Raw genomic sequence first — 60,948 nt, forward strand, 5'->3', positions numbered from 1 at the left:
TGGTCTGGTACACACCTCTGAGACACTGTCATGGCTGCACCCATACTAAAAGGTTGAGAAAGGTACAGATACACTGGAAACCTGGAAGATTATCAATGTAAAGTGGCTTGAGAGGAGACTTGATTTTGGCTCCTCTTTGCTTTAAAAAGAAAAGGAGAGACTGGTATGTTTGGACAGGGGTAGGGATATTGAAAATATATATTATATTGAATATAGCCACTTTTGATTTGGTCGTTTTGCTATCTTTAATGTGAAACCGGATAATATCATCATCTAGAACTTGCAGATTGCTCGGCGAGTAAAGACGCTGACTACCACCCCTGGAGTCACGAGTTTGAATCCAGGGTGTGCTGAGTGACTCCAGCCAGGCTTCCTAAGCAACCAAATTGGCCCGGTTGCTAGGGAGGGTAGAGTCACATGGGGTAACCTCCTCGTAGTCACTATAATGTGGTGCTTGTTCTCGGTTGGGCGCGTGGTGAGTTGTGCTTGGATGCCGCAGATAATAGTATGAGCCTCCACATGTGTTACTTCTCCATGGTAATGCACTCAACAAACCATGTGATAAGATGCGTGGATTGACGGTCTCAGACACGGAGGCAACTGAGATTTGAGGCGAGTCCCTAAGCCACCACGAGGACATAGAGCACATTGGAAATTGAATATTCCAAATTGGGAAGAAAAGGGGAGAGAGAAAAAAAGAATTACTGGCAAATTCAGAACATCTGAGGAAAACGAAGAAAGCAGTGAGAAATGCAGTGTTCTGGGGAAGAAGACCCGAGCAGAAAGTGTTTAAGCATTAGCTAAGCAGATCGATAGTAAGAGGCTGTCTGATATCGAGGCTGATATTAATATTTTTTATTCCTTTGATAAGGAGATAGATCTGGGCACATGGCATTGCTGGCATGGGCATAGTAGTCATTTTAGAAGTGTGGGGGGCACAGCTGTAGGTGGCTCACACAGACTCAACACATATAGTGCACTTTTAATATATTACAGTATATATTAATATAAGTATGATATAAATATTATATTAATATATACCTATTATTCAATTACAATATTTGTAGTTTTTTTAAGATTAAAATATTGCAAAATAATTGCACATTTTCACAGAATTAGCTGCAAAAATAAAGGGTGTCTTGTTGAGCACTTGCTTCTGTTTCACACATGAAAATAAAAGACTGAGCACAAGCTGGTCCTGAATAAATTATTTAATCAATTATTTTGTGCATGTGCACAATTATATTTTTTACTCTGTGCTTGTGCATTGTGGAATTTAAATGTTTCCAATTGACTCGAGTGTTTTGACTACGTTCACCAAAATTCCTTCAGATACATTTAATGATTCAGTGACTATTTTCGGTGATGCCAGATGGTGACAAATTATTTTCTTGTGTGAAACGGGTTAGTCAATGAATCAACGATCAAAAGAACATTTTAATCCTTTAAAATGTGAGTCTACAGACCTACAAAGAGACTTTAGTAGAGGTTTTAAACATTATAAGAACAAAGCAAATCTAACGTTTCCCTACAGTTTGTGAGATGCTGTGCATGACTTTATTAAAAGACAACAAAAATAGTTTTATAATAATTATAATGAGTTTCAATGAAGTCCATACATTTTTATGTATAAAAAAGCATGTCTAAATATCTATTCACTTCAGTAAATTGCCGTCTAAGAACACAGCAGATCAATCTTTTTTCCTACAGTTTGTCGACTGCACACCAACATAGAGGTAAAAAAAACAGGAGCAGCTATTCAAAATAGCTTTACATATTTAACACATATCTAGTAATCTACTTAAATTGGTGAAAACAATCTATCAAACTATTACCTCATAAACATAATGTAAAAAGCATAACTTAATGTAGACTAATGCACTTATATAAACTCCACTTGCAATGTGTGCTTTAAAGAAGGATTGTCCTTTGTTTTTATTCTGCAGTGCATTTCACAATATACTGCCAATAAAGGACGATATGCCGATAAATATTTCTCATTTGTGTGTTCCTCGTCTCTAGATTATTAATTTAGATCAACATCAGTGCCGATGGATAAACATGGATAAATGTACATTGTTGAAAGCAACTTTGTACAAATGAACAAAGCCGTGTTGATTAGACTGTGTGACAGACGGCCTATTACGTAAGGGTTGTTTCAGCTCATGAAACTCATTTATGACTGGCTGGCTGGTTGCTCAATCAGTCCAAAGTAACAAATCGCAAATAATACTGTAAACAAATCAACCATTTGGACTTGGTATGGGTTTAGCTTGGAAAAGTGCGGGGGACAAAAATTACCTTGACCTTGTGCTACACGCTTGATTGCTGGCCATGATTCAGCTTGTAAATAAATGCCTGCCACAAAGATAGACTTTGATGGTTCCGGATTGGATGTGTTTCATTTGATTCAGTTATGTGATGAATTAAGATATTGTAATCAATGAAAAGTCAGGGAAGGACAGGTTTAAATTTCAATGGATTTGTCTGAAGGACCCCCAAGCTGTCTAGTAGGTTTGTAGTCAGGCCCAGATTAAGAATTCAGAGGCCCCTGGGCACAATGTCTTGTAGGGCCCCCCACCCCACCCACACAATCAAGCTTTTGAATTTTTGGATACTATTTGCTGGTAACACCTATAGCGAGCAACTAGCTGGCATATGCAAGCACATAGTGCCTCACCTTTACCAATCCAGTTATATGAATCAAATTCTTCCATAATTAACACACAAACACGTACACACACCCATTAATGTAGCTTTCCTGTCTGTCTCTCTCTTCCTCTCCTGTCTTCTACTCCTCGGCTCTACAGGGGCTGCCGCTCTTTGTCTCTCTCCCCCTCTCTTCTTCCTGTGATGAAAAGGATGCAAACAGTATAGGTCATCTTAACTCAACTTTTTTACTCTTCTTTATACTAAAAAAATTCTGCACTTATGTATTTAGCACTTTATTATTCATGGCCCCTAATGGCACTTTGTTTGATGATTGAATGATAGTGAAATGGTAGTAGACACATTACAAGATGTTGTAAGTATTATGGTATAATATTGTTTGCTTACAATACAAATTACAATTGCTGGTGTATGACCTGTCCAACTATTGACAAATGTACTACATGTAAGTCGCTTTGGATAAAAGCATCTGCCAAATGCCCTAAATGTAAATGGAAATCAAATGTAAAATAAAGCAGCTTGTTTTTTTTTTTTTTGATAATACTATATTTCATGTAAGTTGTTCTCTCTCTCTCACACACACACACACACACACACACACACACACACACACACACATGTTGTGTTTCCATGTTTTATGGGGACTTTCCATAGACATAATGGTTTTTATACTGTACAAACTTTATATTCTATCCCCTAAACCTAACCCTACCCCTAAACCTAACCCTCACAGAAAACTTTCTGCATTTTTACATTTTCAAAAAACATAATTTAGTATGATTTATAAGCTGTTTTCCTCATGGGGACCGACAAAATGTCCCCACAAGGTCAAAATGTTCGGGTTTTACTATCCTTATGGGGACATTTGGTCCATTTATTGACGTCTTTTCTGAGTCGATCTCATTTGAGTGTATTCGGCAATGCTTATAACGTGTAATTAAACACGTTGAGTTTATATTCTTTACATATTATTAGTACGATTTTACTGTCCGTTAATAACACTGTCCGTCTCTTTATGTTAAGGTTTGTATTCATTTCGATATGCCAGAGGGCAGAATAAGACAGGGAATTAAAGAATGCATTGTAGTTATGTTGACCTACTGTTTTCATAACACTGGATATTCTGCTAATTCATACTTTTCTAAAACGTTGCATAATGGCAATTAACTTATTTAGCAATTACACTAGTGCTAGTTTTGTTGCCAGTGTTGCTCAAATGCACGCGTACGTGTCACCACCAGCAGTAAGTACCTGCATGTGTTGGGAAAAGGGAGAAGAGCGAGTTCGGCAAAAGGCGGATTCGAACTCTGGCCGAACGCTTCAAAAGCCATCATGCACCTCACGCTTTACGCTACAATAGTTATTTTAGTGTCGAGCGTCTTTTGCTAAAAAGACAGGCACCGGGCCGCACGTATAGTGCAAATATACGCTCCGTTTTCGGAAATGAAATTTAAAAAAAATAAATAAATAATCTTCCCCTCGCTTGGGCCCCAAGTGCGCATGGGCCCCTGGGCCCGTGCCCATAATGCCCATTGGGTAATCTGGGCCTGTTTTTAGTGTATGATGAGTGACAGCATTAATGATTAAATCTACAGACAAAGGTGTTTGAGTGAATGCCTAACAGTACATCAGTTCAGAATAAGGAGGGACTGGGGTTGGCCTCCAGGGCCAGAGCTTGGAATTTCTGATAAAGAAAGCAAGAGTGTCAGAGATAAGATTTATGTTTGATGAATTGATTGTAAGCTGAAAGCCAAATAAAACGTTTTAGCATAGTTTCAGGGGAGTTCTCAGTAGCCGAGTTATGTCAAAATAGAAAAGTGCTTCTGATGATCATTCATCCCCCACAGGTGGCGGCTACTGTAATGGAGCAACTTGAATAGAGACTGATCAGGTACTGAGTGAAATATTTGTCTGGATTATTGGATTATTATCTTCAAGCTGTAGCGTAGAGACACTGATAGGAGAACAGAGACTTCTTGTGATCTTTATTTGTTTTCGAAGATGACTGTCAAACAGGATGAATAGAGCAGGTACGAGGACTGTCACACAAGTTGAAAATGTCCAAAAAAACTGCAATTTCAACATTTTGGAAATTATTGCAGAATTTCTTCGATAAGGCAGTGGGAAGTGAGATTGCTAATATAAGCGATCAAGTTTGACTTTATGAGCACGGGTTCAAGGATCAATTTGGGGGCATGTCAAAGTCTGACGATCGACGGATCTGCAAATGCCAAAGGAAAGATTTCAACAGCCGATCGCTCTCCAGTACGGGCATTGATTCCACTGGGCTACTCTAGCAGCGCATGTGGCAAGCTAAATCAACATAAGCACCTGCTAAGATTTTGGAGTGGAAGTTTGTAGACACTGGAGGTGGGTTCAGAGCAACAGCATGGGGAGGAGCTGGGAGGGGAACTGCTGAAGAAAGGGTGAAAAGAGGCAGGACTGGAGCTGTGGGCATAGGAAAAGAGAGAACAGTTTGCGAAGGCAGCCTCGCTATGATCCATTCCATAGATAGGGAGATAAAGTTGAAGGGGAGGAGCTGAGAGAGGGAGAAACAGAGAAAACAGGTGTTGCTGAAGGAGGGCAGCTTATGTAGTTGAACCATTATATGAATGGAAAGAGGATGAGAGAAAGATGTCTAGGAACTGAGAAAGAACCATTTAAATTAGTGACAGAGGCTTGGTGTCCAGAAAGGGAGACATGTAGATGTTTTCTCGAGACAGGGTGAGCTGAAGCAGCAGACATTTGAAATGAAGAAGGTGAGAGATTAGGGAGTAGCTGGGGGTGGGTCCGGGCATTTAGGAAGAGGTAGTGGAGGAAATGTACATCTGGGATGCTACAGGGGTTTGAGAAGTTGATTTAGCAGTATTGGAAGTCGTTGGAAAAGAAGATACCTCTCGTGAAGCTAATCTTTACTTGATCTGCCAGAGAACATGATACCTGAAGCTTAGAGGGCTTGACATAGACGACTGACTGTAGTTTTTGAAATATTGGGAATTGAGGGACTTGCTATGTGAGAAGAAGATGAGGATGAAGCCTGAGCATTCGGGGAAAGAGAGGCCATGGAAAGTTGAAGCATTCTTGTTCAGGAGAGGAGGAAGAGAGGAGCAACATTTAGGGGACTGATGAGAGGAATGCCGAGCCTGGTTACCTCTGTGCACTCAAGGGGAGACTCTGAAACTGGATAAGTGGAGGGTCCTGGTCTGAGCTTCGAAGGCAGCAGCAGAGTCTTGGGAGGACTAGGGAACTCGTCATCCAACTGTCACGAACCCCGCTCCTCTGCCCCATCCCCGCTTCGTCGCACACACACTCACTCCTTCAACCTCACTCCCTCGCTCCGCCCCCTCGAGCTTTTCACGCTCTTTTTGCTCGCTCGAGCCCTCACGCCCACTTTTGCTCCTACTCGCTCACATGCTCGTAGGTTATCTCCCTTCCTCGAGTTTCTCACGCACTTCCAATCCTCCTGCACATTAGTTTCACCTGCACTCGTCTCATCACCTGTTCATTGTTTACACCTGCACTCGTCATTATATATATCACCACCCTTTCGCTGCACGGGTGTTGGTTATTGTATTTAGTTTCCCGTGTCTTTGCCCCCCGCTAGTCTCGTCTAGTTTTGAACTCCTCTTGTCTTCCTCTTAGCTTGCCAGCTCCCCTTGTTCCCCTGTCTTTTGCTCCCACTAGTCTCGTCATTCTTATATCCTGTTTCCCCGGCTCTCGACCCTACGCTTACCTCGACCATTCTCCCTCTGGATTTTCCCCACTGTACCTTCGTCTGCTCTTTAAAAATAAAAGCAGTTTTGATTTACATTGTGACTGTCTCGTCTTGTGTGTGTGTGAGCGGGTTACACCAACAGTAAGAGTTCAGTCTAAGGAACATGTTTCTCAGCTTGGGTTGGGACCAAATCCCAGAAGGATTGTCACTACAGTGAGGTAAAAAGCGGCTTATATAATGATTAAAACATTTTGTCGATTGACAGCCCTAATTAAAACATAATATCAGCTTATCTGTGCTTTGTTGCTGTACAAAAAATTATTTAGTGCTTAATAAAAGCAGCACTTTGAGTAATTTTGAAACCTTACATACTTAAAAGCAAACAAAAGAAGAAAACATAAAAGGGACATTTTTTTTATTCTGCACAACCACTGTTGTTTTTATTGCAGAACATACATTGAGCCGACTCTCCAGAATGGATGTCCACAAAAAAGGTAACCGGTCAAATAGGCTACCAAGAGGGCTGATGGCATCTTGGAAGGAGCTAAAGACCTTTATGGAAACGGTTCCATTATCGGGCCATATGAGTGTGCTAATGCGTGCCAGGGCCAGTTGCATTCCCACTGTCAGCCAATGGCCTTTGGTCCAGCGATCACCCTTAGCCAAACAAGTCCAACTGGGGAGTAAGGTGCTGTCAATGTCAAAGGCGGAGTTTCGTCAGACTTGCCAAGTTGTGTATCCAGCACACAACGGTACAAGTTTGGGAGAAAAAAAAATTTGGTATAATACAAATCCATTAAAACACCCAATGGACAAAGAGATGCCCAAATACAGAACTTTCCATGGTTCGAGATCATGGACCATGTGCTGGGATATCATCCCGCTGATGGTGGAGAGACCACTCGAGGCACCATGGCAGTTACAGTCGGTGAGTTGTCAACACTAACTTATCTTTCTAGCTAGCTAATGTTTACAAATGATTTAAACTCAGTATTCTAGATAACTAGATAGCATGATACCTCAGCTTGAGCTTCCCTCTTGCTTGTGAATTGAGCAGGGTGTGTGACGTTGGCACCAGGGCTGCGTGTTAAGGGCAGGTTTTAGGGCAGTTTTGCTGGAGCTATTGGCCCGATGGTGGGAACGCAGATCCACTTTGGTCTTGAGGCTTGAGGTCTGAGTCTATTGGCCCTGGCTGGCCAGTTGATAGCCCTGGCCCGCACTGGCCTGATAGTAGAAAAGTGGCTATTATGTGCATGTTACACTATGAGCACTGTTGCTATTGGAAATGCATTTTTATGTATTTTAGGTGTTTTAATGTCAAATTTCCATTTTATGTAAATTTAATGAATTAAGTTTACTCATTCTAATTCTAACTCTAATCTCACAAGTGCTTCACAAATCTAATCTATAGGAGTGTCACAAGAAAAAGAAAATAAAACAACAATTTGAACATGCATCATCTTTTTCAAAAACACAATAAAATCACTTGAGAAAAAAACACTCTGGTGTGTCCAAATTTGGCATGGGTGTATACAAACAGACTCAAGGCTGTAATTCAAGCAAAAATGCTACTATTTAATATTATTTCAAGGAAGTATACTCATATTCAGTCAAGTTATTGTACTATTTCCAAAAATGTAGCTTTTGTTTTTAATAATTGTATTGGTCCTTGTAAATAAAACTGAACAAAGACTAATGTTATTTGTTGTCTTTGAGTTTGAATAATCTGAAATTGAACTCTACGATGTGAAATCCATGTAAGTGTTCATGTAGGGTGTCGTCTGTCCCCTTTTCTCTGCACGGCCTCATAAATCCTGCTTTGTATTAGGCCCCATGCTCACGGGTCAGCTGCCAGTGGAAATCTACCCACTCTTCTTGGCACACACTGGAACCCTTGAACAAAAGGGGAAAGTCACTCAAATGCAGCCTGGACTCTGAAACAAAGTCCCCACAGCACATTGACTAATACGTATGCCTTTACTGTTTATATTTTTAATTAGGGCTGTCGATTTAATTCGGTGCGATGATTTATTTTTAAAATAACGTGTTGTGATGATTCCTGAGAAATACAAGCTTGTAGTACCACCTGTTTACTCCAGAGGGCAGTAAGTGACACTTCAGCTGTATGGGCAATGCACAGTTTATACAGTGAACAAAACAACCCTTCAGCAGACACACAACACAAACATGCGTTACGTTCTTGCGTTCAAAACACTTGATGGAGCGCAAATTGAAACTAAGGGATCACAAATCACAAAAAATATTTGTATATGCGATAAAATACGATTAATCACGATTAATTAATCGGGATACAACGTAATTAATTTGATTAAAAATCGATTGATAGCCCTAATTTTGATATACATGAGCAATTCATGTATAATCAGTGAGTACTGCCCAGGGTCCAGTGTGACAGTTTTGAGCTACAATTTACATTTGTTGATCATATAATGTTGGGCACAACAGGGCTAAAGGCCCCCCATGTTAAATGGCACTTTTTTATTTACTTGGAGACAAAATATTGTTTGATTGATTCAATCAAAACTTTTTCAATAAATTCTGAAAAAAGTTATCGGTGTAAGAATGTGCTTATTAACTGATCCAATCACAACAGAGATTCTTTTGTTGATAAAATACTTGCGATGTCATAAAATGCCAAATGTGATTGAAATGAACAGGAAATGATTAACCTTTTTCTGAGGTGTTTATTTTATTTAAGCATTATCTTCATTTGTTTCCTAAAAAAGCCTTTTGCTTGCTCAAAGTTTACCAATTTTGCTCTGTAACTATTACCCCTATATGCCATATTTCATTATAGTCCATAGCATCAGTTAGAATAGGTTAAAAATGATAACCAAATAACCATATGCCATAATTTTCCAGAAAAAGTATTAGTCTTGCTTGTTCTGTATTTACCCGTTGCCCTAATATGGAGACACTTTACACGCATTAAATGTAGTCAAGCACACACATTTTTGCAAGTATGTCTGGCCAAAATGGCGCACATTCAGCTGTGATAATTGTCTTTTTCACCACATTATTCAGCTGTCAAAACATTCAGTGGCTCTAAATCTCATGGACTCAAAAAAATACTAGGGTGGCATGGTGAGCGGCACTTTGGAAAGTGGTCATATAATGGGTTTACCACTGCACAGCCAATCCGTGGCAGGTCTTTATTTTCTCGCCCTGGGGAATTCTCCACAGGTGACCAAAGGGGTGAAATTGTGGTCCTCTTTCTTGCCTCGTTCACCCACCTTCACACTGAAACAAACACACACACATTACTGCATTAATCACAAAGCCTGTTCTTGAGACTGTCCATTAGTTTTTCATGGTCCATTCTCATGGAAATAGAGCAATGTGTCTGGAGTTACCGCTCATTTGGCCAGTGTAACTCTGAGAAAGACAAAAGAATTTAACCAGGATACAATTGATGCTTGCATCTAAAAGTCTTTGGGGATTTGTTCAAGCCAAGTTTTAATTAACCACTAATTGACTTCAAATTGAAAGTACAGCTTGCACCACCATCCAAAAACAAATAGGGCACTGTCTTGCACTTGCTGATAGAAACTGACCTTGATTTAACAGGGATTAAAGATAGTCTTTACTGGGGTGGTTCAGGGCCGGTCAACCCATTAGATGACTGTGACGAGGAGGGGTGGCTGGGCCATGCCGTGACTATGCAGGTCTGGCCCCCAATCGGGCTAATCAGCCGAGGAGAGGGATAAGCGCAGCGGAATGCGGCAGTTCAACAGAACACAAATGCACACACTGCAGCTGCATGTGGCTCTCTCTCTGCTGAACTGCTGCACTTCGAGGGCACTGATCTACCAAACCAAATTTAGCATGTGTGCAATCTGTGTTGAACAAAATGCACCCTGTGCATTCCAATAACGTAAAGTGTTGTTGATGAATTGGTTTTTTATTAGATTGCAACGGCAAATAACTTAAATTTGTATTAGTTTTGTTAGTTGATGTTCCTGCGAGATAATATACACAGCCCTTGACGGTTTGCCAATATATGGTTTGCTTTCATGGTCACTTAAACTTTTTGAAATGGATGTGCATCCATGTTTAAGTGGTGTTTTGTGCTCAGAATAAATTATTCAGAATGTTTGTGAGTGGCATCATGTTCAGAGTTTGCGCTACAAAAAGTCTTTATTCGTCACTCTGGCCGTAAAACTTCTGTCATGATATATTTTTTAAGTTGTTGTTTTCATTTGATAAATACTAGGGCTATATGCAGGGGCATAGCATTCATAACAAAGGAATACACCTGCACATGACAGTGGAGAAATATTGTTTGACATAACCCCAGACATGTTGATTTAAGTTATTTTATGTACCCCACCAGAAATATTGAGTCTGATATGCCACTGGTGTTAATGCTGCTAAAAGATTTATACTCTGCAGGTGAAAAGGTTGTATGAATTACACCACTGTATAAATGCATCATATTAAAGGTGAACAAGAGTCACTGTTCACTCTTTGCGATTGCGGCCATCTATCTGCACCGATAGTGCAATTGCTAAGCTATCAGGGTCCACAGACACACAGTTAGTTCTTCTCATACACATAAGGACTTACTTCTCTCAGAGGAGACAGATCACATGAGCTCCATTGTCTATCTTCACTCCCCAGTGGCAAATTCTCAGGGCCAGCATGCCAAATAAATAAATATTTTTCATCCTTTCATTCTCAATCACTTTTTGCCTATGTATTTTTAATCGCTTTCAAGTCAAGTCAAGTCAAGTTTATTTGTATAGTGCCTTTCACAACACACATCGTTTCAAAGCAGCTTTACAGAAGATCAGCATTAACAGACGATAAAACTGTTATGTCTATAAAGTAGATGAATCATCATTGTGTAATTTAGATAAAATACGATTCTTAATCGTGTTTAAAAATAATTAAATGATAATTCTATTAATAACCCCAGTGAGCAAGCTGATGGCAACTGTGGCAAGGAACACAAAACTACATAAGATGTTGATTAATGGAGAAAAATAACCTTGGGAGAAACCAGACTCACTGTGGGGGCCAGTTCCCCTCTGACTAACATCATGAATGTAATGTAAATATTAATTATGTATAGGTAAAATCATGGTTTAAAATTATTAAACTAAGTAAAGGTTAAGGGTCAGTGTTTAAACACAGATTGTGTTTGAACTGTAAGATTAATGAACACAGGCTTTGAAGTCCATCTTGATTAATTGCAGAAGTTCACATAGATGCAATTGTCCTTGTTAATTGGCTGATGAAGGCTTTTGTTGGCAATAGTTAGTCTAAGCATTCCATTTCAACATTGTAGTCCATCAATAGACCGAGGTGATGCAGGTTGGAGTTGGCATCAGTTCATCCTCTGAAGTCCATCATAATAGACTGAAGTGATATATGGCTGGCACCGGCTACATTTAGTCATCATCATTCAGCAACATGTAGCAGTGGAGTCCAACATGAAGCAGGAATGGAGCTGGAACCATAAATTAGGCTGCTGGAGCATTCAGTGTCGGATCAGATTTTGAAAAGAAGTGCTGCGTTCCATTCAACTTGGAAAGTTGGATTCAACAACTTCCTACTAGGAAAAGTGCAATGGATGTCAGAATTACAAATTTAAATTCTGAACTCCGATTTCGACAAGATACAGGGGCATGATGTCACACAAACATGTTGTCACTAAGGGAGATATACAAATTAAGTTGGATTTATGGACAGGGGACAACATTTTCCAAATTGGGAGGGGGGACTAGACTGTACGGAGTGCTCGTATGTGCTCATTGCCAACCTGGATACAAAAAATTAATATTAGAATAAAGAATGGTATCTTACTCATAATAATTTTTGTTTTATTTATATATATATATATATATATATATATATATATATATATATATATATATATATATATATATATAAAAACTGTAATCCCTACTACCTGCCCTCATCCACACCCACTCCAGCACTGTCCACCGCCCACCCACCCAGGCTTGTGTTACTCAATGTTTAGGTCTGAAATGCAAGTCGCCTGACTTTTCTTGAAACAAAGTCTTTGATAATGTCCTTGAAGTCCAGTCTATGGACCAGTTTTATCTCAATGGAGAGGATGGCAAGGCCATTGAGCCTTTCCTGGCTCATCGTGGAGCGCATATAGTTTTTAATTAGTTTTATTTTGCTGAATGCACGCTCACCTCCAGCCACGGTAACCGGTAACGTGAGGAAGATGTTTAGGAGTATGCACAGGTCTCCAAAGATACTTTGGAGTTGCAACCTGTGTATTTCTCTGAGTAGTTCCAATGGGCTCAGATACTAAAAGTTGCGGTGTATATTTTTTTGATATAACGCCCTTGACTCTCCAGTGTATCTGTCAGATCCTTTGAGTATTTTCTTACCAATTTCTGACAAGATTAGTTGTTTTCTGACTCTGACCTGAACTTCCATAGGATGGAAAATTCATCGCAGATCTCTTTGGTAGTAGTGAATTGGGTGTTTTGCTCACAAATAATTCTGTCCATTCTGTCCACAACTCCACTTTCCTCATCCGTTTGGTTTTCTGATTCATCTAAAAATCTTTTTCTCTTTCTTGTTCGTACTTGGTCTAGATTGGGATCTACATTCAAACCTCTGGCTACAGCTGTGGCCTCTGACATAATATTGTCCTAGGAGTTGCACATAGCTTCCATTTCGTTCTGTAGCGCCTTGATGTTTGAAACTTCTGCTTCAATGGAAATAGCAGAGGACTGGAGGATGATTGATCGGTCCTCGATACACTGTAGCACTTTGACCCAGAATGTGAGAAGCAAAATGGCAGTGAATGACTAGAAATAAGTTTTCAATCCATTTGCCCTTGATCTGCACTTACTGGTCAGACTGCAGTTGGAGAGGAGACTGTCAAGGGCATAAAGCAAGCTGGGCAAATGTGCCGCAACCAGACGCACCACCTCTAGGCACGTGCTTCAGCACGTATCTGACAGAAGGTGTAAGGAGCACCCTATCTTCTGCTGTAGAGTGTTCCATCATTCAGGGCTTGCACTGAACAGTGTGTATACTGTGCACCACATATATTAATACATTTGTTCTGACTAACAGCGGAGAGATAATGAGCCTGCATTTTTTCCCCTCTTCTTGGTGCTTTCTCATTTTCTGAAGATGCTCATTTAATATGATATCATATTTACCCAGTAGCTCCAGTGTGCCAATGAAATTACCATTGTTTGGGTCACCCACTCTGTTCGAGTCACCTCTAAAAGCCATGTTTCTGCAGGCCAAATGAAGTGTTACATCCAGCAGTCTCTCTAATAACGCCCTGTTTTTCTCTATTTCTGAGTGCATCAGTTTATTCTGATGGCTGTCTATCCTGGATGCCTTTAAAATGGAATTCTGAATTTCATTTCCAGTAGTAATGCTGGTGTGCAAGGTCCCTCTCGTGCTGTGGAAATCGTCTGTACATTTTGCGCCACTTTATCTCTGACACTTTCATTCCTTCCTTAGAATTAAGACCGCTGCATGACTTGTTTTAAAGTTCGAAAGAAAAAATAATACATGGAATGCAAAACAGTGCCTTTGTTACTGTAGGCCACCCAGTCTCACTAATTGTTTTAACGCCCATTTGCAGATTTAGAGTGCAGCAGATAACTTGGAAATGCCTTACTGTCTATGTCTTTTACAACCATTATAACCTCAGCAAAGGGGACTCTCTTTCCCAAGCCTATACGGAGAACGATTTCCTCCCTGTCAGCATCCGTCATATTTTCTGGCCATAGTCCAGGGCCATCAGATGCTTATTTTCCTGTGCTGCCTCACCTTGCGCATCAACCTCCAACTTTGAATTTGAGTCTGCAGGAGGAACTTGGGAATTGGACCCAAAAATTACCACGTTATTACGGTTTCACGGTATTTAGGTGTATTGATAATATTAAAAGCAGTTCAATATTTGGTTATAAAATAGGATATTTCTGATAAACACACATATAAATATTTTGGATATGACCAATTCTTGAACTTTATTTTGGATTTCTTCAACTTTAATCCTTTAACTTTTGATCTTGAACATCAGGACACCCTCTTAATCCGACAAGGTAAAAAAGACAAAGAAACATGTACAGCAGTCAGATGATTATAACTAAAAAATATTTTGTTATTTTATTATTTATTCAATTGAATTGTAATCATTTGTAATGATTATTGCCAAGGTTAACACTTCAAATATGTATTTGTATGCATTTAGTAATTTGTTGCATTTGTGATTTAGTTCAATTCTACAATACCTACTGAAAATATATTATTCATGTGCTGTTTATTTATTGGCATTTTGTCCAATACTGACAATTTTAATATATTACGTTTATTTTTCTAGGTATTATAGACCTCCTTAATAGATTCATATGAAAAATTATGATTTTTGACATTTATTTTATGTCATGGTGAAAACAGTCATGGTGAAGTTAAAATTAGACTTGCTTGAGCAATTTTTTCATTTAGGAATCCTGGGCTCCTTGTGACGACACGTGTCAAACCACCAAAGCCACCAAAATGCTAAAATAATGCAGCAAAATCAGCTACGCAAAAAACACTCTCCTTGATCTAACACTTAAAATGTATTTTGTTGGTGTATTCAGGCTGATTCAGTGAATAATTCAATGTGTGTGTGTATGTTTCATATACCTGCATTAACAGGGGTAGAGATGAGACCTCAAGATGTTTGTGATTAACATGCTGTTGCAATTGCCCTCAATGACTTCCAACCTTTTGCTCTTAATCCCACAATTGCTAAATGTTTTGAGCATCTGTCTGCCCCCAACTATGGACCCACATAATTTTGCCTATCGCCACAACAGGTCAACAGAGGATGCCATCACTAAAGCTCTCCACTCTGCCCTGACCCACCTCAAAAATAGTAATTCCTTCATGAGTGTGCTATTAATTGATTTCAGCTCAGCCTTCAACACTCTCATCCCATCCAAGCGTATCTCCAAAATCACTCAACTTGGCATCTGTACATTAATCTGCAATTGGACTTGGGACTTCTATACTAACAATCCACAGTCTGTAAGGCTCCATAACTAAACCCCATCCAGCCTCACACTGAACACTGGCCTACCACAGGGCTGTGTGCTGAGCCCTCTCCTCTACTCCATCTTCACCTATGACTGCAAACCAGTATATGGTTCTAACTCCATAATAAAGTTTGCTGATGACACCATGGTGGTAGGCCTGATCAGTAGTGACTACGAGATGGCCTACAGGGAAGAGTTTCAGCATCTAGCAGAGTGGTGGGCAGACAACAACTTAACTCTCAGTGCTCTAAAGAAACTCATCAAGATATCAGTTTGATCTTTTGTTGTCAATCAAGAGCAGGAAAACAATGACCCAAAGCGACTAGTAATCAATTCTATTCAGTCAATTCCCACACTATATTACTTTTTCTTTTCTCCTCTTTTCCCCCCAATTTGGCATGCCCAATTCCTAATGCGCTCGTGGTGGCATTGTGACTTGCCTCAATGCGGGTGGCGGAGGATGAATCTCAGTTGCCTTCGCGTCTGAGACCATCAATCCGCGCATCTTATCATATGTCTTGTTGAGCATGTTTCCACGGAGACATAGCATGTGTGGAGGCTTCACGCTATTCTCCGCGGAATCCACGCACAACTCACAATGTGCCCCACCGAGAGCGAGAACCACATTATTGCGACCGTGAGGAGGTTACACCATGTAACCCTACCCTCCTTAGCAACCGGGCCAATCTGGTTCAGATTGTTCAGTTTAGGTGTAGGCTAAAAGTGTGGGCCCACTGGCCTTTATAAATAATGGCCTCCTAATACTCTCCATACATGAACTGGCTTTATCACTCAACTCTCATGGTATCATCCATATGGATGCTGCATACTGGTGGTGGTTGAGTAGAGTCCGCTGTTTCCTATGTAAAGCACTGTGAATGTAGTATCAGTAAAGTGCTATATAAATGTAAACTTTTAATAATTATTTATTTATTTATGCATTTTTTCACCCTAACCACAAACTGTTTCTTCTTCTTTCATCTGGAAAATGCCTACAGGAGTCTCAGCTGTTGAACCAGCAGACTCAAAATACAGCCTTTTCACTTCGGCTGTCACCCTGCTGAACGCAGAACTCAAGCGGGAACAATTTTACCCAGAGAGAGAGAGAGAGAGAGAGAGAGATGCACATTTACTGGTTTATGGCACTATATTTCATTGCTGTACTTCTGTTATACTTGACTCTTAAACATGTTATTTGCGCTGTAAATTTTGCACATTTCAACATGTATGACCATTCTATATATTCTGTATCTTAAAATACTGTACTGTAAAAAATGGTGCTGTAATCATTACCTGCCATTTGTACCTCATTCATTGTCAAGCACCTTCTGTGTATTTTGTTTATACTGTTAGTTGTTTCTGATGGTCTACCATTTGCATCTCTTAAAATTAGCATTTTATACAAATTGATATATATATATATATATATATATATATATATATATATATATATATATATATATATATATACACAGTACTGTTCAAGGGTTCTAGGCACTTGTGAAAAATTTTGCCTAGTGAGGATTTCTTCAAAAATAATGCCAGTAAATAATTTTTTTAAATAATTTTATACAATAATTATTATAAAATAATAATTTATAAATTAACATCATACAAAGACCATTAAACAAATAAAGCCAAATCAATATTTTGTGTGACCACTTTTGACTTCAAAACAGCACCAGTTCTCCTATGTACATCTGGACTCTTTGGTTGTTGGTAGATAGGATGTTCCAAGCTTCTTGTTTTGGCTGTCTCAGTTGCTTCTGTCTCTTCATGTAATCCCAGACTCGGTGTTCAGTGTGTGTTGCATGGCTCCCTGTTCTTTTATTCTATTCTATTTGCAAAAGGAATGTTTGGGAGTCTAAAATGTATATTTCATTTTGACTCATTAAAGATAAAGATATAAATAACCATTAAAGACAAATGTTTTTGTGAAATAGCTTATGTACCTAAGACTTTTGCACAGTACTGTGAGTGTGTATAGATATCTATATTGTCATAAAGTGACAACAGCAAAGTGAAGACTGGTAGAGAGCATGTAAAGAAAATATCCAAAGATTGATTTCTGAACACTTCCTAAGTTAAAACATTAGTATTGTGTTCTTTAAAAATGAATATGAACTTGATTTCTTTGCATTATTTGAGGTCTGAAAACCATGCATCTTTTTTCTTATTTTAACCAGTTGTCATTTTCTGCAAATAAATGCTCTAAATGATTATATTTTTATTTGTAATGTGGGAGAACTTTACTTTATAGAATAAAAACTATTTTTTTTTATTCAAACACATACCTATAAATAGTAAATCCAGTGAAACATATATTTTTGCAGTGGTCTCTTAATAATAATAATAATGTGTTAAATGTATATAGCGCCTTTCCAGAGCTCAAGGATGCTTCACAATAATGTAAGGTAACAAAAAAATCACATAGACAGTGATATGGGCAGTGGACAGTTGCCCATTCTGGAACAAAAACAAATGCAGTTGCATGTAGCAGATCAGATCGTGCAATCAATTAGACATATCAATCCAGTACAAAATAACACATAACATTGTACAGAAAGTGTAAGCAGTGGCCCAATCAAATTTTTTCTTTTCAATTCTTAATTTTTTCCAGAGCTGTATATGGCTCTCTGCCTGTACAAGGCAAAATGACAATGAAGATGAATGTAATCTAATGTAAAAAAAATAAATCAGGTCCATGAGCATAACATGGTGTATAGCGTCCCCTTGCGGTTCAGTTTAGCAAATGTTCAAATGTGTATGCTCCTCTGTATTAGTCTGATGAATTATTGATCCATTCAATCTTATAATTTTATAAAGGTCAGTTTGGTCGCTATGGCAACATCATCAATATTAATTTACACAGATTTATAAATCTGACAACCAGGTAAATCCTAACTAGCTTTATCTGGGGCTTCACCTTGGAAACTTACTCATGTCTGTTTAAAATTATTTGCTTTTACAAAAAAGTTATTGATTACTTACAAAGTGGTCATTACAAGGTTATTATGCTATAAATGTGGTTTATGAGGACATTTGTAGTGGCCCCATAATTTGCATATCTTTTCACAAACAGTGGCCTAGAGTATGCATGATATGTGTCTATTTTCCCAGAAGAAAAAGCCTGTAATTTGTATATCTGGGCTCGCATATATATATATATATATATATATATATATATATATATATATACATATATAGACAGTTAGATTCTTCTAAGCTGTTGTGTGTTTTTGAAATAAAGTAAGTTAGATGCATTGCTCTTTCTAATGTCATCAGTCACCCCCTCTGTTCTTCTGCATCTCTCTCTCTCTCTTGCTGTAAGACAGTATGAGGAGGTGTATGAGCACCACCTGTTGTTGGCCAGGTTCTTCATTGAGCCACAGGATGTCTTGTTGAAGCATCATTTCTTTCAGCTAGCCCTACATTCAGCTTGCAAATTCAGAATGAACTCTGGCAAAAGAGAGGCTGAGCCCAACTTACGCATGGACCAGGTTTATTTAGAGAAGGGTAACACAAATACACCTTTAATATCCTTTCACAAGTTTGTTTGCCCATATAATCTTTAAGCTATTAAGGTTAAACTTATTTGGCTTGCTGTCCGCAGTAATAGGGAACGATAGGTCGTTTTTGACATTTTTATTGAGGTTAGCAGAGGAGCGACGAACAGGACAAACAGAGCGGGCATGGGCACCACCACAGAAATTAGAAATGTGGAGGAAGCGGCACCATTGTCTGGAGTTGTTGAAGCTGTTAAATGTAAGAGTCTGATTGCGGTCGCTCCGGGAATAGGGGAGATTTGAGGTAGACTTAGGAGCTTGAGGTGTTGCTGAAAGGGTTGGTGGATCTGGGTTGATTTGGGGGCATAACTAAATTGTGTGAACTATGGACCTGCAGATGGTGCAAGAGAGGCTTCGACATCCTAAGAAAATTATATTGTATAGTTCTAGGTCGAATGCCCCCTAATATGGGCATTGATTGCAATGGGCGACGCGAGCGACACATTTTGCTGCAAAAAGCTTATGTTACGTGTAGAAGTGGCTGCCTCCAAAGGAGAGGCTGAGCTCTGATATAATGGAGAGATGATCACTTGTTTTTCCCACAAGACGCAAGGAGACACAGCATATTACTTCGGTAAATCTACCAAAAGCTATGCAGAATTCTGCGAGAGTGAGCACTCGTTTTGTAGAAGGGGTTGAGTTTTTTGGTTTATGGGGCCGCAGTCAAAGGAACAATGGGATTCATTAGTGGAGACTGTGAGCAGAGCAGGATGATCTACGTCAGCACCTGATAGGATTAGGAAGCAGAGGTGGGTTGAGACTGGAGGTGGTTCCATGGCGACTGCTTGGGAAGGAGCTGAAAGAGGAGCTGCAGAACTGAGTGTATGGGCTGGCAAGTGTGCTGGAGCTGTAGAGGGGAAAGTAGGGTAGAGAAAGAGATAGGGAGGATGAACAGGAGGGCTCCTTGCTGATGGGACTTCAGCGTGGCCAGTAAGGGTTGGTGCTGGAGGAAGTGGGATGTGGTATGAAATAGGTGCGGTGAGACCGTTTGTGGAGGCGTCCTCGAGCTAGGGATAGTACCGTAAACATCTGAAGTGGAGTGTAAAGGGGGTGACATAAGGTGGGTGGGTGGTGGTATACTTTAACTCATTAATTAAAGTAATCATGTCTGACTGTGAATACTACATTTCTACAATGGCATCTGAAACTAAAAAAATATTGATTTTAAATTATGCTGCATCCAAGCCACTAGGTGTCAGTGTAAGATGACTCAGAGACAAAAATTACCGAGAAATGAACATATCTGGGGCATGTTTCACCCTAAACTCTAAAGAAAGAAATAAGACAATACAATTTATTTTAAAAAAATATATTATTTGCAATACGAATTTACCTGACAATTAATCACACTTTCAAGTGTCATCAAAATAATTTTCATTATTGCAATGCATATACACTCAATGAGCACTTACTAGGAACACTGTACACCTACTTATTCATGCGATAATCTAATCAGCCAATAGTGTGGCAGCAGTTCAATACATAATACAGATACGGGTCAGGAGCTTCAGTTAATATTCACATCAACCATCAGAATAAGGAAAAATGTGGGTAACACTTTCTATGAAGTCATATTTATAATGCATTGTAAAGGCATCAGATTAGATTAGTAATATCTAATAATACACCTTAGAATATGTTATAACTTCTCATAAATAATTGTAACCACAATTATAATACCTTATAATACTTACCCATTCATAGTTAATGCATTATAACACAAGAAACATCACATTTTATCTGCAGATGTATATATATATATATATATATATATATATATATATATATATATATATATATATATATATATATATATATATATATTTAATAGGTATGCTTGAAGTGACAAAAGCAATGTCTTATAAACATCCATAAAATATTTTTAAGTGGTTATAAGACATTACAAGTCATGCTGGAAGCTACTGTATATACATTACACATCCACAAAATACAAAATAAAGCATATTCAATGTACACTTGTAAAGCTGTTAAAATATATCAGAAACTTTCTCTGTTGATCACACATGTAAACACACCCAAGAATAATTTTTTATTTTTTTTTAAATCTGATTCTATACTGGACTCAATTCAATAAAATGTAATGTTTGTGTATATTATTTGTAGACTTATTTTATACAAAAATGATATAAGTTTTATTTGTAATGTATTGTATGTTACAAGTTTATGTTATGGCTGTTTATAAGAAGATATTGCTTTTGTAACTTTACTTAAAGCAGACAGTGACCACTTATAAAGATCGAGTCATACAGCCTCATAAATATTGTGGCTCTCTGGCACTTTCAAAACATTGCTCTGTTTGTTTGAGCAAGTAAATGTATATGTATAGTGCAAAAACACATAACAATCATGCTTTTACAAAAAATGAAACTGTAATATCTATAAAGTCTTAGAGTAATCACTGCACCCTTAACAGCCTGACACAAAAACATTAGCTTAACCAATGGTGTGAGTTTGGGGCAAGACTATCTGTCCACAAAGGTGGGGGAGTAAGACCTAAAGTAGCTGAAAACAGTCATTTTTGCAATTCTGTTTTGTGATGCTAGTGGTGCAGAAATTACACACTTCAGGAGGACTGACAATTACAGATTGTGTGAATGTTTTGAGTGTGTGTGTGTGTGTGTGTGTGCGTGCGTGCGTGTGTTTTGCAGGTCAGCTTGAGCAAGCACACAAGCATTTTGAGGTGTTTTATCACATGACAATAGGCCGTCTATGGCAGGACTCCAGTGGCCACACGCATCACTCACGCTCATGTTAAGAGCTTTCAAGGGTATACACACTGCTGGCAGACAGACTGCTTCAGGACCAAGACTATACACAAGCTATTAAGATGTTCACCAAGGCCTATGAGAGGGCAAAAGAATGTACGTATGCCCACCCACACACACTGACTGCTACTGACAGCAATATACTGTAGTGACCAATGTCATTTATTTTCAATGAAAGTTGGTGATCTTAGGTGACGTGAGCAACTTTTCTGTAGTATGTCCAGCAATGCAACACATTTAATAAAGTTTAACTTTATGCAAATGAGCAGCAACACAATGCAGTGACAAGTCTTGTCAACAAAATCACTAATGAAAATGTTCACTGACGAAGGGTTTTTTGATTTTGTCAACAATGACAAAGACGAGATAAAAAGACGCATCATGACAATAATCAAACAGTTTTAACAGGATTTTCAAAAACATACTGTTGAGGAAAATATGATGAGAAAAAATATATGAACCATTTGTGATCACATTTTCAAACGCTATTGTCATTTTAGCAGCGTACCAATAATGTTGGGGCATCCAGCAGTTGGAATGCCCTCTATGACCAGCAATAAAGCCACTCTGTGACCTTCAGTTATAAAATTACTGTTCATGTGTACAAGGTATTACAAGTCCCTTCAGTCATGGTTTACTCACTCTTCTGTTTTGCTTCCTGTAATTGGTTGAATCTGTCCACCTGCCTTAAAGCTGGAGATCTAGGGCCAGAAGGAGAGATGGCTTGAAGATTGGGCCTGGTTTATCAGAGAATCAGAGACCAAATCACTGCTAAACAGGTCTGTTTTAAACACAAAATAGATTTTTACATACTACAATTACCTACTGTTAGTAGTTCGCACAGGGACGGTTTTTGTTGACTTGTGTGACAGTTTCCCAATGTGTATATGGAGATCTCCACAGCACTTGAATATACAAATAGCCTGAGGAGAGCTTATGAAGCCATTGCCAAATCCCTGCAAAGGTAAATGCACACGCATTAGAGGTCTGCTAACCATAGGGTTTCGGGCTGGGTTATGGTCAGTTTTTCCAAGTATAACTTTGGATTCAGGTTGGGTTCGGATTAGTAAATAATTCAAAAAGATGCACAAATAGATGAGATAGCGGCTGGTTACACCAAACGTGTTTTTGCGTGAGTGTGTGCTGTTTTTCATTGTTTTTCTATGTAAACACACTGGACAGAAAACCACAGATTGTCCTTCCCCCAGGAAATGTCAGTGCTTGATAAACAGCCAATATTTTTTTCCTTATGCTTTGGTGTGCTAAGGGGCTGCCTACGATGCTTCAACAAAATACAGAATAGTACAACAAATGTATTTGCATGTAGAAGAAATTAGAGAGTGAGTATAGAGAGTGAACAATTTCGGGTTGGGGATGTGCTCAGCCTTAAAATATGACTGGACCAGGTGTGCGTTTCCAAAAAGCATTGTTAGCCAACAATATTCGCAAGTTCAACCATTACCATCATAGTTCAACAATTTGGTGTTTCCTAAAACAACACCTCTCCATCTGTGGTTAGAAGTATAGTTTCTTCTTCTGCTGGACGTAATTTCACTCACTGATGCTTCTATATCATCATTCCATATATATCTTTCATTCTGTCAAAACTTTACCCATGTTTACATGCACTTAAGAAAACTGCTTTTTCTGGGGTTTCGCGGAAAGCAGCTTTCTGCAATTGAATGTAAACACTAATGCCTTAAACGGCGTAATTCAAGGCTGTTAAGAGAAAGCGCTTTAACACACAGTTTCTATCGGAGAACACGGCATGTGTCAAGGTTAAGCCATTAGTGGAGTGCTTATATGTTTTTGAAGAGTGCGCATGTGCATATGTGCTCATGTGCGTCGGGGAATCCCGAAGTCTGATGGAAAGGGAAACTATTGCAGCACAGTGTACAGTATCTGTCACATTTACTTGGTGCATGCAGCTTTCGTGTCCTCAGCAGCTTTCTGGGGGTACGTGTAAATGAGCTATAATAATTTGATATCCACAGATGTCATTACTCCACCCCTTCGTAATGTCATTAACGACAGCTCTATATTGTTGAACCAACGTAGTTTAAATGATGAATATGTGACAGGAAGTTACTATTGTATTGGAAACAGTCATTACTAGCAAGTTAATTTCTCCAACGTAATTTCTCGTACTATGGTGGTTAAGTAGTATGTTATGTTGTTGAATGGGAAATGTACCCTGGTTGGATAATGCGGTACCAACTGGGTTCAGGCTTTAATTTGAGGCCCACGCAGACCTCTAGATATTCCCACCACAAATACACGGTCAACTGCTACTCAGGGAATAAAACATGCATGCATTTGACTGTTGGTGGCGCTAAAGAGCTAGATTTTTTTTTACATTTATTTTATGAAAGATATGATATAGAAACCAGTTCATCGGTTTTCATCTGATTGGAATGCAACCAGTGAAAGAAGATTTCCTTGAGTCACATTTCAATAAGTAACAACTGAACATGGTCTACTTTATTTAAAATGTATATAACACATGAGAAAAAGGGCAGATTTTCACAAAACTTGTGCAAGGCTCTGTATACATACGTAAGGCATGAACTTTAGTAGGTATGCACAGTTTGATGCCATTTAGCCAAAAGGTGGCGCCATACAAGGGAGAAACAGAAAACACTTGTAAATATATTTGAATTGTATTAGCTTGTGAGCAATAAACATTAAAAGTCCAACAGTTATTGTTTTATTTTGATGCTTGGACCCCGATAATTCTGAAAATATATAATACATCTTTATATCTACTCATGTACTATGACTAACAGCAACCATCTGTTCCCTTATAAAAAGCTGCACTTAATGCTGTGCTTGATTCAGCTCTTTGGGAACGTCTTTAAGGAGTGACCAGCCATGAATATGTGTGCAACACGTCAATGAAATTGAATTGAATTTATAGCCTCTGTTGGTGACATCATCAGAATGCGCCAGTACCAGGGCTATAAATAGATGTGCCACAGGTGCATCGTCAGGTCTTTTGTCTTCAGACCACTCTGTGATATGTTGTGCTTCTCAAGCCTCTCAAACTCTTTATTTTCCTCTGATAGGAGTTAGATTTGTCAGGCAGTGTGCAGAAAACTTTTTCTTCTTTCTTCTGTTACTTAAGTGTTAAAGACAAAGAGAGAAAAGAGCAATAAACAAAGCAAACAGTGCGTGTTTCCCTGTTTACATCATATGGCTGAATCGGACACATACCAGTTTTGTTTTGTTTGTTTGGGGAAGAGCACGCTGCTCTTGCGTTGGAGCGAGACAGGCGTGAGCATTGTGAGCTTCTCACAGTGAAGATGCTGCATGCTCATCGCGCTTACTTCCAAGAGCCAGCCCCCACCATTTCATCTTGGGGCTCACGTATGGATCTGGCTGAGGAGCGAGAGATGGGTTCGTCCCTATCACTCGCTCTCTCTCCAGATCCAACCGCTCCCTCTCGTGATCTCGAAGTGCGCCTCGGCACCTCTTCAGTTCATGAGAGGGACAATGAAACTCTTGGGACCGCAGACTCTAAGTTGCCTACCTCTGAGCATTCCTCGAGTGATGAAAAAGTGGTTGAGGAATTGCTCGAGGTGGTTACTAGTGCGGTGGCCAGATTACAGTTAGACTGGCCACATGAAAAGAGACCCCCAAACTATCAAAATTAGTTACTAATAAACTAACAGATTGTGGCCTGGTGGCCGGGGAAAAGGAACTCAAAATCAGTCTCTCTCCTTATTTGATGAGCTCCATGACGAGTTGACTCGTCTTTGTGCCCTCGATGTCGACATATTCGAATTAAGCTGAGTTAAGAATTAATAAGGTCTTTTACAAAATCTAGTGAGCTGCTGTCTACTTCATAGACAGGCATCATAGGCACTCACCCAATGTCAAAGCTGTTCCAAAAGTCAGACAGTAACATTATGCTACCTTCTAAGGTACCTCGTTGTGGTCGGCAGCATCTATTTTAACCAATATTTGTGTGTGCTGTATATTTTATTCATTGTTAGCTTAGCAACATAATAACACCAAACTCCATTGGTATCCGTTGTGAGTCGAGTCTCCTGTGCCCTTCACTTCACTAGCTACATACTGTATGTAACGCAGTCCACATCCATCACTTATAAGGTTCCATTTAATTTAGGATGCTGTATTAGATGTAGGGAGTAGAGAGCTAGGAAGCTCACTGGATTTTTGAACCACGTTGTCATTTGTTTCTACTGTACATTATAGATGCACAAGATCTTTGTTCACATTCTGAGAGTTTGACTAGGCATCCAACAGTATCCCTCTAACAAGTGTGTGTTTATGTGTATAGAGGCAGTGTGATGAGACGTGTATATTTTGACTGTGCATATGAGGTTGCATGTAATCTGGCATTGGTGCACAGGCTACAGAAGGCTCAGGTGTGTATTGGCATTACTCAAGCACTCAGCATGCTGCAGGCATATCATAAACACATAGATAACATCCAGAGAATCATCAACTGGAAGGAAAAAAGAGAGGACACCTTCACTGAAACACCATGTACAGGAATTGGGTGGGCAAACTGAAGAATTCAGCTCATTCTCAATAGATTTTTGGTAACAAAAATAGTCAATAATAACAGTAACATTGATCATCCTTTTATTTTCACCTCCCTTGGTTCCGTATGTATTTTTCATATTAATGTTTTCCTTAGGGATTTTCAACAATTATTTAATAAAGAGTTCTAAGAAATGAAACATGGGGCACAATACTCTCTGATTGGTGGATCTGTCTTAAGGATTATGGGTAGTGTAGTTCTTTGAATCCGACTATTAAAAAAAAAAAAGATCTCCCCAATGCACTCTAAGTCCTCGCGTGATATAGTGACTCGCCTCAATCCGGGTGGCGGAGGACGAATCTCAGTTGCCTCCATGTCTGAGACATCAATCTGCGCATTTGATTACATGACTTGTTGAGCGCGTTACCGCGGAGAAGTAGTGCATGTGGAGGCTTCACTCTATTCGTGTGACTCCAGGGGTGGTAGTCAATACTCGCTGAGCTACCCAGGCCCCCCATTATTTTCTTTTTTTAATGAAGCTGAATCTTCATTAAAGGTTTAGTTCCCCCCTAAAATGTACTGTATATTGCAGCCTAGTTTCATAGAATGAAAGTTACTTCAACAAACATTTTGGAAAATTATTTTTACGTGCCACGCTCTGATTTGTTGCAGTTTCCTGGTGAAATGAACACTAGACGGGCTACAACAGCTGTCACATTTAATTTGCTTTTAAATCACTTTCACATAATTCACGAATACAACGTCTGATTATGAATTTTCATACACGTATTTTTCTGTTGTGATATCAAAACACTTGAACTTCTGGAAATAACTTCTGTGGTAGCTCAACTAAATGAGGCCAGCCAAAGATGCAAGCCGCCACGAAAGTGTCATAGAAGTGATGCGAAATTATGTGGCTGCTTTAACTACTTTTCATGTCACACTTGCTTTTACAGCACTATTGGTTAGGTTTAGGTTTAAGTTTTTGTTTAGGAAGGTATGTTTTACTCATTAAAACCTCCATCTAACATTCATCTTTAAAATCTCATCTGATTACGACACCATTTCATTCGCTTTTGGCCCTGTACTGGACATTTCACTGGGATATTGCAGCCAAACTTGTAATGAAGCACATAATTTAGTTTTACAAAAATGTTGCCACTGTCACATAATGTTCATGAGATCATGCTAGAATGTTCTGTCATCATTTACTGTTGGTCCAACCCAAACCAAGAGCAGCATCTGTTGACCTAAATAAATACCTTTCTTGGTGTAATCTAATATGATGATCACATTGCGAAAATATAGTATAACAACTGTATATTTTCAGGTAAAAAGACCCATTTATTGTTAAGAAAACAATTTGTAAGCCAAATTAATAACTGTCCTTTATATTATCATTGTACTAAAGCCTAAAGAAATCATTCAAATGTAATAATACACAATTTTGTACCCATTGCAGCCCGCTGGGGTCCCTGGACCTCCATTTGAAAACCCCTAACCTAATAAATTCAGGTTGATTCAGTTGATAAGTTCGGTTTTTGAATCAAATAAAAGCAGTTAATTTAAAAGTTTCCGCATGAAGCTCATTTCTAGGTTACCTGACAAAATATAATTTACAGTTTAGGGTGAAATGTAAACTTCCATGAATAAAGATTTAATATGTTCCGTTTGTTCATTTCGTCTCCAGCTGAAGATGCACAAGAAACCAGATGAACATTAAATACAAATACAAAATCGACAACAGAGTAGTTGTTAAATAAAGCAATTAGCAAGGGAAGCTTTTATGCAGTGGCAAGTGAACCTCTCAACCTTTCCCCATAACCCCCTGTAATCTACAACCCTAGGTGAAATGACCCAATCATGCTCTTGACAGGAGATTCGGCCATAATATCCTACAGCGTTTGTTGACTACATTAATAATTAATGAAACTGTGTAACCTTTGTTTTTGTTTGCCCTTAGATTCGAGTTTAAGTGCAGTTAACATGCGTTCTAATTCTACACTGTGTGGGAATTAGAACATGAACGTAAAAAGAGCATAAAGTGATATATTATAAATAAAAATAAAAATATATGTCTTCAGTATCATCACCGTTATTGTTTTGTACAGGTTAATGAAACGTATGAAATCACAACAAAACCCTCTCAGGAAGCCTAGTGAATATTGTTTGTTAAATCCAATTTATATAAAAAAAAAAATTACTCCCAGCACAAGTCCGCCCATCCCTCCCTCCCTCTCTGCCCCAACACGTCACCTCTCTCTCCTCCCTGCCCCAACATGTCACCTCTCTCCCTCCCTCCCTCCCTGCCCCAACACGTCCATTGTTGCCAACTTAGCGACTTTGTCGCTATTTTTAGCGACTTTTCAGACCCCTTTAGTGACATTTTTTCAAAAAAGCGACTAGCGACAAATCTAGCGACTTTTTGGACAAACCTTAGCAACTTTCCAAATTCCAAATATCGCCAGTACTGCAAGCGTGAGGTCTTACTTCCCGCTGCGTCTGCTCTGTTCAGTGAGCGGCTGAGAGGAGCAGCACATTCCGTTGACTGCACGCCAGCGGACATAGACATGAATGAGCTGCGCATGTGCACGCTGTGTTAGCAGGAACCAATCAGTGATCACATAGCAGCTGCCTTCTCCTTTGTTTTAATTCAAAACATTTAATGTGACCGTTTTTTCTTGGCATGCGCTTATATTCACTACTAATCAGAGTTTTAGTTCATTCCGGTTCGGTTTCTGAACTCTCCGACTTCAGATCGTATATTTACAGACTCTATACATTTTACTTATCCAAACACAACAATAAACCTTCTTCAAACTCATAAACATGTAACGTTAGCTAAGTTCCGTTCCGTTGTCTAACAGAAAATATGTAATTGAGAACCGTTTTACTGGACATTCGGCTATATACTTATATAAAAACAGTATGAGCACGGTTTAGGGGAGACAACCGTTATTATAAACTGAAGTAGGCTACAGTACCGACAAATTAGGCAGAATGCAAATACGACGCGATGACGTCATTAATATGCTAATGACGCATGACGTCATCTGGCGACATTTAGCTACTTTCCATTGAAAATAGTTGGCAACACTGAACACGTCACGAACAGAACCGAAGCGGCGAGCTGTTGACATGAACCTCTACGAATCTCTCCGACGCATAATGCCGTTTTATTTGGAAACAATGTGTGTGTGTCAAATGTTCGCACTCGCATTTCTCGTGTATGTTTTGTTAGTAGTTGTTAAATTAATTATAAAGAGACGGAGAGGGGTGCGAATACTGCAGCCGTTTCCAGGACCACCGGCACACTGGCTCTTTGGACATGTTAAAGAGGTACAATGATGAAACCATTTGTAGAACGTAGAGTCTGGGGCAAGTTGTCACTGGGGCTTTAGCTCCAGTCCACTGTTTTGTTTTTTTAAAAATGCATTAATTAATCGCCTGGTGTGGTTTGCCAAAGCTTGCAAAGTTTATGTCAATAAAATAAATTAAAGATTGTTTCGTTGAAGTAAATGGTGTAATTAAGTGAATGAATGAGCTACCACTTATTTTCATAGCATACCACAGTAAATAATAAAATAATAATAATCATAAAAAAATAATAACAATGAAGAGGGCCCATTCCTGTATTTTGCCTAGGACCCCAAATCACTAAATCCGCCCCCGAACTTGCCCTGGTTACCCCTACACCGTGACGTAGCCTTCAGTACAGGGAACTTACTTAATGCATTGTGCAAAATATTGATTGTTCACTGAACAGATTCCGTCTTTCTAAAAGAAGCTCAAACGCTTTTGAAAGTCTAAAGTTCGACCTCATGTCAAGCTGAATGTGCATTTAAATAATTGTGTGAAAATACCGCACAGAATGTTATGTACCCAGAGCCATATAGAGAGAGAGTTGCGACAACGGAAGTTCTAAATGCTTGATCTTCACGTGATTCACGTAGACTTCAGATAGTTCCAGGAAGTGCTTTGGCGGGCATTTCAAACTGTTAGAGTAGAGTGACAGAACTGCGATTTCTGGTAATTAGTAGTCAATAAATGCATTTATTTTATATATTTATGTAACACACTGACATATGTATGTAGCATGAGTATGTTGTTACAGCAATGTTGTTTTTTAAAGATCAAATCAGCTAATATTTGAGGATTAGTGTTCGCTTACCGTTATTTGCCTCAACTTATTTCAGGCTAGGGTTTCTGTTGCCTTTTTATGTTACCTCATGTTCATTGTTTTCACTATTCTCATGGTAACTAATCTCATATTTATGACTTTTCAGATAGTACAGAGACAGGCTGGTGACAGGTGATTTCTAGCTCGCACCGCACAATTGGTCAATGAACTATTAACTATTAGCAGCAGTTACGTAAATGTAAAATTTAGTGAAATGAAGCTTATTGTTTACAATTCTATATAGTAATATAATTATTTATGTATTATAAATATCATATATCTAATGTATAATTCTTACAATACTTATTCATATACACAATATATTCAGCTTTAAAACAACTTAAGCATACTCAGTATATAAACTGCCGTTCAAAAGTAATGAGGCTGAAAATTCAGCTTGGCATCACAGGAGTAAATTACATTTTAAAATACATTAAAATAGAAAACAGTTATTTTAAATTGTAATAATATATTACTGATATTACTTTTTATTTGTATTTTTATTCAAATAAATGCAATAACTATTTACAGCAATTCATGAATACATTTCTAATAAATTAAATAGCATGCCAAGCATTTTGTATGTGTCCTTTCTTTCATGTTGTCGTTACGTAGTCTTCACCATGGTTTGCTGTGCTGCATGGGGATGCTCCAATCAGCTCAGAGAAAGGTGTCTGAATGTATGGCTTCCCCACTGACATGGAGAGGAGAAAAAACGTTATATTGAACTAATATGCAACTTACCTGACCCTGCAAAACATATATGTTTAGACTCGGTTCTCTAATTCCAAAAACGATGGATGAAACTGAATCAAGAGAACAGATTTTACAATTAATAGGGTGTTCGTTACTAACTTTGCCTAATCTGTTAGTTATTCGATAACATCCCTTATCTCCTAATTTAATGAGTAATACTCAACTATAAGGTTTTAATTTACAAGTTATTTTTATTTAGATGTACTGATAATATACAGAATAAGATAATATTATTCTTTAAACGTCTCACCTTTTAAAAGTGCGTCGCAAACAGTTTGTTCTGCTTCATCTCTACGGCGCTGCATGTGTTTGCTGCTACTTCCTTGAACTATTGAGAGGCTCCACGAGCCGCCATTGCTGTAAAAAAAACGTTCCATTGGAGTCAATGGAGTTGTCGCAACTCTCTCTCTATATGGCTCTGAATGTACCTACATAGGAAGTCAAAGTGAGTCGGTTCGTTCGGATGGTTCATGTAAATGAACGGTGATAAATGATTCATTATTTGAATTAAATGTTGTAATGGAAAGTCCAAAACATTGCAGTTAATCGGTTTGTTCGGACAGTTGTAATGAATCAGTTCAAATAAACGATTCACCGATGATTCACTTCTGCCCATGCGTAGAAGTCACTACATCTTCTTTTCTGAAGCGAAATCATGTTCAATTTAGTATACTTTTTTGTGTGAATTTAGGTTAATTTAATGTTGCACCCATTTAATGTCACACGAAATGAGATCGTGTTTTTGTGCCAGATCATAAGTTGTGAAGAATTTATAGTTGGACTAATTAAATAATTAAATAATACAATTTAAATGTTATATAATTTATTGCAGTAATGTTGTCTTTAGGTCAGTACAGTCCAATTTAGTCAAATCACAAAATAAAATGTGGCCTGTCTTGATAAATTAGGCTATTTTATAGACCTAATATGCTAATAGTAAACATTGGTCAATTACACAAACATCATTTAATTATTATTTATTAATTTATAAAAATAAGGAAGTTAATGTCTGATCTCAGTAGGGACACCACCGCCACTGTTAGTGCTATAAAATGTATGAATGCATGTATCTCTTTAACCTCATGCCTGAGCTGTTGGCTATTCACGTCAACTATACAATTACATAATTATATTGTTAGACAATAAAACAGAACAGCTTTGCATTAGGCTCACATTCTTCAGCAAGGGATAATGCAACTGAAAGGATTCACGTGAAGTTAATTTACTGCAATTATTCATGTAGCCTTTTTCTTGAGATATGTTTTGTTGCCTATAACAGTTGCACATTTCATATTTATAGTTTCACCAGGATGGAACAGATATGGCAAAGATTGTCACATGGGGTGAGAAGTATCCCATTGCCTTTCCAATGTGGTTTGGCCCATCAGTCTGCTTTCTGAATATCCATCACCCATCTTATGTGAAGACCCTTCTGGCATCAACAGGTGCTGATCTGAATTGAATAACAAATGATTTATATTCTGTTTTTATCTCAAATCATAATGAACAAAAGAAACATTTCTAAAATGACTTTATTTTGTCTTATTGTATGGCAGAACCAAAAGATGACGTCTCATATACCTTTCTTGTCCCTTGGATAGGTAAGATCACAAAAATTAAAATAATGTTCTGGTATTGCATGGGATTTTCTTTTTTATCTGAACACAGTTTTAAAGTTGAAGTGTGTCATTTCTGTGGAACTTAAGTGTTACCAAACAAAAGTGCAAATTAAAGGTGCATTCAGTAATTTTTTCCTAATTAAAAAAGTTGAAATCCTACAGACATGAATTGTACATTTGCAATATATCATGAGCACTCACATTAAAATGAAGTCATATCAGTAACCTTATAAAAGCCATTTTATTCTACATGGAGAGGGTCCACACATGGGGGCCGCCATAGTAGAATCACATGACCAGCAGAACTCTACTCACTTAATCTCAGTAACTGTCCTGTTATTTGACACTTTCACTCATTGATTAAAGTAATCATGGCTGACTGTGAATACTACGTTTCTACAATGACGTCTGAAACTGAAAACTAGTGATTTTAAATGATGCTGCATCCAAACCACTAGGTGTCACTGTAAGTCCAAGATGACACAGAGACAAAAGTTACTGAGTGCACCTTAATGACTGGTTGCGACAGGTTTCCTGAATGCTCCCCCGCCATTGGGAGGATTGGTTGTCAATGTTGCTGTGTCGGGCTGATGGGAAGCTTAAACAAACACTTTAGTTAGGGCCACAGAGTTATACATTTCAGGGGAATTAAACAAACGGTCTATAGTATATTATATTATATTATAGTATTATAAATTTATAGTTGAGTCAGCTGGGATAAGAGAAATTTTTTAACAAAATTGCACACTTTACCTTTAAGGATGGTTGATTATTTTACCATTTGAATTGTTATAACTGCAGCTAACTGTTGTCTCCTCAGGGGAGGGCTTACTTGTGTCCGTTGGACAAAAATGGTTTCGTCATAGAAGACTCATCACTCCTGGTTTCCATTATGATGTTTTGAAGCCTTATGTGAAACTTATTGCTGATTCAACCAAAATTATGCTTGTAAGTACTAAACATTAGTCATTATTTACTACTGTCAAGTTATTCCAAACAAGCATATGAAGATAAATTAATGACATTAAAAACATTTTTTCAATGTAGCACAGCAGTAGAACATGCCCGTAAAGTAAAGATAGAACTCCTAATATTGTAACATGATTGCAGCGGCAAGACAGCTCTTACCTTTATTATATTTATTATTTGGGCTTGTTTAAGGTTGAGTCAATGTACAACTGCCAGATGGATGCTTTTGGACCGTCGTGGTTGCATTGCGACATACATAAACATACCGCTTTTAAGTTGCTGTGTCAAGTTAAATGAAGTTTGAAACTTAGAAAAACATGTCTTGAGATCTCTGCCTGCGGATTTGTGATCCGTCAAGCTGTGATTGTACACAAGAACAAGTTCTGATCTTGTCTTGTGTTTTCTGTTGTTGGTAAGTGAGGTTTGTTCTCTGTATGAGCTGCGCATTGCCTATTCAGCGAGTTTTGCTTACTGCCCCCTGGAGAAAACAGGTGGCACTTGGGAATTTCTCAGATAAAAGGAATGTTCCTTATTAAAGTCCGGGGACATGATTAATTGCATACATTTTTTTAATGCATTATTTTGTTGTATAATTAATTGCAATGAATTAATGCGTTAAATCGAAAGCCCTAAATAAAAAAAAAATTCTTAAGCTTGCAAATCTTTTTTATCATTACGTTTTCTTCATAATAAGCACCATAAAATTAGTCCATATATGTGTGTGCTATATTCATCTGAAATCAAACAATGGCCAAACACCATTGTTACAAAATCTACATTTATAAACATTTATAATTACATAAAACACTTATCTTTTAATAAATAAAAACCTTTTTTTGTCATTTATTTTTCTGTCTCTTTCAGGATAAGTGGGACGTTCATGCTAAATCAGAGGAGTCTTTTGAATTGTTTCATTATGCAAGTCTCATGACTCTGGACAGTATCATGAAATGTGCATTCAGCTACAACAGTAACTGCCAGACGGAGAGGTCAGTTAGTACTGTTTTACAACATTTATTTATTTATTTATTTATTTGACATCTTTCCATCCCATAATCTGTGGTTCCCACTGTCATGGAAAACCTGGAAAAAAAATTTAATTGCGATTTCCCTGAAAAGTAATTGAAATCTCTATAGTGATTTTTTTTTTGGAATAAAAATGTAAAACTCCTTATTCAATAATTACAAACAGTGGTGAAAGTCGTGGAAAATCCATGGAAATTCATTAGTTAAGAAGAGTGGGAACCCTGATATTCAAACTGATCTCATTGCAGTGGAAGCAACCCATACATTAAGGCAGTGTATGAGCTGTGTCAACTGGTGAACCTCAGGTTCCGCTTCTTTCCGTATCACAGCGAGACCATATTTCATCTCAGTCCACATGGATACAGATTCAGGAAGGCATCCAAAATAGCACACAGTCATACAGGTATCCACTGATACAGTAACTTTAACACAGTCATGCATTTCATGGGCAGGCCCACATGAAAATTAAATGAAATCTTTTTTCCTTTTATAATAATTATTTTTTAAATGAAAACATCAAATTGTACAAACAAGAGTGCATATAACAATATAAAGACTGTTAGCTCAATAGAAACAACACAGGGGTATACGTCCAATATTGTCTCATGACAACTCGTAATAATTTGTAAGAGATTACCAAATTGTAAGATATCTTACGACTTGGTTCATACGAAAAGTTAAACTTATATTTCCATATAGACCAACCAATCAATAAACAGTATTTCAAATACACCAAAATTTAGCTGGCATCCTAACCAGAAATGTGGTTACTAATTCCATATTTATATATGCAATAGAAATGGCTGATGTATGTCAATATCCTGTAATATGCTTTCCTCGTCTTCTTCCAAACACTGATGTTTATTCCTGTGATAAACAAAAGTTATTTTCCTATTAAATTAATGGTTAGTTTTAGGTTTGTGGTTAAAGTTAGGAAAAATCGTAATTACATTGTGAGCCAACTCTTGTGATTTCACCATCTCATACTATTACCGTAATTTCCGGACTATTGAGCGCACCTGAATATAAGCCGCAACCACTGATTTTTAAATAAAATTTTATTTTGAACATAAATAAGCCGCACCTGTCTATAAGCCGCAGGTGCCTACTGGTACATTGAAACAAATGAACTTTACTCAGGCTTTAACGAAACACGGCTTGTAACAAAAATAAATAGGCTTTAACGAAACACGGTGTGGCAGCAGGGGCGTAGTCAAGCGCCCGTCCGGGAGAGAAAAGCATAAAGGGCGCTTTCACCTGAGCTAAATTATGTCTAACACCGGTGTCTAATTTCAGTAAGCATGGGGAGAGCGGCATAAAAAGGCAGCAGCCACAGAGCTGAGAGAGTGACACACGTCAGTCTAGTGTTGGCGCATAGAAGAATTGAGAAACTTTATAAAATTGATTGTAAACATTGCTGTGGCCATTAAAAGCCTTACCTGGAACACCAAGTGCCCTGCTGAAAACTGTCACACTGGTGCCCGTGTGACAGTTTTCCCAAGAAGGACACGTGAAGCAGGGCACTTGAAATTAGACACCGGTGTTAGACATAATTTAGCGCAGGTGTAAGCGCCCTTACAGCTTTTCTCTCACGGACAGGCGCTTGACCACGCCCCCGCTGCCACACACGGCATGTAATAAAATATTTGCAGTAAATAGTAGCCTACCAAGAAAGTCATTGGTCACTATCTTCCTCCTCTTGTGCACATGAAACCACTGAAGTCATCTCCTTCGGTGTCAATCGTCTTCAACTTGAAAGCAGCATCATATTCGTTTCTCCATGTCTTTGCCATGGTGAGGTTGACAAAATTACTACCGTAATCAGAATGATGGGAAGTTTGAGCGCGCTCGATTTAATCTAAACAGTAAACAAAAAACGTTGTTTTGACCTTAACCCGTTCGGCAATTTCATTGGTCTAATGAAAGCTTCAAGCCGCCAAAAAACTGAGCACGTCACAGAATGTTTTTTTAAATTTTTTTCATAAAATTTGAAAGCGGGAAAAATCCATATATTAGCCGCGTCATTGTATAAGCCGCGAGGTTCAAAGCGTGGGAAAAAGTTGCGGCTTATAGTCCGGAAATTACGGTAATACGAATTGTCATGAGACCAGATCGTACACATCTAAAACAAAACTGAATATAATAATAAACAAAATAGTTACTCAAAATGTACATTTTGCATTCACATTGTCACTTTTTATATACACTGCCTGGCCAAAAAAAATAATAAGTCGCATACTTTAATATTTTGTTGGATCACATTTAGCTTTGATTACTCTGTGCATCTGTTGTGGCATTGTTTTGACTACCTTATGCAACGTCACAACGTTTATTTCTGTCCAGAGTTGCTTTAATTTTGGGCAGAGATGTTGTGTTGATGATGGGCCACCATTCCGCATAGAAACCACTCCGTAAAGTCTTCTCCAGCACATCCCAGATACTTTCAATGGGGTTAAAGTCAGGTGGCCAGTTCGTGTGTGAAAATGATTCCTCATGCTCCCTGAACCACTCTTTCACAAATTGAGCCCGATGAATCTTGTCATTGTTGTCTTGGAATATGCCTGCGGCGTCAGGGAATTAAAAATCTGATGGGATAACCTGGTCATTCAGTACATTCAAGTTGTCAGCTGACTTCATTTTATTGCCACATAACATTGCTGAGTCTAGACCTGACCAACTGAAGTAACCCCAGACTTGTACAGTGGGCACTATGCATGATGGGTGCATCAATTCATGTGCTTCTCTTCTTAACCTGATGTGCCCATCGCTTTGGAATTGGGTAAATCTGGACTACTCAGACCACATGACCATATTCCATTTCTCCAGTCTAATCTTTATGTTCCCTAGCAAAATGAAGTTGTTTTTCTGATTAGCCTCACTAATAAGTGGCTTTCTTGTGGTCACACAACTATTTAGTCCAAATCCTGTAAGTTCTCGTCGCATTGTGTGTGTGGAAATGATCTTACTTTCATTATTAAACATAGCCGTGAGTTCTACTGTAGCTTTTACGATATGACTTCACCAAGCGTTTTAGTGATCTCAGATCATGACCATTCATAATGTTTTTCCGACCACATTTCTTCCATGAAGCTGATGGTTCACCGCTATCCTTCAGGTGTTAATAATGTGTTGGACAGTTCTTACCCAATTCCAGTGATTTCAGCAATCCTAGTTGTTTTCTTTGCTTGATGCAGGCCAATAATTTGCCCCTTCTGAAACAAAGTAACATCTTTTCCATGACCACAGGATATGTCTTCCGACATGTTTAAGAAACAAGAAGCTACACACTGCATCAGTTTGGGTTGGAATAATTGTTGCCAGCTGAAATATGTTTATCACTGCAATAATGATCCAATTATCGGCTCTTAAATATCTGCTTATTTAAATCCAAACATATCTTTTTTTTTTTTGACCAGACAGTGTTTATTCCAGGTATGTTTTGACCTTAGATTTAAATGATTTAATAAAAGCTCTTTTTCTTTTGATATCATTTTGTGTATATAATATAAATCCAGTATAATAATTGAATCACATATAAACAATACATTTGCATTTTTCCCAATTGAAACATACTTATAAAACATCTATAGGCCCTTTCCCACTGGCAGTAATAAAGCCTGATTTAGGTACTTTTCCCTGAACTAGTAATTTTTGTTGCTTTTGCACCTAAGGAACTATATTTCCTCTGAGCCGTTTTTGGGGGATTTTTAGCTCCTACTCTGTAGAAGGTACTTTGGGGTGTATAGGGACTGTGGGAAATGCTGCAGACTGTGATTGATCAAAAATATATGGCGCACAATGCATTGAGAATCCACAGCCGCTGTCCTGAAAAAATATTCTAACTATCAGGATGAGCTACCAACGCTATAAACGCATAGTTGTAGGGTTTGGGCTTAGTATAGCCTCACACCATATCACATTACATGATAGTGATGCTGGATCCTGATAGATATTATCTATGTTTTCAGTTTATTCCTATATTAACTATAGTCTAGTTCTTTCAGCTCCATTTGGCACATTTTACTTTCATTCCAGTGATTTTCTCTCAAAAATGTACGCAAGTACTCAGTCTGGGCCTGCCACAAGTTACATTGTACCTGCTTTATCTCTTGGGTAAACCAGAATATGGGTCTGTAAAAAGAGAAACTATCCTGTCATTCCAATATCTTAATATGTTTTAGAGGAAGTTATCAGAAAGAGGAAGGAAGTCTTGAAGATTGAGAGAGAACAGAGCATCTTTAAAAAGAAACGATATTTGGACTTTTTGGATATTCTTCTGTCTGCCCGAGTATGACATTCCCATGCACTTACACATTTTCAAGTTTATGCTCAATGAAGAATAATTAAAATCCTGCATACAGTTGCTCTCTGGGTTTTTGGACTCTTAAACCTCACTTAAAGGGATAGTTCACCCAAAAATGAAAATTTTCTCATCATTTACTCATACTCATGCCATCCCATATGTGTCTTCTGCAAAACACAAACAAAGATTTTAAGAAGAATATTTCAGCTCTGAAGGTCCATACTCCAAAAAGCACAGACGAGAAAAGTGAGAAACACATCAATATTTAAGTTTTTTCACTATAATTGTTCACTTCTGGTCACTCTCCGATGCCTGATATGTTCACGCGAGAGGCTAAGGGAACTCCATTATGGACAGGCATCGGAGAGCGACCGGAAGTGAACAATTATAGTGAAAATGACTTAAAGCATTAGTTCACCCAAAAATGAAAATTCAATCATTGTTTACTCACCCCTGTGTGTTACAACCCTATATGATTTTCTTTCTTTTTCTTTAAACAAAGGGAGAAATTGTGAAATAATTTGTGCTCAGTGATGTCATACAATGGCAGTTTATGGTGACTTCCACTTCAAGCTTCAAAAGGACACAAAGGTACAATTCAAAAGTCTAATACATTTTTTCATGAGACTCATGATTGTTATGAATTCATAAGATAAGGTTTAGGGAGAAACAAACCTGAAATCGAATGTATTATCTAGTGAAAATTTTCACTGACAGTTGATCTCTTGTGCACGTTCAAAAACTCACTTGTTTATCTAAAAACAGGTCCACCACAGTGATAGCTGAACACAACAGAACACAAAACAGCTGTACACAAAACAGAGAATGAATGTTGGTGTACAGATAAAACAAAGCTGAAGAAGATTTGCTGTCTTAATTTAGAGGCACTCTTCATAAACTGTAAGCTTTTCTACTCGCCGCAGGAGTTTTCCTCGCATATTTTTGTACGTGTTTATATTCCTCCACACACGTGTGTTAGCGCAGTGCTGCAATTGCTGGCTAATCAGATCAGAGACACAGAACAACAACACTCAGACTCACTTATTATTATTATTGGGGATTTTACAAGGCAAATCTCACATGTGAACTGCCCAAATACAGACAGCACATTACATGCCCCACCAGAGACAGAAATATACTGTATCATTGCTACACAACAATAAATGATGCATATCGCTCTGTCCCTCAAGCAGCTTTGGGACGCTGATCACTGTCTGGTTCATCTTCTTCCGATCTACAGGCAGAAACTAAAATCAGCTAAACCTGTAGTAAGGACTGTAAAGGGCTTCTCCCACTTGTCTAAAATTCGGTGCTGACCAGCTGACCCCCATCTTCACACAGATCTTCAACAGATCACTAGAACAGTCTGAAGTTCCCTGCTGCTTCAAACGCTCCACAATCATCCCCGTCCCAAAGAAACCAAAGATCAAAGGACTTAATGACTACAGACCTGTTGCCCTGACATCTGTGGTCATGAAGTCATTTGAGAGGCAGGTGTTGGCCCTCCTAAAGGACATAAGTGAACGCTTTCTGGATCCCCTGCCGTATTGAGCAAATGGGTCTGTGTGTGATGCAGTCAATATGGGACTGCATTACATACTTCAACAAATAGACAGACCAGGGACTTGTGCAAGGATACTATTTGTTGACTTAAGTTTGGCTTTTAACACCATCAACCCCATTCTCCTATGGATTAAATTAACCCAGCTCTCTGTTCCTCCTTCTATCTGTCTGTGGATCACCAGCTTTCTGACAGGCAGCAGATAGTGAAAATGGGGAAACTCACATCCTGCACATGTACAATCAGCACTGGTGCCCACAGAGATATGTACTCTCCCCACTAGTACACAAATGACTGCACTGCCAAGGACCCCTCTGTTAAGCTCCTGAAGTTTGCAGATGACACTACTGTCATCAGCCTCATCCAGGATGACAATGAGTCTGCATACAGAAGGGAAGAGCTAAACACGCTTAAAACAGTGGAGATGACAGTGGACTTTAGGAGGAACACACCAACATTTTTTCATCGTTCTGAAAAGTGCTGTGGCAAGAGCGGAGTCATTCAGGTTCCTGGGAACTACCATCTCACAGGACCTAAAGAGGGAGACCCCTCATAGACTCAATTTTGAAAAAGGCCCAGCAGAGGTTGTACTTCCTTTGCCAGCTGAGGGAGTTCAACCTTCACAGGTGCTGCTGATACAGTTCTATTCAGCAGTCATTGAGTCTGTCCTTAGCACTTCTATAACTGTCTGGTTTTGACTTCAAAGGATAGTTCAGACTGCTGAGAGGATTATTGGCGCATCCCTACCCACCCTGCTAGAATTGTACAAATACAGAGTGTCAAAAAGGGCTGGTAAAATCACTCTTGACCCCATTTACCCAGCACACTTCCTTTTTGAACTGTTGCCCTCTGGCCAGCACTACAGAGCTCTGAGCGCCAGAACTGCCAGGAGGGACGAGGGACCCTGGTAAAGCCGACAGTCAAAACAACCGCGGTGGAGCCGCGGGAACATAGAGCCGAAGTGATGTCGAAGGATTTTAAAGTTCTCCGTGTCTGAGATATCTCAGAGGGCAATAATCGAGGTGGTGGCTTCGGGGGAACTGGCTGATCAGGAGAACTCAGGGTGGGCACAATGGCAGGAACCAATTCCAACTGGCTCTGGAATGGACGAGGTTGGTTCATCCAAAACGAAAACAGTCTTTGCGGGGAATCTCATTAAAACCAATCCTGTAGGCCAGAGCACAAAATTTCACAATATATTCCGCAATGAAAAAGTTTTATTGTTGTAGGCGAAGTAACTGAACCGTTCGGTTCATCTTGGTGGGTCGAGTATTCTGTATAGTTGGCTGGCAACATGGTAGTGCGTCTACAGTGATGACAATGAAGTGCGATGATCCCAAGTGCATTTACAAAAGTGATATCCAAGAACACTAACTTTAAACATGAACAAAACATAAACTTGACTTGATTGACTTGACATGACTTGGCTTGACAATGAAACAAAATGTAAACATGACTTGACTATAGAACCAATATTACAGCAACAATACTCAACAATGGACAATGGCAAACATGAGTGTTAAATACTTGGACTAGGGAGAACACATGACAATGAAACCAATGAACATTTAGGACTCTAAACAAGATAAAGTGACAGCTAACAACCTAATGAACCAATGGGGACAAGACACAAGATCATGGGAAACACATGACAAGGAAACAGGAGCAAACATGGCATGGAACAAATTTATCAAAGCAAAAGCAAAAAACAACCACACATACAACCCTGACACACTATACGTATATATGTTTATGTGTATGTTTGTATGTATGTATATATGGTTGCATTTGCACTGGAAGCTTGTCACCATGACAAATTCCTTGTGTGTAAGCATACTTGGCAATAAAGTTAATTCTGATTCTGAAATCAAACAGAAACATAGAGGCTACAGGCAGCTACAGTCACTGTGTCTTAACCAGAAAGCAAACGATACGCAATAAAAGGTATCTTTTCTATGCTAATCAGAGTTTCTGACCGTACCAGCAGTGATGAGCGATGGTACATTCTATCAATTGCTTGTTTTCTATTTTTGGCAATGCACGGGTAACTCCGTCCACTGTGAACTGGCACTGGTCCAAAAAATTGCATAAATTCTTCAACTACAAACACTTCAGACATGTTTAGGAAGTTCTGTTCTCTGTTTTGTGTGCAGCTGTGTTGTGTTCTGTTGTCGTTGTTGCTGTGGAGGTCCTGTTTTTAGATAAACAAGTGAGTTTCCACTTGAACACCCCAATGTTGTGAGGATGCTGCGTGAACTGTCAATTTACATTAGCTTTCATTTTGTTGCTTTCATAACAATCAGGGGTCATAGACTTCTGAATTATGCTTTTGTGTTCTTTTGAGGTGGTCACCATAAACTTTGTTTTTTCACAATTTCTCCCTTTGTGTTATGAAAAAGAAAGAAAGTCATATAGGGTTATAACAACACAGGGGTGAGTAAACAATGACTGAATTTTCATTTTTGGGTGAACTAATCATTTAAATACTGATCTGTTTCATACCCAAAGTGATCGTATCACTTTAGAAGACATTAATTTAACCACTGGAGTCATATGGATTGCTTTTACTACTATTGTCTGTGTTTTATGGAGCTTTAAAGTGCCAGTCACCATCTACTTGCATTGTATGAATCTACAGATCTGAAATATTCTTCTAAACATCTTCGTTTAAGTTCAGCAGAAGAAAGTAATACACATCTGAGTAAATGAGAAGAGAATTGCCATTTTTGTGTGAACTAACCCTTTAAATAATTATGAATGTCATTAGATTAGAAACAAAATGTCATACCAAGTGGCATTTATTCATTATATGTAAATATATGTTATAATATGTAATGTTTATATTATACAGTATATACATATTGTATATATACTGTATATATAGTATATAGCTCAAAATGATGACAAATATCTTTTATGGTTGGTACATGTTTGTTAAAAATGACTTGGAAAATGTATTTCTGAGAAAATTTCTAGCATCACTTGTTTGCAGAGACCACTTGCTTTGATATTTTGTTATCTAATGCAATGATATAATACATTTTGAAGTGTGCCTCAAGTGTCCAATACTTTTGGGGCCACTGTATCTCATATTTTGTTATGTACTACAAATTATCATTGTATATTACTGATTTGATAGATTGTGATCTTGTCTTATATCTACTTGCTCACAGGATGAGCAGAAGCAGGGTTTGTCTGATGAGGACATCAGGGCTGAGGTGGACACATTCATGTTTGAAGGTCATGACACTACAGCCAGTGGCATATCGTGGATCTTTTACAGTATGGCGTGTAACCCCGATCACCAGGAGAGATGCCGAGAGGAGATCCTGCAAGCTCTGGAGGGCAAAGACAGCATGGAGTGGTAATGTCATTAATTAAGCTACACGATACGATGCTGGACAGTTGAGTGTGCCATGTGGGCGATGTGACCAAAATCTTCAATCTGGTCTCATAGAATCACGTTACTATACCTAGATATTTGCAAGATGATTTTTATGTGGCTCATTGTACGTATCGCAGCAGTTCTCTGAAATGAACACCAGAGGTGCAACAACAACAATTACTTTTATTTACAAGTGGAAGATTATCAGCTCATAAACACTTTTCACCCTGTTCTTCACAAAGTGCTATTTTATGACATCTAAAAACTTTTACTGAAGCGCAGGACTTGTTAGGCGATATATTTTAATGTTTGCATTACATATACAGGCTTGTTAAAGTGTAATCACGTTGTGAGGCAGTTTAATTGATAGTGTTGCACTTGTTATGCAAAGGAACAGGGTACAAGTCCTGAAGAGCACGCAAATCGACATGTGAACTGAATGTTTCATAGAATACCACTAAATTACTTACTTTTGATGAATACATTTGGATTATCCATTGATGTAAATCTTTACTTCCCTAATCTCATTTGATTGTTTTTTATTATTATTTGAAACTTGATAGATATAGACCAAAAGATAAGATTATTTATAAATGATTGATAAATCTGGCATCAGTGCAAAAACAGCTTCATAATATGTAACCTTTAAGCTGATGTGTGCCATTTCTATGCCTCTACCAGTGTTGGGAAGCTACATTGATACTGTAGTTTGACAAGCTACTCATAATTTAAAGTAGTAAAGCTTCAGTCAAGCTACTCTTTTGAAAAAGTATTTAACTACACTATAGGTTACTATCAAAATGTAGCTAGCTGCATTGAATCTACTTAATGAGGATTTTTTACAGTGTTACTATCAAACCAATTATAATTCAAATAAATATGAATCATCATTGTTATAATTAAAACAGAAACAGACATTTGATATAGTGTACTCTATAACAGGCTAGTTAAAGCTTGAAGCAGCATTTCTATATTTTCTTCTGTAGCTTGAATGTAAATATGGGACCAGAGGTGGGTAGTAAATTTTAGTAATGTAATTCACTCAAGTACTTTTACTTTGTTGCAATGGGAGGCATTCCTGTCATTATATTACTGGTGTAATGATGAGTCAGACTTGAACATAGCGAGGAGCATACTCAAACTTGACTGGGACATGGAGTGGAGCAGGATGAGGCATTGCTGTGACATGGCATGGAGAAGGCTTAATGCCATATCCACTTGTGTTTTTGACACTGTAATTTTCTACATACATTTCAGGGAGGACCTCAATAAAATCCCATACACAACAATGTGTATTAAAGAATCCCTGCGTCTTTATCCTCCTGTGCCAGGAATGTCACGAAAGTTGACTAAACCTATGACTTTCTTTGATGGACGGACTTTACCTGAAGGTAAGTCTCCTCAAAATGTACCACTAAGAAATTGCGAAACAGAACTACAGTGTGTAATAAACCTGTACAATTTAATAGAGCAATAATGTTTTATGTGCTTATCAGGATTTGAAAAATATTTGGATATGGACAACATCAAATGAAAAGATGTTCAACTTTGAAGAAACTAATTCTCAATAACAAGTCACATTAGTCTGCTAGACAATTATCAATATACAGTACGTTAGCAGTTAATTATAAGAATAGGTAACCTCAAAATTATAATACATTTCTCACCCTCATGTCGTTCCAAGCCTGAAATTTTTAATTTTTTTCATGGAACACAAAAGCTGAATTTCTAAAGTGTTCTTGCATGTCTTGAGAACAATTATGACACCTGCATATGAGATTTGAGAGCTACAGTGGAGGTGAGGATTCTCAACGAGTAACTACTTAAATTTTGGTCTGTTCCGCATTACAACTGTACGACTTCAGTAAACCTGGAATATAGAGCAAAATATTTTGTAATACTTTTTTGTTGCTGCTTTTTTGGTGAACTTGAATGAAAATTCTGTCATTATCTACTCAACTTCATGTCAATCAAGACACAATTTTATTTAACAGAATGTGGTCTTCTGCTGTTGTAGCCCATTCGCCTCAGTGTTCGACATGTTGTGCATTCTGAGATGCTATTCTGCTCACTACAATTGTATAGACCAGTTATCTGAGTTACTGTAGACTTTCTGTCAGTTCAAACCAGTCTGCCCATTCTCCATTGACCTCTCTCATCAACAAGCCATTTCTGTCCGCAGAACTGCCGCTCACTGAATGTTTTTTGTTTTTGGCACCATTCAGAGACTGTTGTGCGTGTAAATCCCAGGAGATCAGCCTTTACAGAAATACTCAAACAAACCCATCTGGCACCAACAATCATGCCATGGACCAAATCACTGAATTCAAATTATTTTCCTTATTCTGATGGTTGATGTGCAGTGCAGTCTGCAACAAAATGAAAACTCATGCTCAACAATTCCTCTATATTAGATAGGTTCCTGCCGGAAGTAATTTTTAACTGTTATATTCAAACTGAACAAACTGCCTGCACTGGTTTAAATGAAAAGGCTCAGTGCTGTGCAGTGACTCTTTTACAATTTCACAACCACATCTCTGCTATGCTTCTGAAACTTAAAGTAGCCCATAATAAATTTAAGAAAAATGTAAAAGCCATTGAAGTTAAAACTGATTTTCCATTGGGTGGTCATGTAACCCTTATTTGCCCACCCATGCCCTAGCTCTCTTGGCGCATTAATGATATGCAATATCTTATCCTTTGCATAAAGCAGAGTGCTCAGACGTCTGAAAGCAATCTTTGTTTTTTCTTAACCTGCATTTGAGAAAAGCTAGGCCAAATGGCAATATTTTCAGTGAAAAATGACTTAAATTTAACTCTGTTGCAAAGGATGTTCAGTTTCCTAATTTGGCCCTTGAAATGAATATATTGTTAATGGCCCCACTTTTGTGGCTTTTTTAGTTCATGACAAGTCTATTAGTTTCAGGGCTAATCTATATGCCAGTGTGTGCGAGTAACAAAATTGACTTCTAGCAGATAAGTTGTACAGTCTTTCTCTTCTTTTGTAAACTTGCACTCAGGGGCAAAATTTTGACCAATAAAATCTTAAGAATGGTAATGTCCCTCCCCCTAATACCACTTGCCATTGACTAGCAATAGCAAGTAGCAAATCATGGTACATTGCTGTGATAGAACAATAAAACAATTAGCTGCCCCAATGTCATGTTTTAATAAATAATGTCAACACAGGAAAGAAAACTGGTCAAGCCATTTTGTGGGCTTTTGAAATGTTGCCACTATTTTGTCCGCCTGTTGTAGGTCTGAATTTTGACAGAATAGAGAATGCTTCACTTCTACCCTGTTATATAATGATCAGTACTCATAAACCGATATAACAGTGACCTCTGTCTTACAGAACATCTGTTCAAACATTAACCCAATTGTTTGTTTTTCAGTTACTTAGCATGGGTTGCATGACCTTTCAAAAACACTTGCTATGTCAATAATATTGATGTAATCAGGTTATCACAAGACATACATGGTGAACACACACATGCATGCTTTAAAACACTCCTTTACTCTTCCATAGGTTCTCTGGTTGGAGTCAGCATTTATGGGATCCACATGAATGCCACAGTTTGGGAGAATCCATATGTATGAGTGCATTCTTTACAAAGCTTGTCTGTTTACTTTGTTATTTTACAGACATATGTTATGCAGTATTCAGTGATACTTTCCATTTTTCAGATAGCATCAATCAGTCACAACAGCATATTCAGTCATGAAAAACCTGAAAATATTAGAGAATTTTTTTTTTTATTTCCAGCCCCAAAAATGTAATCTTAAAAAGTCATGGAAATTTCGGATGATATGTAAAATATGTAATAGGCTTAAAATTGTTCTTTGCGAGTGCGGTAACACTATTAATTACTGGCTTGATATTGTTTAGTAAACTTGATATAAGAACTTTGAAATTGAGCATTAATTACATTACTTTCTACTTATTCATACTTAACTATTACATTATTGTGGATTCTTCTAATAAAGTGTTACCTCGAATGCCAACTCTAACGGAAAAGTCATGGAAATTAATTGTTCAAAAGTGGGAACTCTGTGTATTGTATGCATAACTAAATCAAATAGAAATATACAATTTATACAATTATACTGTATGATCTGATTATCTACACAGAGGACAAAACGTATTCAATAATCAAAATCAACAAATACAGTAACTAATTCAAAAAGTGTTTTTAATAAAATACTTCATCAGAAGAGTTTAAAAATCCATGCTTTATAAAGTGTGATACATTTAAGATGTGATTTGTTGTGATTTTCACAGGTATTTGACCCATTGCGATTTCTGCCTGAGAACTCTGCGGAGAGGTCACCGCATGCCTTTGTGCCCTTCTCTGCTGGACCCAGGTTTGTATGCCAGTGAGAATTAAAGAGACATGAGCTGTCCAACAAGTAGGTCATTCATTCACAATTCACCCACACAGAAAAGAGGTATTCCTGACTGCTTATAGTTTGGACTGACTGTGCCTCAGACCTCATTTCAATCCAGATGAAAGTAAACCACAAAAATGCAGGTGACAATGCAGGTCCTCTTTAACGTATTGCAAATGTTTACTCTTAAAGGAATGGCTCACCCAAAACTGAAAATTCGATCATAATTTACTCAGTAAAACTTTACAATAAGGCCCTATTCATTAACATTAGTTATTACAAGGCTCTCTGGAATACCCATTTCTGATTGGTCAATCGTGCCATCGAATATTTCTTGTCCATTTATTTATTTGGTAAGTAGTCTTAAAAAAGTGGGATAATGAGTGGTCTGATGTCAGTTTCGCAATATAAACATCAAAGAACTACGAAGTAAACCGGAGGTTGAATATAGCTGTTTCTGGAGACTTTGTGGTCTCTTTCTTCTCACATTATAATGTATTGATCAACATTATCTATGATCACCCAGTCAAGTTTATTTTGCAATAACTATCGGCTGATTGTGCATTAGCTCTTATTTAATGCATTAGGTATAATGAGTTAACAAAATTTTTTTTTTTTACAACTTTTATTAATCTTGGTTAATGTAAATTTATCAAATCCTATTGTTCATTGCTCATGTTAGTTAATAATGCATAAACTCATTTTAACAGATAAAAAAAAACTAGTCACCTCTTCAAAAGGCGGCGCTATATCACAAAAAAAAAAGTTTATGCTTAAATGTTCAAGTCTCCGAATACATAAGTCAGGCATATGGAGTATTGTTTAAAAGCTTAAAATATGAACTTTTCATATGTAACCATTATGTTTGGGATCAATGTCTTTTACATTCATCGGTTATCGTAAGATTTTCCAGATGATTATCACAATGATTACCAAGCATGATGAGCAGCCTCAAGAGACCATGAATTTTTCATATATAAATAATCTTTTTAAACATTTATCAACACAACTTTGGTAAAATATAAGCGGCATGCTAAATTAAAGGGCGCGTTCTAAAATTTCAAACAAATACTGAATGAAACCTCTTCAAAGATACAGTTGAATTCAGAAGTTTACAAACACTTAGGTTAAAGTCATTAAAACTATTTTTTTAACAACTCCACAGATTGTATATTAACAATCTATAGTTTTGGCAAATCGTTTAGGACATCTACTTTGTTCATGACACAAGTAACTTTTCCAACAACTGTTCACAGACAGATTGGTTCACTTTTAGTTGACTATATCACAATTACAATGGGTCACAATTTCACATACACTAAGTTAACTGTGTCTTTAAGCAGCTTGTAAAATTCCAGAAAATGATGTCAAGACTTTAGGCAATTTGCCAATTTGCTTCTTATAGGCTAAATTGGAGTCAATTGGAAGTGTACCTGTGGATGTATTTTAAGACCTACCTTAAAACTCAGTGCCTCTTTGATTGACATCATGGGAAAATCAAAAGAAATCAGCCAAGACCTCAGAAAAAAATTGTGGACCACCACAAGTCTTGTTCATCCTTGGGAGAAATATCCAAATGCCTGAAGGTACCACGTTCATCTGTATAAAGAATAGTACGCAAGTGTAAACACCTTGGGACCACGTAGCCATCATACCACTCAGGAAGGTGACGCATTCTGTCTCCTAGAGATGAACGTAGTTTGGTGCGAAAAGTGCAAATCAATCCCAGAACAACAGCAAAGGACCTTGTGAAGATACTGGAGCAAACAAGTAGACAAGTATCTATCCACAGTAAAATGAGTCCTATATCGACATAACCTGAAAGGCTGCTCAGCAAGGAAGAAGCCACTGCTCCAAAACTGCCATAAAAAAGCCATACTTCAGTTTGTAAGTACACATGGGGACAAAGATCTTACTTTTCAGAGAAATGTCTTCTGGTCTAATGGAACAAATATGTAACTGTTTGGCCATAATGACCATTGTTATGTTTGGAGGAAAAAGGGTGAGGCTTGCAAGCCGAATATCACCATCCCAACTGTGAAGCATGAGGGTGGCAGCATCATGATGTGGGGCTGCTTTGCTGCAGGAGGGACTGGTACAATTCACAAAATAGATGGCATCATGAGGAAGGAAAATGATATGGATATATTGAAGCAACATCTCAAGACATCAGCCATGAAGTTAAAGCTTTGTCACAAATGGGTCTTCCAAATGGACAATGACCCCAAGCGTAAGTTGTGGAAAAATAGCTTAAAGTCAACAAAGTCAAGGTATTGGAGTGGCCTCACAAAGCCCTGACCTCAATCCAATAGAACATTTGTGGGCAGAACTGAAAAAGTGTGTGCGAGCAAGGAGGCCTACACAAGTTCTGTCTGGAAGAATGGGCCAAAACTCCAGCAACTTATTTTGAAAAGCTTGAGGAAGGCTACCCAAAATGTTTGACACAAGTTAAAGTATTTAAAGTCAATGCAACTAAACAAAGTGTATGTAACATTCAATAAACCCACAGGGAATGTGATGAAAGAAATAAAATATGGAATAAATTATTCTCTCTACTATTATTCTGACATTTTACATTCTTAAAATAAAGTAGTGATCCTAACTGACCTAAGACAGGGAATGTTTTCTACAATTAAATGTCAGGAATTGTATTGTAATGTCAGGAAGGTGTATGTAAACTTCTGACTTCAACTTTATTTATATATATATATATATATATATATATATATATATATATATATACACACACACACACACACACCGATCATCCACAACATTAAAACCACCTGCTTAATACTGTGTAGGTCCCTCTCGTGCCGCCGCCTTCTCACCACAATTGTACAGAGTGGTTTTCTGAGTTACCGTAGACTTTGTCTGTTCAAACCAGTCTGGCCATTCTCTGTTGACCTCCCTCATCAACAAGGCATTTCTGTCCACAGAAAGTAAATTATGCATATTACTATGGATCTATGAGACCAAACGATGAATATCACCACAGTCTTCCTTGAATGATGCCATTCTACTGCATATCCTCAAGACCTAATATAAACAAAGTCAGGTGACTGACCTAAGGATGTTGGGTCACTATATAAACATCTGGGTGAGCTGACCAATTTTGACCTCCCTCAGACCATCACCACAGTCAACCCTTGGATGACTAGTACCACCAAGGTCATTAGGGAAGGAAGCCTCTCTTACTTCACACCCCTGTTTAGCAGCTGAAAGCAGAAACATGGACCCAGGTGAAACAGGGTGTGCCACATTCACCCTGTAATAGTTAATGTACACGGAGAGCTCCACGATGCTGCTGCACAAATATCTGAAAGTGCCACCCCCTTGAGTGGTGCCTATGATGTTGCCAGGCTTCTGGTGGAATGAGCCACTATATTTCCTGGAACTGTCAGGTGCTGGCTAGAGTATGCATGTGCAGTAGTGTCCACTGTCCAATGTGATAGATGCTGTTTCTAAACTGGCTGTCCAGTATCGTTCTTACTAAAACACCCCCAAATAGTTGGGTGTGTGAATGTGTTAGGGGCTGTGTATGGTCAATTTAACAGTGTAGTGCTCGGACTGGGCATAAAGTGGGTAGATAAAGCCCTGTACCCAGTAGAGACAGGTCAAGTTGAAATGCTGCAAGTTCGATTACTTGATTAACTGTACTGGATTATGAACCTTAGGTAGGAAAGCTGGGAGTGGCCAAAGGGAGACTCCTGAATTGTCTGCTTTTCATCTTAATCAATCCTCATTTACTGATAAGGAATGTAACACACCCACTCTTTTGGCTGAACATATAGCAAGAAGGTAAACCGTTTTTTCTATGTTAGCAACTTAAGATCAGCATGGGCTAATGTCTCGAATGGGGCATTTGTCAGGGATTGAAGGAACATGGGAAGATCCCATAATATTGACTTTAAAGGTTTTCCTGGTTACAGACGGAATGCTCCTATGTGAAACTGAAATATCAGAGCCATGTTTTCCAATTGTTAAGCCTTCAAAAACATAATGATATTGAGAGATAGCCGTGACATAAACTCGTATTGTGTTGATCTTTCTTCCGGAGTTTAAAAATGACTGAAGGAAGCAAAGGATAGAGTCAATACCACATTTAGTCAGATCCAGCTTTCTGTCCTGGCACCATTTTGAAAACACACGCCACCTGCTTGAATAATTGTCCCAATTGGAAGGGGCTTTGGCACTTTTTTTATGGTCCTCAAAACCACCTCATCTAACTCCTGAGAGAGGGGCTGATTAGAGGGCAACCCAAAACTGTAGTGTGGCTGGGTTCGGGTGCCAAATCTGGCCCTTCGCCTGAGAGAGAAGGTCTAGTCTCATTGGCAATGGCAATTGGTGGCCCAATATCAGGCATAGGAGGGATGGGGACTAATGTCTGTTTGGCCATTTGGTGGGCGACCAGTATGATCCTGTAATGGCCTGTTTCCACTCGTTTGAGCACATGGGGAATCAGAGGAGGAACTTGTGAGATAGTGCATCTATTCCCAAAGTCCCACCTCAGTGAAAAATATCTTGCAGTGTGTTGTCTCTGCTGACGCAAACAGGTCTGTGTGGGCTGTGCCAAACCGAGTCCATATTAGGCGCACCACCTCTGGATGTAACCGCTATTCATCCGGATGAGGCAGGAGATCAGCAGCCTGGTTTACAACCCTGGGTATGAAAACTGCTCTGAGTGAGGTGAATCTTGAGAAGGCCCAAAGCAGAAGCTTTCTGGTTTCCTGAAGGCATCACAATGATCTCGTGCCACCCTGGTGATTGATGTGATATACGGTAGACATATTGTCTGTCCTTACTAGGACATGCTTGCCCTGTAGAAACGGAGTTAGGTGCCTTAAGGAGATATGAATTGCCCTCAGCTCTAGCACATTTATATGTTCTGTGGTCCATGGAATTACCCATGAACCCCTGACCATTCTGCCTTGCCAAACGGCTCCCCATCCAGTCAGCGACGCATCTGTAGTCACTGATTTTATTCTCGCTGGGATATTTCCCAGAGAAATCCCTTGAGACAGCAAATGTTTGTCCATCCATGGACGTAAAGCCTGGATGCGTTTTGTTGTGACTCTTTACTTCACTCATCTGTGCAACTTGGTGTGAAGTCGGAATTTGTTTATCTACCATTGCTATGGCCATGCTCTGAGAAGCCCCAAGGGTACTACCTTTATTGCTGCAGATATCATGCCCATTAGCCTCTGGAATTGAGCTAGTTCTATTCGCTTGCCTAAGCGAAGAGCTTGTGCAAGGGTAAACAATTTTCCCACTCTCTGTGAAGTCAGAAAGGCGGTCATTGTCAAGGAGTTAAAAACGATTTTGCATGCTGTCGTGGCTTGGTTCCTGAAATCACCTTTTTTTGCAGAAGTGTTGTGATTGCCCTTGTGTAAAAAAACGTTTCTGTGACTGGCTTGTTCTGCCTTATCAAGCACTGATTTGGAGTCCAGGTGGAACATATGGCCAAGTATGAATGGCATGTATTTCAGTTCCCTTCTAATGGGGTGTCAGGAAGAGAGGTTTGAGCTAGCCAAATCTTCCTGTGAGTGAGGATTGTTGAAGACATTGAAGCCTCAACAGCGCTGGTAAGCTGGGAGTGTCTAGACAGGGCTGTATCTATCAGCCCAATAGCGTCTCAGTCTTCTGAACTTGTGCCTTTTTGTAGAGAAGCCATGATTATGGCTAGAGCATTACCCAATCGGGCTGCACGGGTGGCTGAGATATGAATCTTGCAAACAAAATGATCAGGGGTTTTGGCATGTATTTCAGTTCCCTTCTAATGGGGTGTCAGGAAGAGAGGTTTGAGCTAGCCAAATCTGCCTGCGAGTGAGGATTGCTGAAGACATTGAAGCCTCAACAGCCCTGGTAAGCTGGGAGTGTCTAGACAGGGCTGTATCTATCAGCCCAATAGCGTCTCAGTTTTCTGAACTTGTGCCTTTTTTGTAGAGCAGCCATGATTATGGCTAGAGCATTACCCAATCGGGCTGCACGGGTGGCTGAGATATGAATCTTGCAAACAAAATTATCAGGGGGTTTTTCACATTCCTTTCTAGGGCAACGTGGATTATCAGTCACCCGGTCTGGACCGACAGGTGTTAGGGCTGCCATTTCACATTCTGCTGCCAGCATGCCACCCATTCCTGTCTCCAGGGCTTATTGTATTTTGGCAAAATGTTTACAACCAGCATTAAATTGAGGTGCAGCCTTCGGATTATCCTAGGCTTTCCTAAGCATCTGTGAATAATCTTTGGCAATGGGAACAGAGAAGGAAGGTTTGGGATGGGATGGGAAACCCACACCCCTTGTGATACTGCTGCAGCTGAAGTTTCATCCTGTACCTCCAAACCCAAAATTCTTGCAGTGCTGAGAATTCGGGTGATTATGTCAGGTTATGTGCTTTCCCCATCAGTATTGGAAGACTTGGAGTAATCTCCCTGCTCTTCTTCACTCGTATTCTGATAATTACTGAATGAATTGAGATAGTCCATCTTCCCAGCTAAGTCCTGTAATGCCTCCAGGATTTGTAGTTGGGTGTCAATTTGGGTATCTGGAACCATATACCATGGGGAACATCAGGATAATCAGGTCTACTATGGGCTTCAGTAGAAGGATATCCTCTTTTACGTTTAAGGAAATGAGAGTTTAAGACTGACTCAGATGACTGGGTCCTCCTGTTGGGATCTGTTTGTCCAAAAAGTCTGACACTTTGCATCCTCTCCTGCAAAGGTAGATCGGCTGCCACTGCATATGGCTTTTTCAGTATCCTCTAGTAGATGGGCCATACCCAAACATAGGGTGCATGGTGGAGCGGCAATAACAGCACAATGGTTGACTCACCATTCACTATATATATATATATATATATATAATATATATATATATATATATATATACAGTATATATATATACAGTATATATATATATATATAATATATATATAAAATGTAATTTGTAACGTACAGTATTCTGTTAGATCATGAACTTATTCTAAATACTTTGGATTACTTCTTCAGCACTGGTAGACTTTTTTCACATCTTTTGACTATAAAAACTCTTCGAAATTCAAGTACAAAATACATTCTCTGAAAAACCTAAATATCTTGTGCAGTGTTGTTTCTAAAACAAGATCAATCAAATTGATCTTGTTTTAAAGATTTTTAGATAGTTTAACAGGAAAACAATACAAAAAGTATTATCAAGAATAACATTTTTGCCCTAATATCAAAGGTCTTAACAGAAAAAAGAAATTATGATCCAACGTGAATTTTCTTGATATGAAAATATGATCATGCCTGGTAACGTGCATGTAAATGGCTAGAAATAGCATTTTAGCTTAGCGTAAAGCAAAAAAATGTACCAACTTAAACTTAAATTGTGTGTGTATACATATATATATATATATATATATATATATAGGTATAGATATCTATAGATATAAATATAGATAGATATGTCGTCATACAATACCTATATATAGTTATTGTATGACGACATATCTATCTATATTTATATCTATAGATATCTATACCAATACGTATATACAGGTGAAACTCGAAAAATTAGAATATCGTGCAAAAGTTCATTAATTTCAGTAATTCAACTTAAAAGGTGAAACTAATATATTATATAGACTCATTACAAGCAAAGTAAGATATTTCAAGCCTTTATTTGATATAATTTTGATGATTATGGCTTACAGCTTATGAAAACCCCAAATTCAGAATCTCAGAAAATTAGAATATTGTGAAAAGGTTCAGTATTGTAGGCTCAAAGTGTCACACTCTAATCAGCTAAACACCTGCAAAGGGTTCCTGAGCCTTTAAATGGTCTCTCAGTCTGGTTCAGTTGAATTCACAATCATGGGGAAGACTGCTGACCTGACAGTTGTGCAGAAAACCATCATTGACACCCTCCACAAGGAGGGAAAGCCTCAAAAGGTAATTGCAAAAGAAGTTGGATGTTCTCAAAGTGCTGTATCAAAGCACATTAATAGAAAGTTAAGTGGAAGGGAAAAGTGTGGAAGAAAAATGTGCACAAGCAGCAGGGATGACCGTAGCCTGGAGAGGATTGTCAGGAAAAGGCCATTCAAATGTGTGGGGAGCTTCACAAGGAGTGGACTGAGGCTTCAAATGTCATATTCCTCTTGTCAAGCCGCTCCTGAACAACAAACAACGTCAGAAGCGTCTTACCTGGGCTAAAGAAAAAAAGAACTGGTCTGTTGCTCAGTGGTCCAAAGTCCTCTTTTCTGATGAGAGCAAATTTTGCATCTCATTTGGAAACCAAGGTCCCAGAGTCTGGAGGAAGAATGGAGAGGCACACAATCCAAGATGCTTGAAGTCCAGTGTGAAGTTTCCACAGTCTGTGTTGGTTTGGGGAGCCATGTCATCGGCTGGTGTTGGTCCACTGTGCTTTATTAAGTCCAGAGTCAACGCAGCCGTCTACCGGGACATTTTAGAGCACTTCATGCTTCCTTCAGCAGACAAGCTTTATGGAGATGCTGACTTCATTTTCCAGCAGGACTTGGCACCTGCCCACACTGCCAAAAGTACCAAAACCTGGTTCAAAGACCATGGTATTACTGTGCTTGATTGGCCAGCAAACTCGCCTGACCTGAACCCCATAGAGAATCTATGGGGCATTGCCAAGAGAAAGATGAGAGACATGAGATCAAACAATGCAGAAGAGCTGAAGGCCGCTATTGAAGCATCTTGGTCTTCCATAACACCTCAGCAGTGCCACAGGCTGATAGCATCCATGCCACGCCGCATTGAGGCAGTAATTAATGCAAAAGGGGCCCAAACCAAGTACTGAGTACATATGCATGATTATACTTTTCAGAGGGCCATCATTTCTGTATTTAAAATCCTTTTTTTTTATTGATTTCATGTAATATTCTAATTTTCTGAGATTCTGAATTTGGGGTTTTCATAAGCTGTAAGCCATAATCATCAAAATTATATCAAATAAAGGAATATATCAAATATCTTACTTTGCTTGTATTGAGTCTATATAATATATTAGTTTCACCTTTTAAGTTGAATTACTGAAATTAATGAACTTTTGCACGATATTGTAATTTTTCGGGTTTCACCTGTGTATGTGTGTATATATATATATATATATATATATATATATATATATATATATATATATATACACACGTTCTTGTAAGTGTATATTTTCAAACCACTGTTATAATAGAATATAGTAAATGATGGCACAATCCAGCTGCGCACAGAGGGAGGAAATGCCTATTCTGTGCACGAACATGCAGAACTAATTAGGCGAAATAAACCCCTCCGCTGCAAACAGCAGATCAATGGGGAGATAAACCACCTCCCTTTCAAGCTTGTGCAGATAATAATAAAGAGTACTTACCTAATTCATAGACTTCCTAGAGCATTGAAAACAAATATTCCTGCAAAGCAACAATTATTATAAACAATACACATAAACACAAAAAATGGAGAGGAATCAGATTCTCACTTTTTGACTTACCACAGAAAGAAATGAGATCAGTATTACTTTGTGTTTCTGATTTCAACCTGCTGGTGTTTATAACAGTTATACATAAATGGCTAATAATGATTGTCATATTTGATTCCAGAAACTGCATTGGACAGAACTTTGCCATGAATGAGATGAAGGTAGCAGTTGCGCTGACACTGAAGAGATATCACCTCATTAAAGACCCAAATCACACCCCAAAGATGGCCCCTCAAATAGTGCTCAGATCCCTTAACGGAATTTACCTCAAGATCAAACCTGTAGAAACGGAGTCATGAAAAGCCAGCTGTTTTAACAGCATTTTACAACTGTAATTTTTATATTTGTTGTTTTTATATTAATGTTAAAATTCTTTATTGTGGAGGGAAAATTCACTATGAATGAACTGTGTCTGCTGATAGTGTAGTTTATTGTAAAGGAGGCATGTTTGATCTGAAACAAATGGAAATGGCCAAATTTAAGTACAGATGGCTATTTCAGCACATTTAGCGCCTGGTTAAAATAATTTGTGGTTGTGGGCATTAGTAAATAAGATAAAATAATTTTTGATGGTGAAATACCACACGCTAAATTAAATTAAATAACAGTTAGTGAATTGGCCCATGATTTTCTTGTAACCAAAATTCATCTCTAATCAGCTGGATGTATTAAATGGATAAATTGTAAAACTTGGGTTCTCTAATATATGCAAAGAAAATCTGAGGATCTGTAACTAGTGTGAAAGAAGAAGAGGAAATTTTTTAAATATTAATGAGCCACTTTAAGTTAATCAGTGACTATTTGTACTATGTGTAGATGATATTTACTGGGTATAGTAATAGAAACTGCCAGTGCCGGACCTACCCTTAGGCGAGACCTTCAATCAAACCCCTCTCTTTGTCATTGGCAAACGATTGAATGCAGTAGCAGCTTTTGTTTCGTTTAATTGTAAGTAAATATCCACTTCATTCAGCGTTGTTTTTGTTCACTGTCTTCTAAACCATTCCGTTACTGTTTTACTACGTGACAAAGTGCTTCAAACAATTCAGCCCGCACGTTAAACAAATTCATGGAAAAGAACCGAATCAAATGAGTGATTCCTTCTTCACGTATCGGGCATCGCTCCAATTCACGAACCCCACACTCGTGAATCTACAGCTATGTTCACAGTGGCATAATGTCCAGACTACCCTCACTGTTTTTGCCAAACATATATACACTGATCAGCCACAACATTAAAACCACCAACCTAATATTGTGTAGGTCCCCCTCGTGCCGCCAAAACAGCGCCAACCCGCATCTCAGAAAAGCATTCTGAGATGATATTCTTGTATCTTTATATATTGTCAGTTTGAACCAGTCTGGCCATTCTCTGTTGACCTCTCTCATCAACTAGGCAATCCCATCCTCATAACTGCCGCTCACTGGATGTTTTTTGTTTTTGCCATCATTCTGAGTAAATTCTATAGACTGTTATGTGTGAAAATCCCAGAAATACTCAAACCAGCCCATCTGGCACCAACAGTGATGCGTGCTTAGAAACCTTTACACAACCACAGGATGTACAAGCAGGATAATATGCTAAAGTAGGATCATTTTCTAATGACAGAATTTATAGTAAAAAAAGTAAGAAGATAATTTACTTGTTACTTTGTTTTGTATTAAAGAGATGATAATAAAATTATGTTTCGAAGGGATAGGTTTTTTTTCTTCCTTTCTTTGTTTTTTGGTGTTTTGTGTTTACATTATTAGATGTAGCAAACCTTTAAGCTTTGCTCTTGTGGGCTGTTTTGCTAAATCTCTAGTTTGGCAGGTACTTCCTGTTTTTAGATGCACTTCATGATTTTCCTCCAGAGGTCGGCAGGACATTTGTGGTTTGATACTGATGAGGTTAATGATGTGTTTTGGATCAGTAGTTCTGGCAGGTGTTTCAAATTAAGATTTCTTAAAAAATTAAATACAATTAAAAAAAAAAAAAATTCTTTTGACCATTTTGAAGATTTTGTTTTGTTGAATTGTACATTTTCTTCAGCCCCTTTTTGCATAATTGTTTACCCCACAAGATTTTTTATTTTTTTTTAAATATGTAAACTTAAAACCATATATATGAAATAACAAAAATATATTTAAAAAATAAACATGAAAGGAAGTTAAATTCCCTATAGGGAAACCTACACTACTCATTATACACTATTTCTCCATAACTATAAAGTTTAAAGTCGAATCATTGGATTCTTTACCAGTTTTTTTTTTTTTTTGTTGTTGTTGTTGTATATTGATTTCAAACATCTCTTTCAAAACCATCTTTAACTTCCAATAGCATATTTGCTAAGCTGTTGTGAATATAATAGCAACGTGAATATAATAAAACCACATCAACTCTATAATTAAGGTTTAATGTTTTTTACACACTGTACTGTTCATTTCTTGTGTCATTTTGATTTAATTCATTATTACATGTTTGAAGCTTGTTATTTCCTCTGCATAATTTTATAGTGATTTATTAGGATTACCATAAATACTCCTATTCATGGACAAAATGCAATTTATTGTTATTTATTTCTTATAACATCTGCAATAAAGTCTTGTATGCTGTTTCATGTTACATCTGCCTAAATGTTAAAAACTGGTATACTGTATTTAAACGCTCTGTTCAAGCTAATATGAAGGCACTGCCATTTAGTGTTCATGAGTTGGGAAAAAAAAATATTGTGTTGAGTTGCAATTTTAATCCAGAACATATAGCATGGCAGAAAACTTATTTTGTTGTTACAGAATTTGCCACATTTTGTCAGGTTTTATTGGGAAAAAATTCAGAACACTGATTTCCTGTGATCATATAGCTTAATAAGGTGGGTCTGTTTTCACCGGTGTTTCTCTTGGTCATTTACACTACACAGCTAACCTTTTGTTGTGAATAACAGATCACAAACAAATACTAAGCCAATCAGCTGTGAGTAAAGAGACAGAATCC

General features: G+C 38.1%; 1 protein-coding gene across 1 annotated transcript; it reads left to right on the forward strand.

The window, feature by feature from the left end:
• Positions 1-29,353: 29,353 nt before the first annotated feature.
• On the forward strand, positions 29,354-60,557 carry LOC127655537 (cytochrome P450 4B1-like). The gene is made up of 12 exons (XM_052143425.1): positions 29,354-29,639; positions 32,537-32,681; positions 32,793-32,837; positions 33,676-33,803; positions 34,689-34,813; positions 35,099-35,253; positions 39,032-39,138; positions 43,888-44,078; positions 45,357-45,490; positions 47,629-47,693; positions 48,382-48,464; positions 58,096-60,557. Exons 1-12 carry the CDS (start codon positions 29,439-29,441, stop codon positions 58,271-58,273), a joined length of 1,557 nt encoding a protein of 518 aa, XP_051999385.1. The 5' UTR covers positions 29,354-29,438; the 3' UTR covers positions 58,274-60,557.
• Positions 60,558-60,948: the final 391 nt, after the last annotated feature.

This window comes from Xyrauchen texanus, chromosome 15 (assembly GCF_025860055.1).
Source record: "Xyrauchen texanus isolate HMW12.3.18 chromosome 15, RBS_HiC_50CHRs, whole genome shotgun sequence".
Classification (NCBI taxonomy): domain Eukaryota; kingdom Metazoa; phylum Chordata; class Actinopteri; order Cypriniformes; family Catostomidae; genus Xyrauchen; species Xyrauchen texanus.

Coding starts and splice junctions, on each gene's coding strand:
- LOC127655537 (XM_052143425.1), top strand. CDS start 29,439: ATGAACCTCTACGAATCTCTCCGACGCATAATGCCGTTTTATTTGGAA. Junction 29,640..32,536: donor TCTTTGGACATGTTAAAGAG/GTACAATGATGA, acceptor TCATATTTATAG/TTTCACCAGGATGGAACAGA. Junction 32,838..33,675: donor CTTTCTTGTCCCTTGGATAG/GTAAGATCACAA, acceptor TTGTCTCCTCAG/GGGAGGGCTTACTTGTGTCC.